Below are 60,948 nucleotides of genomic sequence, written 5' to 3'. Positions count from 1 at the left end.
TTGTTAATTAATGGAGTAGGGTAAACTGAAAAGACAAATTCTCATTGAGGCCTAACAGTACTACAAGTACCAGTCGCAAGTCGCGTAACGGCGGACAGATTCCTGACGCCTTTTTTTCACTTGATGGCCACAGGCGTCTCCATTAAAGCAATATTTGTTTACATTTCATTGAGGGCATACTTTAAATATATTTGTAGAAAATCATGAGAAATAAAGTTGTATTTGGTAAAGTAAAACTCATTTTAAGATTAATAAAAATACCAGGTCATACCAGTGTGATTGTGATGTGATTTTGCTGTAAGCAAATGTGAAAGGATAACTCTCTTACGAGGTAAATGACCGCTATTTTTCCTTGATTTTATGTCAGTTTAAGGATAATTTTCTGAAAAATCGGCCTGAAAATGAGAAAGTTAGCATTTAAATATTTGATAAAAATTGTGGCCATTTTGTTTCCATGTCAACAAAAAAAATGGCGAATAATATTCAGTTTCTAGATACATATTTGAATTGTATTTGCTTACTTCTGTAGAATAATTTCTCTACTTTTTCCAGCTATAACGAAAGAACTTACCATGTTTTACATCTTGCACTCAAGAAACATATGAAATTAATCTATTTAAAAGGTTATGTGCTAAATAAAGAAAAATAAAGAACTCAGGACTGTGCGAATGACGTCATTTAAACACTAAAATGGCTGCCTCCATTATCTGCCATTTGCTTAAATTTCAAACTGCCTTATCTTTTTCGATACTGATCCGACTTTGAGAATTCTTTCAGCGTTATGAAAGGCTTGAGGATGACTTTCATATAAAATTCACTTACTATCAGGCTTTCCTTGCCGGCAGTATGCTCCACTGACCTACTGTTGTAGGGATATCAGTTAATCTACGATGCATACATTTTTTCATAAAGGGTTTGTTATCATGTTGACTTATATTCTACAATTCCATTGCAATCGTGTAAAAATGAAATAGCTGTTTCAAACATTTAAATCCGGATACCGGATATCAGATTTTATAGCTGTAAAATGGCTGCTGTCGTCGTTGCGGAAACTTTGGCAGATTTTTTGTGTGTAAGAAGTTATCTGTTAAGCTATTCCATTTTCAATAAAAGAGCTACAAATTGAATATATCATTGCATCTGACTAATTCAGTACAAATAGACATTGAGCTGCCAATTACAGTGTAATCGATGTAGATACAGTGACACTAAATTCATACAAGTGTCAGTTCGGATACAGTTGAATATGTGCAGAAATAAAGGCTTCATTTACAATATATGGTTTATTTTGATAAAGCTAACTTTTAAATATGTCAAATTATTTTCACATAATATTGTCTCAATGTAATTAAATGGAGTTTTTTACCAGGAAATATTGAAAAATATTGGACAATATGGTGGGACTTGGGAGTCACCCGCAGACCATTGGCAGTAGTTTGTGTGGAAAAGTTTATGTTTGCTAATGTTGTTTGGTATTCATATATATGAGAAAAGTCATAGATAGTTTAGAAGACTCCAGAAAAGAGCTACCAGATTAGTGCCTTGTGTTAAAAATCTTACATATGAAAATTGAATTTAATGCACGGAGGGGCACCTGGGGTCTTCTTCCACCATCAAAGCTGGAAAGTGGACATATGACCTATTATTGTGTCTGTGCGACGTTAAACCCAACAGAATGAATAAATAAAACAATCTAAACATCAGATTATTTTGACTATACCAAATCCCAGACATAGCAGAGTTCTACTCATCCCTTCCTACAATCCAATTCAAACAGAAACCATACATGCCAAGTTCCCTGGACAATTTTCCAGGAGATTTCAGTTGAAAATCCAGGAGGTTTTATCAACCAGCATTCTTTAGGAAATTTTTGGTCGAATATATAATTGTAAAACAGATTAGACATACATGCCATAATTTTTCAGGACCTTTCCGGGATTCTGCGTTAAAATTTCCTGGATTTTTACCCTTTGTCCGGGACATACACCGTGACATTAGTATTTGTCTGTTTCATGCATAAATATCATAAAATTACATGCAGTTTCCGGAGATAAACAATCATAGTTCCCTCGCTTAGGAATAATTTGCTGCAAATGTCGTCTAGCTTTCTAAGGGAGGTAAATAGGGTAATTCACGTCTATAGTTCGGCACGTGAATTGGTTAACTGAATTAGGAGACTTGCTACATACAAAGAATTAACCTGGTCATCGTGATTTAGAATCCAGCTTATTTGGTATCATTTTTATGCTTAAACGTTTATCTAACCATTAATAAAATGGAATCCTCAAAGGAATAAAATAAATCTTGTAGATAAAATCGATATAAAATATTTCGGGTTGGGTCAATTTTCATGGATCGGTCGGCAAAGGCATTCAATAGTCAAAAGTTTAATTTAGAATATGTGTGACAATCGATCTACATTTTGAAAGATTACAACCTTTTAAAATAATTATCGTTTAATTTACCCTTTATCAGCCATTTTCACCAATCAAGGCTACATGTAGCTTCACGGCCTACGTGCTAAAACAACGAGATTTTCGGCTATTGTTCCTAATATTAAATGATCATAAAACTGTTATTGATTGCATAATTTTGTCAATTCATAATCAGGGTCATCAAAATAGCTGACTGTAAATTAATCTTGGTCAACAAAAGATCGCAGGGCGCATTCAATATGAGTGTTGATCGGAGCTGGCTTATTCAACATGTGTCCCGCTCGAGGGCATGAAACTGATTATCGGATAATTAGGAATAAACAATGTGACACCGGGGACTGTTTATTGGTTTTATTAATGTAAAACTCAACAATTTATAGACCAGAAAAACTAGTTTTTTTTGGGGAGTTATTTTTGTTTTCTGTATTTTTAATTTTCCGGGACATTTCAACACTGTCCGGGACACCGGGACGAGTATGTGATTTCCGGGACAATCCCGGACAATCTGGGACGTATGACATGTATGAATTAGATCTAAATCATTTTCCTTTCTGACTTAATTTGATCAACTGATTTGGGCAATGGTTTGAAGGGTTGTAACTTGCATTTTAAAACATTTTTTTTTAAAGTATTGATTCAGATTTATTTAATTATTATCATTTAATGAGCAGAGGAATTGATGAAATATATTTATTTAGCACATCTCTTTTTTTTTAATATACAGTACCCAGTGAATAACCTGCAGGTCTTTTCGACATTCCTAGAATTTTAGTACATCAGCAGTAGCTAAAATAGACTGGCAAAAAATCTATTTCACCATTATAAAGTTACATAGTATTAAAAAATGTGTTTTACTGAATAAAAATAAACAGAAAATACAAAATCATGTAGCTGTTAAAAATTTTTTCAAGTTGTATCAGTGGTAATGATTGCCATCACTCCAGTAAAGGTCAGTTCTTTTATCTATACAAATGTATCCCTAAATATCCTTTCCCACCTAAGGTAAATCATCCATAAACAAGCTCCTGTCTTTATCATATTAATGTAAACATCATCACTCGCCAATTAACACAGTCTAAAAATAGCCCATACACACACCTGTTTGCAGCATGTCATCAGAGGGTGACCTTGTTAAAATTTTATGGATACTAAGAGAGTGATAAATTACGTCAGCCACAGTGTATAATGATTCATAAAAGCATAAGCTTGGAAATTTTGGATTTAAAATGTAGAGCTGGCCTACTAAAGGTATATGCTTTTATGGAAAACTGATTTTCCGGGAGATATTTAAGTTTTCCTTACACCCGGGAAAGTGGGTCTGAATCCAGGAAACTCCCGGACAGTCCGGGAAACTTGACATGTATGAGAAACTGACGCTCATAAATTTTCATACTATCTCAGGTTTGTTTTCTTCTTCCAATACTGTACATGGCCCACTCTTTACAAGGTGGATGTGAGACTCAAAGAAGTGCAGGTTAAAATGGTAAAATCGCTGGTGTATTTACATTGGATCTCAGACAATGCCTGCCATGAAAGCCTCTATGATAGTGGCTCTTGTCAGGTGAGCTTGCAGAGTGTTCCATAACCGTATACTGGATGGAAAGAAGGAGTGCCGGTATGAATCTGTTCTGCAAAAGGGGGCCATGAATCTTGTAGTGGTAGCCCTATTGATGGCAGCTGAGGTGTGGTAGTGGGAGGCGGGGTCTATGTCCACAAGGCCATACACAATACGGTATACCATGATGGCCTTTGCATACCATCTACGCTGCATCAAAGTCTGCCAACCTAGTTGGTGATCATGTTGCTGGTGCTGCTGGTTGTGTGTTAATCCCCAGTTACAAAGCTGGCAGCTCATCACTGCACAGCTTCAAGTGGCTGAATACACGTCTGAGTGTGGGGATCCCAGGCTTGGGCAGCATATTCCTGTATGGGCCGGACCAGCAACGAATAACATCTATCCTTAATGTTACTTGGGCAGCTTTATAGGTTGCGTTATAGGAAAGCTAGGCTGTTGTTTGCTTTCTTGACCACTGTCTCAACATGTAGTTTCCAGGAAAGGTCCTGAGACAGGGTTACCCCCAAGTACCTTCCAGTCTTTGCAACCGCTAATGTGTGACCATGGATCATGTAGGATGTGCACAATGGGTTTCTCTTGTGGGCGAACCTGGTGACTTCAGATTGGCTGGAGTTGAAAGACATCTGCCAGTCCTCTTTCCCATTACTGGAGTCGTTCAAGTTCCTTCTGTAAGGTCAAGGAATCCTGCGAAGACCTAATCTTCATGTACAGTAGGCTGTCATCAGCAAAGAGTCTAGTAATGGAGGAGACTGTTGCTGGCTTGTCGTTAATGTACAGGAGAAACAGGAGAGGACCAATCACGGACCCCTGAGGGACACCAGCTGTAACAGGTGCAGGTGCGGATGACTGGTTCTCAATGACCACTTGTTGGCTCCTGTCTGACAGAAAACTTTGTATCCACTGGAGTACATTACCCTGGATGCCATAGTGATGCAGCTTGTACAATAACCGCTTATAGGGTTCTTTGTCAAACGCCTTGCTAAAATCAAGCAAGATGGCGTCTATCTGCTCCCAGTCATCTAGGCTACAGCTAGGTCCTGAATGGTGAGGATAAGTTGGCTCTCACAGTAGTAAGTTGTATTTTTCTAGGTATTCCATGATTTGAGAATGTAATATGTGCTCCAGTTTACTACAAACTGATGTTAGTGAGATGGGACGGTAGTTTGAGGGACTACTTCTATCTCCATTCTTGAAGAGGGGTGTGACATTGGCGGCCTTCCAATCTGAGGGGACGCAACCCTGCTGTAGTGATGCCTGAAAGATCAATGTCAGCGCAGGGGCAAGTTCATCTGCATATTCCTGCAAGAACCTTGTTGGAACTGCATCTGGTCCCGGGGCCTTATGTGAATTTAGGTCCTTCAGCTTTAGACTGACATCAAAGTGGTGCATTGATGGGCTAGGATTACTCTCCATCTTTTAAAGTGGAATGCTCAACTGCTGGACATAGTGATTCTAGATCTTCTATGGTTTCACTCCGCATTCAGTCCAGTTGAAAATACTTTATTTAAAAGCCTACACATGTAGTTTTCTTAAACCTGTATTTAAGAAGAAAATGTCTAGTCTAGCTTGCATTCTAGCCATCCAGTAACGCAACACCTAGCCTGTCCTATTGTGGTTTTATAGCCGTCCAGTTCTTTATTTATGATTTATATGAATAGTATAATAAATTAATTTAACTTATCATACGATGTAACTAGAGCTTAATTAAGCTAATGTATCACTTTATGATATTAATCTTTTTTTTCAGAATGGAGATCAGAAATCTAAGCTGTTACTTGGATACCAGACTGAAACAGAAATTATTTTATTGGCTTATGCTGAGTTACCATCAGCAACAGATTTGGAGGAGAAAAGGCAAAAGTTGAATTTTCTTTTGCCAGGAGGTTTGTATTAAAATGAACTAAATATTAAGCAAATATGACATAATTCCTTCAACTGAAATTCAGGGTTTGATTTAATGTCTAGCATAAAATTTGAATTTATTAGAACATAACCAAGTACATCTTGAGTACACCCATCAACATCTTGTGTAAAGATAAAGACAATATATCCATGCTTTGCATAATAAGTGTCCAGAGTCTTGATACTGGTTCAGCCATTACCTTACCAACTCTACCAACTCTAAAACTAAGCATAAACTCTATTCTTTGTTGTTGAAGTGAATTATAGATTGTATACAGTTTGGTAATATTTGTTTTTTATTGCTATATTCACTTTTTAGACACTCCATGCAATAGAAATGAGATAAAAAATGAAAGAAACAAATTGCCCACCTACCAGTCCTATTTTTTTGGTCAAGTAACCCAGAACACAAGGCTGGCGTGTTTATGGCTTTATGATTCCATTTGTTTATTTCATTGCCTTAAAACTTACACTGCTAAATTTCTATAATGAACTTGTCCATCTTTCAACTTTGACAGTACCATTAACTGTTAAAAGGGGTGCTTACCTAAAAGATACTGACTGAATAGCTAACAGTGCAGACCATGATCAGACTGCACAGATGTGCAGGCTGATCTTTGTCTGCACTGGTCGCAAAGGCAGAATCACTTGCCACCAGCAGGCTAAGGGTTAAGTAATAAAACAAAGATTCTTTACAATTTTAGTTTCAGTCACAACTTCTGAAGAAAACTTTTAATTGAAAATCGCTTTAGGATAAAAACGGGTTTTGGACTTTGTGTTATTATATTTTCTGATTCTTTGTGAGCATTGAGTCCATTCATTTTTACTATCATATTTTAGAATTCCACTTCGACAGTCTAAGCCAGAGCTAGGGGATATGGGGGATGTTGTACATTTCACCACCTCTTAGGAGCATACCTGGGGTCTTCTTCCACTATCAAAGCTTGAAAGTTGGCATATGACCTATACTTGTATCGGTGCGATGTTAAACAAAAAAAAAAACAAAAACAAAAAAACTTCTGAACACACTCAGTCAAACTGAGTCTGCAATTATTTTGCATGGTTGTGTTCTTTGGTTCATAATTATTATTTTAGAAGACTTTACAATCAATCTAACCATATTTGTTTCACAGCTGGTCCAATTTTCATGTCGGTGTGCTAACATTGTCTTTAAATTATGATATTTGTCTGTTTTCAGGAGTTTCAGTAGTTGGCATAGCACTTCTTGCATCTGAAGAAAATGTGGATTATTCAAAATATGGGAAATATTTTGTATGTATTTCAATTTCTACCCACATTCTTTGAAGTTAACCTTTAGGCTGCTGAATTTCTAAAATGGGCTGGTCCATCATTCAATTTGGGCAACACAATTTATTATTCGAAGGGGTGTTTAATGAAAATTCATGGACTGAATAGCGGACAATGCAGAACATGATCAGCCTGCGTGGAAGTTCAAGCTGATTTTTGTCTGCACTTGTCACAAAGAAGAATCACTTGCCGCCAGCAGGCTAAAGGTAAAATTCATCCTCTCTCATTGATAGTCTGTTTATTTGTTACATGTGCTTTAATAACTATCATATTTGTACTTTGCATCTATTTTAATTAAGTTTTATACAATACAATATAAGTATCACTGTCTTAAATGTTTTTTCAGAGTAAAACTTGGGAAAGTCTTTTAGTAGTGTTGTGGTTCAGTCAAAATTCCCATGTCGGTGAATCTGCACTAAAACAGCACGATTGTCGTAAAATTATGATTATCATCAGATATATTTTGCATGACAGTAGATCTATTGTTTTCTCAGCACCAGACATTTTTGTACAAGGAACTCTGAAGAATGACTATTTCATTGATAAATGTAACAAATTTCACAACATTTGGATCAGTTTCGGATATTGCTACTTCAGTATGAAACTTTTTGTTGACAATTACCTCATTGGCCATTTGTTCTTCATGACTTGTCAACACTGTGATTAACTAGCACATCTCCTTGTTTAGATCCTTCTTATGATCAAAGTGTAAGTATTTAGATAATTCTCTTGGTAAATATTTTGTAAGTAAAATGTTGCCCTGTAATCTGTAGGACTGCAGTATGGAAGACAAACAGTAAATTTTCAGTTTTACCAAAAATTGTGTTTTTTATACAACTATATGAGCCGTGCCATGAGAAAACCAACATAGTGGCTTTGCGACCAGCATGGATCCAGACCAGCCTGCGCATCCACGCAGTCTGGTCAGGATCCATGCTGTTCGCTTTCAAAGCCTATTGGAATTAGAGAAACTGTTAGCGAACAGCATGGATCCTGACCAGACTGCGCGGATGCGCAGGCTGGTCTGGATCCATGCTGGTCGCAAAGCCACTATGTTGGTTTTCTCATGGCATGGCTCATATACATTCGGTAACTTGAATTCCAAGGCATCAAGCATTTTACTTCTAGATAACCGAAATTCGACTTCAAATGATATTTTGTGCACATGCTTCAGGGACGGGACTTGAAAATGTCTTCTGATAGCTGGAATTTTGAGATAACTGTATGTATAAAAACACAATATATTTTCAGAATAACCTGGACAGGCAAAAAGTTTTTATTTACCTGGAAAAAGGAGCTAGCAAATCAATAAAAGCAGCTGAGCTGGTATCACAAGACAATACGGCGACTACTGTTGACTTTGACATAGTGTCTGTTGATTTACTGTCAAGATTTGTGATAGGTTGTTGTAAATGTGACATACCAGTTTCATTCACTGTTGATGGAAAAGGTAAAGGTAACTCATAGAAACTTTGTAATGATCAGTCCATTGTATTACATTTGTATTGTAACATCTTGGCACTAGGAACTCTAGGGTGCTAGAAAGACTGTATACTATAGGCAATTAGTCTAATTTTACACAACTTGGGTAGTTTGATTCCAATAGCAGTGGCAGCTGAGAGAGAACTACATGTATTCTACAGTGCAACCTCTCTAGAACGAACACCTTCCTCCACTGTCAAAAGCTGGATTTGCCATATTTCCTATAATTGTGTGGGCACTACATAAAACTGTACTAAAAGCGGAAAATAAAAAGATTGAATTCTGTCAAAAGAACTGAAATTTGTATGTTGTATAGAGGCTGCAACTCTGCAGAAATTAATTTGTTAAGAATTTTGTCTAGTGGGAAAGAAAATAATTGTCTTTGTAATGTGGTAGCTACTCCTTTGAATCTAGTTTTAAGAGGCTATGCCATTTGTGCAATGCATTTTTACAGAGAAACTCTAAAATCTGTTTGTATTAACTTTTTAGTAAACAGAGATTAATAAAGACAATTTCATTATTTTAAGGTTATTTGGCTTTTACATGAATTAGAGAGTTTTAAAATAATACTTAGCAAATGAAGTTATATTACTATCATAACATGTTCTGTTATTATATGCATGGGTTGTATAGTATCACAAAATGCAAACTTCCTTGCCTTTTACTTAATTTAGCCCACCCGATTAGCTCAATAGAGAGAGTACAGATCTATGGATTGCAGGGTTCTGAGTTCAATCCCTGGGCAAGGTGTATGTTCTCTGTGATGATTTGGTAAAAGACACTATGACTGAAATCATTTGTCCTCTACTCCTTATTCATGAGGGGAAGTTGGCAGTTACTTGCAGAGAACAGGTTTGTACTGGTACAGAATCCAGGAACACTGGTTAGGTTAACTGCTAGTTATTGCATAAATGAATTACTGTTGAAAAATGGCACTAAACCCAAAACAAACCAACAAACAAAATTACTTATTAATTTGTTGTTACATATTCTATTATTAGGTGCTTGGAAAGATAGCCTTACAGCAGAAATAGAGAAACTTGCTGACAGTATTTTATCAAATCGTACAGTATTTCACCTTCAGTCATCACAAAAATTGTTGAGTGTCTCCGGTTGCAAGGGTTTACCTGATGATGCTACATATGCAGACCTTGCTTCTTGCATTGAGGAAGAAGAGGAAGAGGGAATAAACACAAGGAGTAAAATGAAACAAAAGGTAGCAAAATTAAAGGTAAATTTCAAGACAGAACACTAGTTTAAATGTAGTCATATTGTTTATGATATATTCATGCTATTAAGTTGAGTATTGATCAGAAACCTGTTGTGGCAGCCTCTGTGGCCGAGTTGTTAAAGGTTGCTGACTTTGAATCGCTTGCCCCTCACCCATATGTGTTTGTAGCCTCGGTTGGGGTGTAGAATAGAATTCTCCATGTGAGGAAGCCATCCTGGCTAAACGAAGGTTGGTGATTCCACCCAGGTTTCTGTCAGAGGGCAACAATTAACTGGATTATGGAAGGTTACTGGTAGTAGTTCTACCAGGGTGTCTGCCTGTACCTGAACAGACACCTTAAAACCACTCAGTTTGCTTGTTGAACATTGGTGTCTTAACTCTTACCCTGCTTAATTTCTACAATGGACTTGTCCATCTTTCAGTTTGGACAGTACCATTAACTGTTAAAAGGGGTGCTTACTACTAACCAAAAAGATACTGACTGAATGGCGAACAGTGCAGACCATGATCAGACTGCACGGATGTGCAGGCTGATCTTGGTCTGCACTGGTCACAAACTTTAAGGCAGAATCACTTGCCGCCAGCAGGCTAAGAGTTAAGTAGGGAAAGCGGGAAAGTCACCAAGTAATGCAAACTATTTCAGTTTGATTATTGCAGAAGACCAACTCTTGTGGATTTTGTGGTTGCTATAATTCACAAAATTAGATTTTAAGAAAAATCAAAGTTTATTTTATTTTCAGTTTTTGAAATCCATGATTCCATGTCCATACAAATATAGATGTTTTTGTCAAAACTATAAAATGATATTACAGTTAATCAGAGGTTTATATGTTGGTCTTGTTTTACAATATTCATTTGCTATTTGTTGCAGGAAGTGTTGCAGTTTGATGTATATACAGACTTGAACATCGCGGGTTATAATGATACACTACCAACATGTTCTCCTGTCATAAGCTATAATACAGGTAGGTTGCAATAGATTAAAAGTGCCTGTTTGGCTGAACGGTTATGGTAGCAGGCTTCAAATCACCTCTGTGGTCCCGAGCCCTGCTCAGATCATGACTTAATGAAGCCTTACAACTGGTTTGTGTGAGCAAGCCCTCTTAGTGATTTTTGAGTAGTAGTTGTTCTATCCAGGTTTCTGCTGATGCCAGTAATAATATCTAGAAGGGTACCTGGGGGTCTTCCTCTACATTTAAAGCTTGAAAGTTGTTTGGTGTGAAATAAAACTGGACAATGGTACATAAAAATTACTGTACTGGTACTGATGATAAACCCGGACAGATGATAAAGTCGACCACCTTGGAAATATTCGATTGCAATCGGTTATTTATAAAATTGAACACACCATCTAATAGTTTCCACTTCCAACACCAACTGGTGTAAACAAAAACAAAGTTGGTAAATATTCTGTATAAATAAATGACTTACATAAATTTGTATAAAAAATATTTATCCAAAATTACTGGGGAAGAGGGTGTTTTTTTGCGCATGCTCACTGTCGAAACATGAAGGCCTGATATTTGTTACCTTTTCATTACTTGATCAGGAATGACTGTTGCAGCTTTTTCGGGGAAAGTTTCAATATAATAATACCAAGAAAATTTTGTAAATGACAAAGTGTTCGTATTTATCATCAGTCAACGTTCATACAGTCCCCTTTTTACATACCCCTTTCAGGCCCTCACTTCGTGTGAGTTTGCTTCCTAAATATAAATTTGAATTATGTAAAGTTTTCAGCAAAAGTTAAGCTTTATTTTGATACTGACCATTGATTCCAATTTGCAGAAATAAAAAAGTTACAGGTAAAAAATCTCATTTTCTGTTCGGGTTTATCATCAGTACCAGTATGTATTTTAAAAATGTTTTGATGAAACATTTAAATATCTTCATGTACACAGTGTTCCTTATAAAATGTCTTTACATTTAAAGAACATTGACGCTTTGTTATTAATAAAGCATCTTTGTGAACATTGCATTTCACAACATGTACCCATACCATTGTTTGATCAGACTTTATCACATACTTTCTACCATGAAAATGTTATTATTCATAGGTTAATTCTCATGGATTTTCTTGACAGTGTCGGCATGCAAACTTAAATCTCAACAAAACTGATTATATTTTAATCTATTTTATCTTCAAATTTATAAATCTGCAAATTCATGTTCCTCGGAAATAGCCGTTTTGGCTAAAACCATAACAGTTTATGCCGACTAAATCTGACAGTAAGACTGTTTTCATATACATGTTACTGCAGGTCTGTTGTTGCTTCATTTCAGTACAGAATATCTGATGCTTAGATAAAACTAAATGAATATTTACATATTTTCAGTGTTGCATATTCTCAGTGGATATCACCTTCTTACCACATTTGTGTCCCTTTGTTTCAGAGCCTGTTAAAACAGTAAAGTTAGTGTTACATGTACATGCTGTCTCATTATTTCAAAATAAAACATTGGTATCAGAGCTGGTAGTAACAATGAGTGAAGCCATCAAAAACCAACTTTTGGCGATGAAACAATGCATCTGTGATTACAGCAAGGTCAGTATGTATTGAATTACTCTGAATGGCTGTATACAGTTTTTGGGGCTGTTCCAAAACTTATTGGGAATATTATAAATAAAATGTTTGATGTCAAGATAGTTTTAGACCCATTACTACTAGTTCTGATGTTTTATTTAGAAATCATTCTTGTGTGAAAATAAATTGGATTATTTTGCGAGAAAATCATAATTTTCAATAGATGATGATTTTTTTGCAATACTTGAAATAAAAATGAGCCGTGCCATGGGAAAACCAACGAAGTGGCTTTGCGACCAGCATGGATCCAGACCAGCCTGCGCATTTGCGCAGTCTGGTCAGGATCCATGCTGTTCGCTAACGGTTTCTCTAATTGCAATAGGCTTTGAAAGCGAACAGCATGGATCCTGACCAGACTGCGCGGATGCGCAGGCTGGTCTGGATCCATGCTGGTCGCAAAGCCACTATGTTGGTTTTCCCATGGCGCGGCTCAAATGATGAAATTCACTTCTATTCTCTTACAACTGCTAGACCGAAACAATTTTTATTTCACTAATACAGATTTTTTAAATGGCAGCATTTTTCAAATTCAAGGCACACAAGTGGTTATTTTACAAATACAATAAGAAATATTAAAGACCTCTATTCAAAGGGGTTGAATGAGCTACATCAATATTAAAGCTGTTTCCTAGGCAACAAAAATTATAAGAGAAGTTATTTTACATTGAGATTTTGCTGATATGTTCTGCATATCGCGTCAAAGCAAGTATCCTAACAAATTTTGTGTAATTTTATGACTCAGTTTCACAGTGGGTGTATTCTAAGGTATACACACACATGATTATGCGTTTCATCTTTATGAACTTTTACACAATTAGGAGTAAAGAAACTGGGTCATGTGGGATCAAGTACTAGGTCAACCACTCAAATCAAAGCAATGCTTGTTAACATTCTAGAGGCCACAATTTATGACCCTATCTTCATAAAAGTTGATCAGAATGTTTATCTTGATGATCCCTATGTCAAATTCGAATCTGGTTCATGTGGGGTCAAAAATTAGGTGACATGCTTAAATCACATGAAAAGCTTGTTAACATTGTTAACATTTATGATCCTATCTTCATCCAATTTTGGACATAACTTTTTCATCTCTTTATGAATATCTTCCATATTCACACATACCATTCAATGTCACATGTCTTAAAGATTTCAGTACTTATCTTGAATAGTCTTAATCATGACTTACTGACCTACTTTCTTGCTTTTGAAGGTTAGCATAGAAATTTGGACCACATTTATAACTTTTGTTACAGATTTCAATACTCATCTTTAATATTCTTAACCCTGACCTACTGACCTACAGAAATTTGGACCACTTGTATACTTTTTGATACAGATCTGAATACTCATTTTGAATTGTCTTAATCTTGACCTACTGACCTACTTCCTTGTTTTTGAAGGTACAGCATAGAAATTTGGACCACATGTATAACTTTTGATACAGATTTCAATACTCATCTTTAGTATTCTTAAACCAGACTTACTGACCATAATGCTTGTTCTTGAAGCTACAGCAAAGAAATTTGGACCACCTGTATAATTTTTGAACAGATTTCAGTAATTATCTTGAATAATGTTTACCATGACCTACTCATCTAGTTTTTTGTTAGCTCGACTACTCTACTCACCCTGGCGTCGGCGTCACACCTTGGTTAAAGTTTTGCATGCAAGTACATATGGCTATCAATTAAAGGCATATACAAATACCTTTGAAACTTATTTTTTCCCATCATCATTCACATCATATGACAAAAGGGACATAGCTCCTGTGCCAATATTGTATGAATTATGCCCCCTTTTTAATTAGAATTTCAGTTTAATTTTGATGCTTTTTCATGATATCTGTGTTGTTACTGAATGGATTTGATTCAAACTTAAATTGGTTGTTCCACATCATCATTTACACCATATGACACAAGGTCGATAATGCTGGCACCAATGTTATATGAATTATGCCCTATTTTTAGCTCACCTGAGCAATGCTCAGGTGAGTTTTTGTGATCACTCGATGTCTGGCGTCTGTCTGTTGTCAGTCATCTGTCAACATTTAGCTAGTGTATGCGATATAGGCTGTATTTTTCAACTGATCTTCATGAAATTTTGTCAGAATGATTACCTTGATGAAATCTAGGCCAATTTCGAAAATGGGTCATCTGGGGTCAAAAACTAGGTCACTAGGTCAAATCAAAGAAAAACCTTGTTTATGCGATAGAGGCTTTATTTTTCAATTGATCTTCATGAATTTTGGTCAGAATGATTACCTTGATGAAGTCTAGGCCAAGTTTGAAAAGGGGTCATCTGAGGTCAAAAACTAGGTCACTAGATCAAATCAAAGAAAAACCTTGTGTATGCGATAGATGCTGTATTTTTCAACTGATCTTCATGAAATTTTGTCAGAATGATTATCTTGATGAAATCTAGGCCATGTTCGAAAACGGGTCATCTATGGTCAAAAACTAGGTCAGTAGGTCAAATCAAAGAAAAACCTTGTGTATGCGATAGAGGCTGTATTTTCAATTGATTTTCATGAATGTTTGTCAAGATGATTACCTTGATGAAATCTAGGCCAAGTTCGAAAATGGGTCATCTGGGATCAAAAACTAGGTCACTAGGTCAAATCAAAGAAAAACCTTGTGTATGTGATAGATGCTGTATTTTTTTGACAACTGATCTCCATGAAATTTTGTCAGAATGATTACCTTGATGAAATCTAGGCAAAGTTTGAAAATAGGTCATCTGTGGTCAAAAACTAGGTCACTAGGTCAAATTAAAGAAAAACCTTGTGTATGTGATAGAGGCTGTATTTTTCAATTGATCTTCATGAATTTTGGTCAGAATGATTACCTTGATGAAATTTAGGTCAAGTTCGAATGTGGGTCGTCTTGGGTCAAAACCTAGGTCACTAGGTCATATCAAAGAAAAACCTTGTGTATGCAATAGGGACCGCATTTTACACCGAATCTTCATGAATTTGATCAGAATGTTTGTCTGGATGAAATCTGGGTAAAGTTTGAATATGGGTCATCTGGGATCAAGAACTAGGTCACCAGGTCAAATTAAAGAAAAACCTTGTGTAGGCAATAGGGGCTGCATATTACACTGGATATTTATAAAATCAATATGGGTCATCTGGGATCAAAAGCTAGGTCACTAGGTTAAATCAAAGAAAAACTTTGTTTATGCCATAGAGGCTGTATTTTTCAATTGATCTTCATGAATTTTGGTCAGAATGATTTCCTTGATGAAATCTAGGTCATGTTCGAATGTGGGTCATCTTGGGTCAAAAACTAGGTTACTAGGTCAAATCAAAGAAAAACCTTGTGTATGCAGTAGTGGCTGCATTTTACACCCAATGTTCATGACATTTGATCAGAGAATTTGTTTGGATGAAATCAAGGTTGAGTTTGAATATGGGTCATCTAGGGTCAAAACTAGGTCACCCGGTCAAATTAAAGAAAAACCTTGTGTATGCCATAGGGGCTGCATTTTACACTGGATATTCATAAAATTTAGTCAGAATGATTGCCTTGATGAAATCTAGGCCAAGTTCAAATATGGGTCATCTGGAAAACATGTTTACACTGTTATGATGTGTTTCTCAGGTGAGCGACCTAGGGCCATCTTGGCCCTTTTGTTTATTTAGAATTTCATGTTCAAGTTGTGATGCACTTTTGCACTATCTCACTTATTACTAAATAGATTTTATTCAAACTTAAAATAGTTAATTATTAGACATAATGCATTGCTCTTGCAGAAACTTTCCATAAATTATATCCCTTTTATTCTTATTTAATGTTTTGATACACTTTATCTCAATCTCTGTTATTACTTAATACATTTGACACAGACATAAGTTATAGTCCATTATTTTCATCCACATTTTGGTCATTGAACACTTAGTGAAAGCTCCAGCTTCCTCAAATGTGCCATATTTCACTAACAAGCTCCGAAATAGCCGAGCATGCTATCTACTGTGACAGCTCTTGTTTAAATTTAGGAGCAGGAAGAGAAAACACAAAACAATGTTTTAATTATTATATGTTTACAGCTGTAATGTATGTACAGATGTACGGTTGCTAAAGTTAAATATAATATTGAACAAAACTAAGCTTTCATGGCTAATTTGAGTAGATGTTTTATTACAAATTAAATTTAAAGATTTATTCTAGATCATAAATGCTAACTGTATTGTCATGCCCAGTAACAGCAAGCTTGTTTTGTTGTGGGTAAAAGGAGATTGAGAAAATGTTTGTCATATTTATGTTTAGTACTCCCAACTTTTTCTTGGATTCCTCACTTATCTGGACAATTTTTGAGGAACGTAATGAACCGACAAATATGTTTCCTTTTCTGTCGGTACATACTCCCCAAGGTATAACTAAATCAGGATCTATAAATGTTGATTCATAACTTCCCTGTGTGTCTAGTGTGATCATACCTTTTACAGTGTCAGTTATATACACTTTGTCCTTTTTTGTGCCTAGACTGATATGTATGCTGGAACTAAAAATTTCATTGCCCAGTCTGTCTGTTGTAATTTTGCACAGCATAGTACCAGTCATATCATGAATATAGACTGTATTCCCAGCATCAGATATGTAAAGTTTCCCTTCCTTATGTGCCAGACCATAGCAGTGATGATCCAGCTTCAGTTGCCTTGTGGTAGCCATCTTGTGGCCAAGAGACACAAACTGGATGATACAGTTACTAAGGCTGACTGCAGCTTCATCATCACTAGTCTGACAGACAGCATATGGTCCAGCACAAAGATCTAGATGATTCTTAAATGTAGCTGTGGAAATATCTACATGTTTCAGTTTTCTGTTATGGAAGTCTGTCAGCAGGAGGCTACCATCTGAAATAAAACAGGAACCAAATATACAGCAGTCATTTCTGTCTTCTGTCAGTTTCACGCTGATCCTTTTCCGTGTTCTCACTGTGTAGGCTGTTGTCTTTGGTTTGTATTTTGTTCTCATACTTGAGAGCTGACCAAGTGTCTTTAGATGTTCTAGAAATGTTTTGATGTTTACATTAGGTTTAAATTCTAATTCTGCATCTTGTTCTTGTCTCAGATGTTTTTCAGCTTCTTTGGTTTTATCAATAGTTTTCACAGCCTGGTTTACACAGACAAACTCCTGTGCTTTATTACCAGCAGACTTCTCCAGTTTGGTGGTGAACAGTGTAAGGTCATCACTGAATTTATTTGCTTCCTTGATCTGCTTGAGTAACATTGTTTCAATTCTTTCAAACTGTGCTTCAACCACTTTAATGGACTCTGTTTCAAGTTTCTCAAGCATAGCTTCCATTTCCTTCCTGAACATTCTTATACAATCAGTTGTTTCATCCTTGCTTTTCTTTAGCTCTCTTACTAGTTGTTCTCGTGTCTTCTTTATATCTTCAGTGGTTTTCTTCATGGCTTTCAGCTTCATTTTAGTTTCCTCGAAAGTAGATTGTTTGTATAGATTGTCAACATCCTCTGGGACTGACCTTATGTCTTTGCATGCCCTAAAAAAGTTTGTTAGCAAAACCATGAAAATTATGCAGACACACCTCAAATTTAGAAGGAATCATTCTACCTTTTTACCTGTTTATATGACAATAATGTGTGAGGAAAGTAGTTACTATAATAATAAGTAGAAGGATTTTAATTTTTTGTCCACTAATTTGCCAGCAATACCTCTAAGTTAGGCTCTAAACGCATATATTTCCAGATATTCCTTATATTGTTCTAAAGTCTGATTCGATTTTTTTTCTATTTTACTTGTATTTTATAAGTACGGTTAAGCATTGTCCTATCTTTATATCTTTGATATACATTTTGTTTTGTAATATGTTTTTGTATCAAAATTAAATACAGAGAAGATAGAGTTTCTTTTCATAGTGAATTTATTTCAACGAGTTTGATAAATTCAATGTGGAAAGACACAAATTTTACATGTAAGCTTTTCCTGCTGAAACATCAAAATTTCGTCTTTTTATACTTATTATAAACCAAGTCAGTTTGACCAACGTTTCCTATACTTAAAACGACATCAATGTCTAAGCTATATTATCCCTTTCCGAAGGTGGAGGGATATAGTTTTGGCGTCATCTGTCCATGCGTCCGTCCGGAGCCATGTTTAGGAAGTGGTATGAAATATTTAAATAAAACTTCATAATATTATACATGTTCACCACTAGGGAAATGCAGCCTGTCAGGTTTCAGTCAGATTGCCCGAGTAACACCAGAAATAAGGCCCTTAGTAGTAATGTTAACTTTATAGGGTACTATAAATATGGCAATTTCTGCTTCATAACTTGTGACATATTTGATTTAGAACTATGAAACTTTTAGATCACCATAATGTGGTAGCGCACACTCAGTTTCGTCAGGATCTCTTTAGTAACTTTAGAGTTATTGCCCTTTAATTGTTTAAAAATCCACATATTTGTGCATAACAAACTAACCAGTTGGTAGAATTTCATTAAACTTCTTTCATTTTTTTTTCCATGAACATTTATTATCAACAAGATAAAAAAATTCATTGACGTCACTGATAAACTGATTGAAAAATTGATGTCAAAAAACTTATTATTAAATGTGTGAGCCTACAATACATCAGTTCAGAGGCATATATTTCTTTGTCATTTTAATTTTTTATGAAATATATGACAATGCCTTAAGAAATGACAATTTGAAATTCATGTAAATCTATTGGAAATTTAAAATTGTTTTTGGAAGTTTTATTTGACAGTTGCTATATATGTAGAGAAAAACACTGATCACTCGAGGTCGTTAGGGGAAGAGCATTATGTTGTAGTTAAATCTATGGTTCCGAGTGATCGAAAATGAAAATTATATAAAAAATGATGATCAAAAATGAAAATAATATGGAAAATGGCCAGGGACCACATGAGCATGGGTGCTGGATCAGTCAATGCTCATATAAATATAATGAATAATCAGTGATACCTGTGATTGAGAGCTACACAGCTGGCACATACAACTTCATTGTGGTTGATGCAAAACATGTCTAGTATCTTTGCTTTATGCGTAGAACATCTCTCAGTAGGAAAACTCGGCAGGTCGGTTGGGTGTAGACCATGCGAGCTGAAATCATCTTTATCCAGGATCTGGTGACCACTCAGAGTGGGAAACATTTTGTGCGAGTCTGTACATGGTATACAGTAATAATCCTGACATTCTACACAATATTTTTCAGCTTCTCTTGTTATGTTTTTCTTTGTACATACACAGCACTTGACTGTTATTATTTCATCTGATGCAACTATGATTTCTTTGGACGCCATATTTTTACATTGATGTTAAAGTTTACTTCCTTCTACATTCAGTGCAGTTTAAACAGTTAAACAAGGACAGAAAAATCAATATATGTAATTTAAAACTGCTTATTCCCATACCTGCATTATTTTATATTTGTAAACCTAGGCAGACTTGATATTGATCGTAAACTTAAACTTCATGGTATCTTTAATGATAGCCTATTTAAGTATAATGTGTGCATGTATTATGAGCTGATATTTATTTTACGATAAATTTCAATTTCATGAGTTCAGTCAAAATGTTATGATAAATTATATTATAGAAAATTTGGCCTCTGTGGCTGAGTGACTCGGACTTCAAACCACTTGCCCCTCACAAATGTGGGTTCAAGCCTAGCTAGGGCATTGAATTCTTCATGTGAGGAACCCATCCAGCTGGCATAAGTCTGCAGTTCTACTCAGGTGCTGGCTTGTAATTGTTACGTTTCAAGTTTATTCAAAAGTCAAGGCCCTTAAGGGCATCTGACATAAACATTACAAACAATGTAACAAACAACATTGCATATGAAACAAGATGTCATTATTGTGAACTGTGTACAAGGAGGATGAGAAATTATATTAAGGTAGTGGACCCGGAATCACAATTGGTAAACTATAAACCCTCTAAATAATGAAATAATGCAAACGGGGGCATCTAGGATCCTTATTAAATCGTGAAAAGTCACCATATGACCCATAATTGTGTTGTTGTGATGTTAAACCCAACAAACAACAACAACAAATATGAAATTCAGCATAGAAAGACTTTGACACTCACTACTAATTGAAATACTGTTAAAAAGAAGTGTAGACCCAATCACCATGTATAATGTTTTCCTATAGAAAGCCGTGAACTCAAAACAAGACTGAAATTTTAACTTTAATAAAACATAAAAAAATCAACCCAAAAAAACTTAAAATGTTAGCTCATCACAACATTGTGTCTTCCCATTTACAATAATTTGATATTTAACTGTTAACCGAGGTGCTTATCCAACCAATCAACCAACCATAATCCTAAAACTAGAATCAGGAGCTGAAGCTGAGTTGTTTCAATAAAGACTTATCTCTGGCTAATAAATCATTAGTATTTCTTTCCAGGAGTTTGAAGAGATAACATATACAACTGCTTTATACTCTAACCACTTACGGTTGCATGATCGTAAGAGGCGACTAATAGGGTCTTAACACTTGGTTTTGCAGTCAAACTCTGTGATTCCAGCAGGTATGCAAATTTTGATTCCATACCTCATGTTTTTATTTCGATGTAAATGAGATGTGGAACCAGAATTTGTAGTCCTGTTTGGCGCCATATAACCTATACTGTGTTGGTGCGCCGTAAAACCCAAATAAATAAATAAATAAATTACATTGAAATAAATATTTTAGGTACTAAAAACGAAACAAAGGTACAAAATATTTTGAAAATAAACTTATATTGTATTGAACCAACATTCACACAATTGAATGTATGTGTAATCCCCAAATGCCTAACACTATATCTTTTAAATTAGCATTGTATAATGTTTGATCAGTTATTTAAATTTTGAGAGAAGAGCTATTGTTGTCATCCTTTTGTGGGCGTCGGCATCCGCATTACAGAAGTTTTGCATGTAAGCAAATTTCTGAGAAACTTCTATACCTTAAGGTAACTTGACATGGACAACCAAGATGGCGTCACAAAATTGAGGTTGGTCACATTATTTACTTCTATAGATGATATGCTGCTACAGAGGTCTAAAGATGCATTTTAATCATTTAATACACACATATACCATTGTAAAAATGCATTTAATTTATAAAATTATAAAATCAAAAGTTCTGAAACTCACCATGAAAACTAAGCAATTTTTGTGCACATTTTGCAGAAAAGTTAGGTATACAAACTGAAAATAATTGATATCCTCATATCTTTGAATATGTCCTTCAGGTGCTCCACCTATGAAGAAAAGAACTTATCCACTGAGTTTTATGCTATTTGCTCTGTAATTTGGTCAGTAAATTATAAATTTCAATATTTTGTTGCAAATAAATTCAGTAACAAGAGGCTATGCAATTCCAAAAATATGTTTATCGTAAAACTCTCCCAGTCCTATGAATGGAAAGTGAACCCAAACATAGCTGATTTCGGGTCTTTTACATTATGTTTTATGACCCTTGCATGTTCAAATGCAGAAATCCTCATCTAAACTGGCTCTATATGTTTTGGGGGCAACAGAAATTCAAGAAAATGTACTTTATCAATTACATTAAACATCCATTAATTTAGTATGGCCTATGATCCACACTTTCCATGAGATTTCCATGCAAGTCAGAGAAGATTTGACATTGAGGGTTATTCAAACAGTAGCAAACATATTTGAACTAGGACACAGATTGAAAAGATTGTAAGCATTATATAAAATTGAAATACAAACAATGCAAAATTACTAAGAAATGAACACATCACTCAAAACTCTTAATATGTGAGGATGTTAAGTCTCAGAAATACGGACAAAGTAAACTTACATGTACTATTTTTTTAACGACCCTCATACTGCAGGCAGGTTTCAACTTTTTAGGGTGAAAATATAGAAATTTATAATTTACTAATGAAATTACCGAGCAAATAGCATAAAACTCAGTTGATAAGTTCTTTTGTTTATAGGTGGAGCACCTAAAGGACATATTCAAAGATATGAGGATATAATTTTTTTTCAGTTTGGATACATAACTTTTCCGCAAAATGTGCACAAAAATTGACTAGTTTTCATGGTGAGTTCCAGAACATTTGATTTTATAATTTTATAAATTAAATGTATTTTGTCAATTGTATATGTATGTATTAAATGATTTAAATGCAATTTTAGACCTTTGTAGCAGTATATCGTCTATACGAGTAAATAATGTGACCAACCCCAATTTCGTGACGCCATCTTGGTTGTTCATGTCAAGTTACCTTAATACATGTATTTATGCCTCCTGGCATTTAGTAATTGAACTGTCTGTCTGGTTATCCGTACGAACCACATTTTACCCTTTCATCTTCAGCTAACATGAATGACCCGATTTAGTTTATACTTACACTCAGCAATCCTTGTGGCAAAACTAAACCATATACATGTATAAGTGGATTGTGGCAAAACTAACCCATATACATGTATAAGTGACTGGACCCTGCATATGACTTTGGCTTCAAACTTTTAAACCTTAATTAACAACAATTTTGGTCCTACAGCCCTCATAAATGACCTAATTTATTTCATACTCACACTCAACAAACCTTGTGGCGAGACCTACAAAATGACCATTATAATGTATATGACCTTGACCTCCATATGGCATTCACCTTTACACTTAAAACCTCAAACAACAAAATCTTTGGTCATACATCTGGGGCCATGATATGGCATTTTTATGCCCCCCAACTTTGGGGGGAGGGGGCATATAGATTTGCCTTTGTCCGTCCGTCCTTCCTTCCGAGAATGTTGTGTCGCGCCTAGCTCCAAAAGTATTTGACGTAGAGTCACAAAACTTTACAGGAATGTTGGTCAGCATGTGTAGTTGTGCACCTGGGGTTTCGCGTCTGGATTTATTCAGTCTTGTAGAAGTTATGGCCCCTGACTTTGCAAAAATTGGTCATTTTAGTGTTGTGTCACGCCTAGCTCCAAAAGTATTTGACGTAGAGTCACAAAACTTTACAGGAAAGTTGGTCAGCATGTGGATTTGTGCACCTAGGGTTTCGCATCCGGATTATGACCCCTGACTTAGTAAAAAATTGGTCATTTTAATGTTGTGTTGCGCGTAGCTTCAAAAGTATTTGACCTAGAGTCACCAAAGTTGACAGGAATGTTGGTCAGCATGTACAGTTGTGCACCTGGGGTTTCGCGTCCGATTCATTTAGTCGTGTAGGAGTTATGGCCCCTGACTTAGTTAAAAATTGGAAATTTATTGTTCTGTCGGGCGTAGCTCCAAAAGTATTTGACCTAAAGTCACCATAGTTTACAGGAATGTTGATCAGCATGTGCAGTTGTGCACCTGGGGTTTCGCGTCCGGATTCATTCAGTATTGTAGGAGTTGTGGCCCCTGACCTAGGAAAGAATTTGTGTCCTTTGTCATGTAGTGGGGGCATCTGTGTCCCATGGACACATTTCTAGTTGAAAATGCGGCTCCTTGTTTGCATCATGAGATGACATCACATGACCAGTTACAAAAGTCTTATCATGTTTTGGTCAACATTATTGTAAAGTCATTTAAGTTTGTGGGCATAAAATTTCGTGGTTTGGGCTTAAATGTGAGGAACTGAAGTCAGGGTTTCAACTTTAATTTGAGGAAAGAAAGAATTTGAATTTTATATTTTCATTTAGATTTAATTTTAGATCAAGGCAGCCGAAAATCTACAAAAGTTAGTCCCCCACAAATATTAATGATTTCACAGTTTGACAAAATTTTTGTGAAAGCAGTTATTTCAGAAAGTATTACACCAAATGTGTTCAAACTTCAGACACATAACTGACAATATTTGAGTGCAGGTTTCATAATTCTTTTACATTTTTAGCTCACCAGAGCACAAAGTTTCTTCATACATTGTTGTCATTATGAGATGACCACTCTGTTCTAAGGTTCTATAACTCAGGTGTACAGATTACAAAATTATGCACCTTTTCAACTTACAAAATTGTTTGTTTTTGTATGTAAACTAGCACATCTGTTATGTAGAAAGGTTTCAAATAGTGGAGCACATTCGACAGCTGTTGTTTACATCAATATCGTAGAAATGGTGATTCAGTAGGAAACAACTATACTCCACAGTCTTTTTCATGTTTTGAAAATAAAAATTATCTGATCTAAAAATGTAGGCCAGTCCCTTTAGGAGTCATAAAGAATTTAATGATTTCTGTTTTGTTTTGCAGGGAGACAAATTTATATTGCCAGAGGTTTACCATTTCCAGCCAATGGAACTTTCAACTCTGTTTAATGTGATATTCCCATGGAATGTCCGAGATGACCAATTAGGTATAGTATCATAACATCTAGTTGAAATAGTTGTATTAAATTTGAGTTATTAAGTAGATTTAATGGTAAATGGCTTTGATGTAAAAAATAAAATACCATAGAAAATACATGATAGTAATCTTTCAAAATTTGTCTGTAGTTTATCTGTGCCATGTCATTTGACTGTTCAGTGATGGACTATCTGTGGATTTGTTATCATATCTCATTCTTTTTTTTGTTGGGGTTTAACATCACACCGACACAATTATAGGTAATATGGTGACTTTCCACCTTTGATTGTGGAGGAAGACCCCAGGTGCCCCTTTGTGCATTATTTCATCATGAGCGGGCACCTGGGAAGAACCACCGACCTTCCGCAAGCCAGCTGGATGGCTTCCTAACATGAAGAATTCAATGCCCCAAGTGAGGCTTGAACCCGCATCGGTGAGGGGCAAGTGATTGGAAGTCAGCGACCTTATATCTCATTCTTAAGCCTATGGATATTTCCTAATTAAATGTGTATATTTTTCAGAAAAGGAACGTAGGTTACTACACCAGTGTCTATGTTTGCCTGCAGACAGACCATTATTTAGGAGAGCAAACAAATACAGGTTTCCTGTTGAAGGACAAGATGGCAGTTATTTGAGAAATGTTCATTTAAATTGTCCAAAGTCTAAAGGTAAGAAATTATTGTGTAGTAGAGCACAAAAATTTGAAAAATTATCTATATTTAACTTTTTATGCCCCCCCCCCCTCCCCCCCCTTCAAAGAAGGAGGGTATATTGTTTTGCAGATGTCGGTCGGTCAGTTTGTCAGTCAGTCCATACCAATTGGTTTCTGGATGATTACTCAAGAATGATTGGGCCTAGGATCATTAAAGTTGATAGGGAGGTTGGTCATTACTAGCAGATGACCCCTATTGATTTTGAAGTCGGTAGGTCACAATGGGCCAGAACAGTTAAACGGTTTCTGGATGGTAACTAAAAAACGCTTGGGCCTAGGATCATGAAAATTGATAGGTAGGTTGGTCATGACCAGCAGATGACTGCTATTGCTTTTGAAATCAGTAGATCAAAGGTCAAGATCACAGTGACCCAGAACCGTTAAATCCTCTCCAGACGATAACTTAAGAGCCCTTGAGTCTAGGATCACGAAATCTGATAGGGAGGTTGATCATGACCAGTAGATGACCCTAGTTAATTTGAGGTCAGTAGGTCAAAGGTCAAGGTCACAGTGACCCAGAACAGTTCAACCATTTCCAAATGATAACTTGAGAACGCTTGGGCCTAGGATCACGAAACTTAATAGGAAGGTTGGTCATGGCCAGCAGATGACCCCTATTGATTTTGAGGTCAGTAGGTTAAAGGTCAAGTTCACATTGACCCAGAACAGTAGGACCTTTTCTGCCAAATAACTAGAGAATTCTTTGGTCTAAGATCACATTTGATGCGGAAGTCACTAATGACTGGTAAATGACCCATAATATTATTATTATTGATTGAGGTCAGTACATCAAATGTCCAGTGCACAAATAATTTCTGTTCCTTGTGCAGTTACTGAATGCGTCAAGGGGAGCATTTCATGTTCTACAAGCTTTTGTTACTGTGTATGATGCTAATTCATATAATAATGACACATTAGATAAAGATTCAAACATATATACATTTATCTTACCTCCTTTGTGTTTGTGGCGGGGCCTCCGTGGCCGAGTGGTTAGAGTCGTTGACTTCAAACCATTTGCCCCTCATCGATGTGGGTTCGAAACCTCATTTGGGGTGTAGAATTCTTCACGTGAGGAAGCCATCCAGCTGGCTTACGGAAGGTCGGTGGTTCTACCCAGGTGCCCGCTCGTGATGAAATTATGCACGGAGGGGCACCTGGGGTCTTCCTCCACCATTAAAGCTGGAAAGTCGCCATATGACCCAAAATTGTGTCGGTGCGACGTTAAAACCAACAAAATAAATAAATTGTGTTTGTGGCATTTCTGTTGGTCAAGAGTTGTCTCACCTGTCTCAAATTATTTCTCAAGAAGATTGGTGATTCTTTGCAGGGACCTGTTTTCATCAGATATAAAGCACAGATGTACACTAGGTCTTCATACACTAGTAAGAAGCTTGAATGTTGCAATATGACCAACATTGGGTTGGTGTGACTCAGAATTACCATTAACTAAATTTGTAATTTATTGTTTCAGTGAGTGGTGGAAAACAGTATACAGTGAGGGGTAACTATACCTACCACCATTATATGCAAGACAGGTTTGATGACAATAAATGGGGATGTGCATATAGGTCTCTACAGACACTTGTGTCCTGGTTTAAACTTCAAGGTTACACAGAAAGAGACATTCCAACACATAGGGAGATACAACAAGTATGATCATGTATATTGAAAAAAATGAATCAAATGAAGCTTATCAAGAAAAATACATCCATGATGTATATGTACATTTTTTGTGAGTTTAAATAAAATATAATTTCATCAAATAATAATAATCTCTAAATTATAAGATTGAGAAAAAGATGTGGCAAATGGTCTTAAAATCTGTCTTTCAGAGTCTATTTTACTTAGTAATAGGTAATCATGAGGAAAAAATTTTAAAAAGTAGTATATTCAATTTATAGAATTTTAGAGAAAGCATAGGATCAGAGATTTTGAGGGTACACAATTATTTAGGATTTGAACTTATCCAAAGTAAGTGACCATATACCCTAAGTTGCAGGAGGAATCAATCTGCTTTCGAATTTGAAAACCCCACTAAAGCTGTAGATTACCTCTATGAGGGAACTATACAGCTGACTTGCTGGGTGCCTAACTGTGCTGCTGAGGACTTTATGATTGGCATTTTTGTTTATCGTTCAAACTTCACATCTAATTGTTTGTCATTATTTTATTCTTTTAGACAGTCAATTTCTTTTTTATATTAACATTAAATGGACAATATATTAATTTTTTGTGTGATTTATTGTATATTGTATAACGTGATTAGAGTGATGAAATAATTTACAGACATTGGTTGACATTGGTGACAAAGAGCCGAGTTTTGTTGGTTCAAGGAAATGGATTGGATCAATGGAAGTCAGTTTCGTCCTGGACACACTGTTGGAGGTAAGTATATATATAAAAATCTGGGACACATCATTTAGCAGTAATAGATACTAGCAAATGTACAATCCACCTGTCGGACTGACTTGTTAGAAGGGTCAATACATTACAAATCATATGCACAAATAGCTCAAGGCTTGAATTCAGGAGTTGCAGGTTTGATAAGGAATGTTGTAGTGTTCTTGTGGAGATTTGGGAGCAAACAGTATGTCTGAATCAGTCATCCCCTACCTTTGATTGATTTAGTTTTGAGCATTGTACTATCATTAAATTTTGTACTTCATGAAATTTTCGTGCATAACAGCTTATTTCTAATGGAGTCAGTTATGAAATAGGAATGCATGTTTCTGTGTTAAAGAGAAATCATAATAGTTTTTTTTTCCTTTCATAGATTTTTTTTAAATTCACATATATGATAGGAAAATTTGTGCTGAAAACAATGATCAAATAAAAACAATAGGTCACCAGGCTTGTTTTTGTGAAAAATTGTTTTGAACACACCCACTGTTGCTGAAACTGCCAGCGATTTTTCAACATTTTCATAATTTTCTGCTTTTTTAGCTCACCTGTCACAAAGTGACAAGGTGAGCTTTTGTGATCGCGCGGTGTCCGTCGTCCGTCGTCCGTCCGTCCGTCCGTCCGTAAACTTTTGCTTGTGACCACTCTAGAGGTCACATTTTTCATGGGATCTTTATGAAAGTTGGTCAGAATGTTCATCTTGATGATATCTAGGTCAAGTTCGATACTGGGTCACGTGCGGTCAAAAACTAGGTCAGTAGGTCTAAAAATAGAAAAACCTTGTGACCTCTCTAGAGGCCATATATTTCACAAGATCTTCATGAAAATTGGTCAGAATGTTCACCTTGATGATATCTAGGTCAAGTTCGAAACTGGGTCACGTGCCGTCAAAAACTAGGTCAGTAGGTTTAAAAATAGAAAAACCTTGTGACCTCTCTAGAGGCCATATATTTCACAAGATCTTCATGAAAATTGGTCAGAATGTTCACCTTGATGATATCTAGGTCAAGTTCGAAACTGGGTCACGTGCCCTCAAAAACTATGTCAGTAGGTCTAAAAATAGAAAAACCTTGTGACCTCTCTAGAGGCCATATATTTCACAAGATCTTCATGAAAATTGGTCAGAATGTTCACCTTGATGATATCTAGGTCAAGTTCGAAACTGGGTCACGTGTTGTCAAAAACTAGGTCAGTAGGTCAAATAATAGAAAAACCTTGTGACCTCTCTAAAGGCCATATTTTTCATGGGATCTGTATGAAGGTTGGTCTGAATGTTTATCTTGATGATATCTAGGTCAAGTTCGAAACTGGGTCACGTGCAGTCAAAAACTAGGTCAGTAGGTCTAAAAATAGAAAAACCCTGTGACATCACTAGAGGCCATATATTTCATGAGATCTTCATGAAAATTGGTCAGAATGTCCATCTTGATGATATCTAGGTCAAGTTCGAAAGTGGGTCACGTGCCTACAAAAACTAGGTCAGTAGGTCAAATAATAGAAAAATCTTGTGACCTCTCTAGAGGCCATATTTTTCATGGGATCTGTATAAAAGTTGGTCGAAATGTTCATCTTGATGATATCTAGGTCAAGTTCAAAAGTGGCTCACGTGCCTTCAAAAACTAGGTCAATAGGTCAAATAATAGAAAAACCTTGTGACCTCTCTAAAGACCATATTTTTCATGGGATCTGTATGAAAATTGGTCTGAATGTTCATCTTGATGATATCTAGGTCAAGTTCGAAACAGGGTCATGTGCGGTCAAAAACTAGGTCAGTAGGTCTAAAAATAGAAAAACCTTGTGACCTCTCTAGAGGCCATATATTTCACAAGATCTTCATGAAAATTGGTCAGAATGTTCACCTTGATGATATCAAGGTCAGGTTCGAAACTGGGTCACGTGTTGTCAAAAACTAGGTCAGTAGGTCAAATAATAGAAAAACCTTGTGACCTCTCTAAAGGCCATATTTTTCATGGGATCTGTATGAAGGTTGGTCTGAATGTTTATCTTGATGATATCTAGGTCAAGTTCGAAACTGGGTCACGTGCAGTCAAAAACTAGTCAGTAGGTCTAAAAATAGAAAAACCCTGTGACATCACTAGAGGCCATATATTTCATGAGATCTTCATGAAAATTGGTCAGAATGTCCATCTGATGATATCTAGGTCAAGTTCGAAAGTGGGTCACGTGCCTACAAAACTAGGTCAGTAGGTCAAATAATAGAAAAATCTTGTGACCTCTCTAGAGGCCATATTTTTCATGGGATCTGTATAAAAGTTGGTCGAAATGTTCATCTTGATGATATCTAGGTCAAGTTCAAAAAGTGGCTCACGTGCCTTCAAAAACTAGTCAATAGGTCAAATAATAGAAAAACCTTGTGACCTCTCTAAAGACCATATTTTTCATGGGATCTGTATGAAAATTGGTCTGAATGTTCATCTTGATGATATCTAGGTCAAGTTCGAAACAGGGTCATGTGCGGTCAAAAACTAGGTCAGTAGGTCTAAAAATAGAAAAACCTTGTGACCTCTCTAGAGGCCATATATTTCACAAGATCTCATGAAAATTGGTCAGAATGTTCACCTTGATGATATCTAGTCAAGTTCGAAACTGGGTCACGTGCCCTCAAAAACTATGTCATAGGTCTAAAAATAGAAAAACATTGTGACCTCTCTAGAGGCCATATATTTCACAAGATCTTCATGAAAATTGGTCAGAATGTTCACCTTGATGATATCTAGGTCAAGTTCGAAACTGGTCACGTGTTGTCAAAAACTAGGTCCAGTAGTCAAATAATAGAAAAACCTTGTGACCTCTCTAAAGGCCATATTTTTCATGGGATCTGTATGAAGGTTGGTCTGAATGTTTATCTTGATGATATCTAGGTCAAGTTCGAAACTGGGTCACGTGCAGTCAAAAACTAGGTCAGTAGGTCTAAAAATAGAAAAACCCTGTGACATCACTAGAGGCCATATATTTCATGAGATCTTCATGAAAATTGGTCAGAATGTCCATCTTGATGATATCTAGGTCAAGTTCGAAAGTGGGTCACGTGCCTACAAAAACTAGGTCAGTAGGTCAAATAATAGAAAAATCTTGTGACCTCTCTAGAGGCCATATTTTTCATGGGATCTGTATAAAAGTTGGTCGGAATGTTCATCTTGATGATATCTAGGTCAAGTTCAAAAGTGGCTCACGTGCCTTCAAAAACTAGTCAATAGGTCAAATAATAGAAAAACCTTGTGACCCTTCTAAAGACCATATTTTTCATGGGATCTGTAGAAAATTGGTCTGAATGTTCATCTTGATGATATCTAGGTCAAGTTCGAACAGGGTCATGTGCGGTCAAAAACTAGGTCAGTAAGTCTAAAATAGAAAAACCTTGTGACCTCTCTAGAGCCATACTTTTGAATGGATCTCCATAAAAATTGGTCAGAATGTTCACCTGGTGATATCTAGGTCAAGTTCGAAACTGGGTCATGTGCCTTTAAAAACTAGGTCAGTAGGTCAAATAATAAAAAAACCTTGTGACCTCTCTAGAGGCCATACTTTTCATGGGATCTGTATGAAAGTTGGTCTGAATGTTCATCTTGATGATATCTAGGTTAAATTTGAAACTTGGTCAACTGCGGTCAAAAACTAGGTCAGTAGGTCTAAAATTATTAAAATCTTTTGACCTCTCTAGAGGCCATATTTTTCAATGGCTCTTCATGAAAATTGATCTGAATGTTCACCTTGATGATATCTAGGTCAGTTTCGAAACTGGGTCACGTGCGGTCAAAACTAGGCCAGTAGTATAAAAATAGAAAAACCTTGTACCTCTCTAGAGCCATATTTTTCATGAGATCTTCATGAAAATTAGTGAGAATGTTCACCTGATGATATCTAGGTAAAGTTTAAAAGAGGTCACGTACCTTCGAAAATTTGGTCAATAGGTCAAATAATAGAAAAACCTTGTGACCTCTCTAGAGACCATATTTTTTCAATGGATCTTCATGAAAATTGGTCAGAATTTTTATCTTGATAATATCTAGGTCAAGTTTAAAACTGGGTCACATGAGCTCAAAAACTAGGTCACTATGTCAAATAATAGAAAAAACGACGTCATACTCAAAACTGGGTCATGTGGGAAGAGGTGAGCGATTCAGGACCATCATGGTCCTCTTGTTTATAAATACCAACCAAAATATACATCCAGGCAGCACAATACGGTTTTTTCTTTTTACAGATTTTATTATATACTTATTTGATATCATAGTCATATTTGTAATACTCTATCCTTACAATAATTGGTACAAATGAAAAAAAAATATTGTTTCATATTTACTTTTGTGAACTTTTTTCAATGAAAATACCCATAGTGAAGAATATTCTTTTAAATTTTGAAAAAACTCTTTCATAGAATTTTTTCTTTTTCTTCTTGTGTATAGATAATTGTATTGTGAGCATAAAATGGCTAAAAATGTATGGGTCACCAGGCTAAATTTTATGTTAAGACGCTAGAATACAACACCTGTTCGGACGGAAATGGCGCGAATCTGGCCAAATTGATTACATTGTATGTCTGCTAAAAGTTAAAAAAAGTTTTAAAAATTCTTAATTCTTCTATAATTGAAACTAAATAATCTGAAGGTGATATTGTCTTATCAGTACTAAGTCAATTATCTACATTATATGAACAACACTGTCTTTGTACCAAAATGCGATGTGAAAACACAACCACAAAAATAGCAAGATACCTGTCAGGCATGATACTTGTCAATACAACATAAACCAGTATCAACATTTGATTATTGATTTAATCTATCAAAAATGTTATTTCATTCAAAATTCCTCATATTTAAGATTGTCTGTAACATGTTGCAACGAATGTTGACTTCAGTTCAGTTTTTCATAGAAAGTGTCGGCTGCGCAGAAAGATGCGCATAAAAAACTATAGGAATTCCCGTTAAGACAAAAAATATTTAAAAAGGGTTTTGTTTATTTAACATTTCAGGTACAATCAAAGATATTGAATGTAAGTTCAGGTGGAGATCTGGCAAGTAAAGGGAGAGAACTAGCACAGCATTTCACAACACAGGGCACTCCAATTATGATAGGTACCAGAGTATTTTACCTGTTGCTTGTATAGTTCAGTTCAGATGTGGGATAGATTATGGAGCAAGGCAAAAATAACAATGTTACATAAATTTAAGGACATAAACCAGTTTTTGTTACATGTAAATGTCTTGCTTGCAGAAACTTTATGGATTTCCTGAAATATCAAGTTTCTCTGTATATAACAGTCTTTGCCATACTTTGTTGTTTGTTTGTTTGTTTGTAGGGTTTACAGTAGCACAAATTTTTCAGGTTATAGGCAACTTTTCGGTCATAATGGTAGGATAAGACTCAAATAACTGTTATTTTTGGTCCTGTCCATGTTATACCAGTGCAATAGAAAAGTAAGCTATCTATGTAACCTGCAATACATGATAACACAGTCATGCATCTAACAGTCCTGAAATTGATTTCTTTGATTTTCTCATATTTCTAGATATTTTTCCCATACTTTGACACATATATATGGGTAGCAGAGATCATTCTCTTTCCAGCAATAGCTTTCTCAACAAATTTTACCATGTGAAATTCCATGTGTTTCAACATTTGAAGAAAAAATTGTCTGTCTGTTGACAGATTTCACCACAAAAATGTCACACTTTCCCCCAGGGCAGTAAACGGTTTGATCTTTACATATTTTTCTTTTCAAAGTGCTGATCTTTACAGTAATTGCTACTTATTATGCATGATTTTTTTGTGCCTAGAGGTAAAAAGTGCATGCTTTGCATGAGATACTATGTACATAGCCACCTAAGCCTACAATAAAGTTTTAGCGGAGTTGTCTCCATTTTGTCCAGATATTTTACTCAGGATCATTTTTTTCAGCTCAAATAACTCTTTTTTTAGAAAACGATATCTAAAATATTTTTTTCAGACTGCGCACTTTGATGCAGTTACAACAGGACAATGTTTAGAAGGGTCTCATACTCATTATTGTTAGTGGCTTGTAAATTAAATTAAAAATCGGAGACCTTTACCTCTCAGCTTCAGAGGTCTTTGCATTCTTGTTAACATTCATGTGTTTTTTTTCCCTCTGATCTTTATCTATTATATGCAACCAGTCTTGGCAAAAAATCATTAAAGTAACAAAATTTGGTTGGAGAACTTAGTATGGAACTTTTGACCCCAGATTTTGTGGCCGGCTAATAATCTTACAGCCTGATGATTGATCTACTTCTATGTTAAGTATGAATGCTGAAAGATTTTAGGATGAAAAAAAGTTTTAACTAATTACTTGATTCTGTTTACAGGAGGTGGAGTACTTGCACACACAATACTAGGTGTAGATTACAATGAAGTGACTGGTGATATCAACTTCCTAATCCTTGATCCACATTATACCGGGGCAGAGGATTTAAAAACTATTATTGACAAGGTAAGGTAAACACTAGATGTAGACACAGGAGAGAGGGGACTGTCTCCCTCTGTTTTAAGATCACCTGTTCCAATTATGTCTTTAATTACATTATTGTGGACAAACTCCACCTGTACATTTCTCTTGAAAAACATCTCTTGTCTTAAATTCCAATATTTGTACATGCTTCCCTCTAATGTTCCTTGGGGCTTCCATGGCCGAGTGGTTAAGGTCACTGACTTCAAATCACTTGCCCCTCACCGATGTGGTTTCGAGCCTCACTCGGGATGGGGGGGAGGGGTTCAATTCTTCATGTGGGGAAGCCATCCACCTGGCTTGCAGAAGGTCGGTGGTTCTACCCAGGTGGTGCCCGCCTGTGATGTAATAATGCACGGAGGGGCACCTTGGGGCTTTCTCCACAATCAAAGCTGGAATGTCGCCATATGACCGGAATTGTGTCGGTGCGACGGTAAACCTAACAAAAAAAACCCCAAAAACCTTTTAATGTTCCTTTTATGTCTGCCAATTTGAATAATTTCATCAGAAGTAAATTTTAAACCTGAAAACCTTTCTATGTTTTGACACCATTACATTGTGAATGTTTTGTCCATTTGAATAGGGTTGGTGCGGATGGAAAGATGCAAATTTCTGGGAGAAGAATGCACACTACAACTTATGTATGCCGCAGCGACCAAAGGTTTTATGAAGGATGAAATGTTGTTATTTTAATCGACAGTTTTACCAGAAGTGTCTGCAATAAATGGTGCATGGAGGACAAACTATGTGAAGTCAAATGATAATTTTTATGACAAAAGATATTAAGACAAACAAATGATTTTAAGAACTTATAGTATCTGTAATTTGTCCAATTTGGTATCAACTGGAAGGACATATAACTTCAAATAAATAGTAAAAAATTATATTAAAAACAAGCATATAACACTTAATCTGTCATCAAAGATGTGTTGGAAATAAATACTATAATGTTATAAAACAATGTCTAGTCAAGTTTGAAAGTGATGAAATCTTTCTGTTTGATCCACCTATTCTGTAATAGTTGTTTCATGGATTTTCCCAATCAAGCAAGAGCATGATGTTCACAGGCCTTCTGGCGTTCCTACTTTTCCTACTTTTTCCTACTTTTTTAAATGCCTCCTACTTTTTCCTACTTTTTGATGAAAACCTCCTACTTCTACTTTTATGCTTAACATAAAAAGGAAAAAAACAACAACAGCCTTTTCGGTAGTTATATTTGCAGATGATGGCCTTTTGATGTGTTGCTGGCAGTTTCTGGAGTCATTTGGTGCCTCCTGCAATACATTGCCTTATATCAAAGTACCTATAATCCTACCAAACCATATGGGCAATCTGATTCAAGCACAGAAACTGGGGTCAACATTCGTTTGTGAGTGTACAGGGCCGGGCCGAGGGGGCTCTAGCTCCCCTCCTCCCCCCACTCCCCCACTCCCCAGTTGGCTGAGAAGTGACCTATACTCATCAAAGATGCACCCTACTATTTTTGCAAAGGAATAATTTTTTCTCAAAATTTAGACCCAGAAACACACAAGAAGCCACGATTTCATACCTGTATTTCAAAATTGTCAAGGGGGAGAACCCCCTTACCCCCCTAAAATGAGAGTACAGCCACCAGTAAATGCACCAGAAGCCACCATTTCATACATGTATTTAAAAAAAATCCAAGGGGAGACCCCCATGACCCCCCTAACATGGGCAAAGGCATCCCTCAAATACCTACCTGCTCTTAGCACTAGTATGCACCTTGCAGTGATGTCTTTGTTCTAGACTGGTGCCCACCACCTCCCCACCACCCCCAGTCAAAAAATTGTGGGGCTGGGCCTGGTGTAAATGTATTAACAGCTATTAAGGTTAGCATTGCAAATTCTATGTTATATTAACCTCCTACTTTTCCTACTTTTTTGTCTGCAAACCTCCTGTTTTTCCTACTTTTTTGCGTAGGGACCTCCTACTTTTTTGCAAAGCCATGCTGGAAGGCCTGTGTTCAATATATATCATATCATAGGAACCTTAACCCTTACCCTACTAAATTTCTATAATCAACTTGTCCATTTTTCAGTGCGGACAGTATAATTAACGGTTAAAAGGGGGACTTCCCAAAAAGATACCGACTGAATGGCGAACCGTGCAGTCTGATCATAATCTGCACTGGTATCAAAGAAAGAATCGGTCATGTCTGGCATGGTAAGGGTTAAAAGAAAGGTAATTTTTTATTTTTGAAGGTGTCTGCAGTCGCTTAAATATTAAGGGTGAACATATAATTTTCAATGGGAAATTCTGTTTATGTTTTCTGCATATTAATATTTTGGGGGAAAAAAACAACAAAATTGTATTTTAAGTTTAATGAAGTATGTTGCCTTTGACAGTTAAATTTTTTATATCCAAAAATGAATGAAATTTGCAATAATAGAAAAATCATTTTGACGATAAAGTCAGTTGTACAAGATAAAATTTGAAACTTTTTAAACAGTTCTAATTACCACCCTTGAAGTTTGTTGAAATGACATATAATACAAGTGCTATGGAAGAAAGCAACAAAAAATCCTTATTACAGAATGGGTGATTCAAAAGTAACTGTTAATAATTGATTACAGTAAGAAATACAAGCTGGTGTTGGAGAAGATAATAAATATATGTTTAATATTAACTATATGACAGTGTTTCTTTTGTTTTACACTAAAGGAACCGATATTATTAGCCCACCATCATCAGATTGTGGGCTATTCAAATCACTCTGCGTCCGTCGTCCGTCCATCCGTTAACAATTTCTCGATATCACAGCTCCTTAGAAACTACTTGGGAGATTTTGACCAAACTTTGTCAGAATGATGTATTTGTACCCTAGTTGTGTCCCCCTGAAAATCAGACTGGTTCAACAATTATTGAGTGAGTTATGGCCCTTTGTTTATTTTTATAATTTACACAGATTTATATAGGGAAAAAGTTTGAAAATCTTCTTGTCTAAAACCACAGAGCCTAGGGCTTTGATATTTAATATGTAGCATCATCTAGTGGTCCTCTACCAAGCTGATTCAAACTATTACCCTGGGGTCAAATATGGCCCCGCCCCGGGGGTCACATGGTTTATATAGACTTATATAGGGAAAAACATTGAAAAACCTCTTGTCCAAAACCACAGGGCCTAGGGCTTTGATATTTTGTATGTGACATCATCTAGTGGTCTTCTACTAAGATTGTTCAAATTATACCCCTAGGGTCAAATATGGCCCCGCCCTGGGGGTCACATGGTTTACATAGACTTGTATAGGGAAAAACTTTGAAAATCTTCGTGTCCAAACAACAAAGCCTAGGGCTTTGATATTTGTAATGTAGCATCATCTAGTAGTTCTCTACCAAGTTTGTTCAAATTATCCCCCTAGGGCCAAATATGGCCCCGCCCTTGGGGTCACGTGGTTCATACAGACTTATATAGGAAAAAGCTTTTAAAATCTTCTTGTCAACATTCAAATTTGGACCACATGTATAGTTTTGAGTGGCAAGATGAACCTTGACATGAGTTAACCTCGATTTTGACCTAGTGACCTACTTTCACATTTCTGTAGCTACAGCCTTCAAATTTGGACCACATGCATAGTTTTGTGCACTGAAAAAAACTTTGACCTTGACATTGACCTAGTGCCCTACTTTCACGTTTTTGAAGGTACAGGCTGCAAATTTGGACCACATGCATAGTTTTGTGTTCAGAAATGAAATTTGACCTAGTGACCTACTTTCACATTTCTCTAGCTACAGCCTTCAAATTCGGACCACATGCATAGTTTTGTGCACCGAAAAAAAATTTAACCTTGACATTGACCTAATGACCTACTTTTACATTTTCGAAGGTACAGGCTTCAAATTTGGACCACATGCATAGTTTTGTGTTCCGAAATGAAATTTGACCTTAATTTTGACCTAGTGACCTACTTTCACATTTCTCAAGCTACAGCCTTTAAATTTGGACCACATGCATAGTTTTGTGTACCGAAATGAACTTTGATCTTGAGATTGACCTAGTGACCTTCTTTCACATTTATGAAGCTACAGGCTTCAAATTTGAACCACGTGCATATTTTTGTGTTCTGAATTGAAATTTGACTTTGAGTTTTACCTAGTAACTACTTTCACATTTCTCAAGCTACAGCCTTCAAATTTGAAGTGCATGCATAGTTTTGTGTACCAAAATGAACTTTGACCTTGATATTGATCTAGTGACCTACTTTCACATTTCTCAAGCTACAGCTTTCAAATTTGGACCACATGCACAGTGTTGTGTACCAAAATGAAATTTAACCTTGATTTTGACCTTGAGCTAGTCTTGAAATTTGGAACATTCAAAAATGGCTCAATGGTGGGCGCCAAGATCACTCTGTGATCTCTTGTACGTATATTCCTATACTGTATCGACAAAATAAAAAAATTGTGTAACTGCCTGTTATCCTCCAACAAACTAATATTATATTTTATCTACACACATCATGTTCGAACATTATAAACTTTGTTCAGGGTGAGCTATTTGTTTAGGGGGATGGTCCGGCGTCGGTTGTCCTGTGGCCTGCATCAACATTTTTACTTAAACATCTCCTTTGAAACTATTTGTCAGTGGCATCCTGGCTTTATTTTTATCTTGTTTGTTCAAATGGTTCCCTTGGCCCCTTTTAGCCAGGGTTAAAAATAGAAAAACATTTAAAGGACTTTTTCACATGAACAACTTGATGGATCTTCACCAAACTTGGTCTGTAGCATCATTATAAGATCCTCTCCCAAATTTGTTAAAATATGGGCACTTGGTGCCTGTTAAAGGCCGCTAGAGCTAAACAGAAATACCTTTAAACAACTTCTTCTCTGGGTGTGTATGCTATGCTGTACTCTGCGCTTCCGTAAAATCTACCTTTACCCTTCAATCTTTTTTCAGTCTGTCTTTCTCTGCATTCGTACATGAACATACAAAGATACTGTTCTCCTACAACCTACGCATCGTTCATGAACTGCAAATGTTGTAATAATAATACCAGGATTTAAGACGTTTCGTGTGAGAACTCGGTGCTTCCTGGCCCTTCATACCATAAAGGTCAACATGTTGCAAATCAGTTATGCAAACATGATGAATAGTCAACAAAACTTATAGTGTTTGTAAGGGATTTTTCCTGACGGAGAGTAATTTTATTTTCACTGTCTTCTAATATAGAAACGTGGTAGGTTTAGTGTGAGTAAACTAGTTCAAACTCTGCAGTGGTGGTTTTACCACTGACCGTTCAAATTTTAAGGCGGTGCCCTGCAGTGTTCCTTCTTGGTTTGTTTTTGTACTGCATTCCACTTGCACAGTCGGTGTTCATGGGTATAAATTTACACGTATTCCTACCACAATGTGGAGTGCCGTATGGGCGGATGCCTTCTTTGAAATGTGTTGTTTTGTGTGTTTAGCTCACCTGTCACGTAGTGACGGGGTGAGCTTTTGTGATCGCCCTTCGTCCATCGTCCTTTCACAATTTCTTGTCTACACGATAGTGGTTTCATTTATGATTGTATTTTAATCAAACTTGCACACAACTTGTAACACCATAAGATCTTGGTTCCTTTCTTGAACTGGCCAGATCCCATTATACACGGCTGCTAAACGCTAGCGCCACCACCAAATTGTGGTGATAAGGAAAAGAGCTATTAACTTTTCCGTGGTGCAGCTATCGCCCGTTTCTACTTGTAAACACGTGAGTAAAGTTTATATTTTATCTTATATTTTCATTGATAGAACTTTTTTCGAAAATCGGAGAATGTAGTTCCGTGTAACAACACTTTTACTACAAGTTGGCTGTAATTTTATTAATATATTATGTAAATTGTGGTGCCAGGAGCTTTTCTCCCGAATTTGACAGTGGCATATTTTCATATCTGCCAGTATTCGAACACCATTCCGATTAATAGACACACTGTAAGAACACACCTGCGCATGCAAATGGTGTAGAAATGAATTACACGTATTCCTATACACCGAACAATTACGAAAAACACAGTAAAAAAGTTAAAACGACTATTTTTGAAAATGGTGGTGCTATCACTCAAGTGGTGGCGCTATACAGTAGTGGTGGCGCTGTTGTATATGATTAATGGCTGATATATTCAATTTTAATATATGAAAATGTCTGTCTGCAAGCCACGGAATTTCTACAAAAATCGATGTTATCAACCTATCGCCACACTACACCCATATTACGTTACTCAACAAAATACATGTAGTAACCTCTACATGATCGTAAAATAATCTACTATGGATTCAGATTGTACATCTAAGCTCTATTGATTAATCGTATTTAATCGATTGGAACTGGAAATGTACTGTACTCACTTTTCAGAAAGAATTGTTAAAGTAAGGTCTTTTGTTTACAATGCCATGCAAACGACGTATAAAAACAAAGGGAAGTAACTTTCAGAATCTAAACATATCAAATAAACTCTGCACTATCTTCGAATTATTTCCTGACACAAATCATTGTTTGAAATAAAAGTATTGCTACTATTTTTCTTGACCTGAATTTAAAGTACACTTACGTTTGTATTGAAGTAGAATATTTAAAAGTTAGAAATAATTCTACATTAACATTAATTCTAACACGATCCGCAGCAGTTGCTATATAAACATATAGCGAAATCGCCTATACATGAATCTACGATAAAATATAGCTCTTCCATTCCGCCCTACGATTGTAACACGACTGCGATTCTACTCTGCTTCCGTTATATACCGACTAAATACTCGACTTTTTCAGTGTTATGTAGTAGTAATAAAAAGTACATCAAATTTTCTGAAACAAACAGTATCTAACTGATGAATTTATTTGTTTATATTTTACCGTAAGAATCTGTTTCAGCCCGGTAAGTTTCAACTTCAACACCAGTGCATCTATGTCTGGTCGTGTGTGTAGTTTACAATTTCTGCGTTGTAGGCACCACAAATGTCAACTAGATTCTACTTTGACAGTAAATAAATGATAATTAATTTTCCAATCTTCCAGACTCAAGTTTTTACGTGTTTATATGCCGCCGCAATGTTCTGGCGTGTATGTTTCAGTGCCATCATGTAGGTGACGTGTACTATTTTTAGAAACTGCATATATAAACCTTGAATTAAGTATTTACCTCTCATTTCTATATCCGACCTTTGATGTTATTGAAAATAACATTTTCACGGCAATAACTACTTAATACTTTAATTAAAATTTACTGAATATCGGAAAATTCCGTTTGATGCAACGCTTTCCATTCGTGGGGAGGTTTTTATAAAATTTTTAGTCTCAATGTTACAATGTTGCATAATTTTATTAATGAATTAAATGCAGTGAACTACATTTTTGCTATCAAAAATGTGTGTTGCATCTCAACTATGTTCACAATGTAAAAGCAAATGCATTTATTTGTGTTTATAATTAATGAAAATCACATGGCTCTTTTTCAACAAGTTCAGTGTCTGATTTCCTGAATTCTTCCTTTGAATTTACATGTTTGTGGAAGTAAATATCATTTACTACACTTAGCTGACAGTTATTCTTTGCACTGAAAGCAGTTTGCACTGTCTTCTCATCTTTAGACTGACAACTGCTACACACTTTGTCATTGTATGGTCGACAGACTTTTATTTACCAAACTTCACATAAGAGTTATTCTTTGCACTGAAAATTAGACTCATTTTTATCAGTCATCCATGAAAGTCATTCTGAGTTAAGGTAGGTTTTTCTACAAAACTGTCATAGTCATTCTGAATTAATTCTGAATTAATGTCACTATCATTGTAGTTACTTGATTTAAAGTCATTCTGAATAAAGGTCACAGTTATTCTGACTTGTGATCGCAGTCATTTTGACTTAAGGGAATAGGCATTCTGAACTTGATTCAAAGACATTCTAAATAAAGGTCACAGTTATTCTGACTTGTGATCGCAGTCATTTTGACTTAAGGGCATAGGCATTCTGAACTTGATTCAAAGACATTCTGAATAAAGGTCACAGTTATTCTGACTTGTGATCACAGTCATTTTGACTTAAAGACATAGGCATTCTGAACTTGATTCAAAGACATTCTGAATAAAGGTCAGAGTTATTCTGACTTGTGATTGCAGTCATTTTGACTTAAGGGCATCGCAGTCATTTTGACTTAAGGGCATAGGCATTCTGAACTTGATTCAAAGACATTCTGAAAAAGGTCACGGTTATTCTGACTTGTGATCGCAGTCATTTTGACTTAAGGGCATAGGCATTCTGAACTTGATTCAAAGACATTATCAATAAAGGTCACAGTTAATCTCACTTGTGATCGCAGTCATTTTGACTTAAGGGCATAGGCATTCTGAACTTGATTCAAAGCCATTCTAAATAAAGGTCACAGTTATTCTGACCTGTTAAGGGCATAGGCATTCTGAACTTGATTCAAAGACATTCTGAATAAAGGTCACAGTTATTCTCACATGTGATCGCAGTCATTTTGACTTAAGGGAATAGGCATTCTGAACTTGATTCAAAGACATTCTGAATAAAGGTCTCAATTATTCTCACTTGTGATCGCAGTCATTTTTACTTAAGGGCATAGGCATTCTGAACTTGATTCAAAGATATTCTGAATAAAGGTCACAGTTATTCTGACTTGTGATCGCAGTCATTTTGATTTAAGGGCACAGGCATTCTGAAATTATTAGTCCCAGTTATTCTGAATAAAGGTCAGACAATCTGACGGAAGGTCTCTCATGCATTTTGACTTAAGATCGTAATCATTGACTTAAGAGCATAGGTATTATGAATTATTGTCAGGTAGAATCAACAAAAAGTAAAATTCTCTAAGTAAATTCTAAATATTTACTAATTGTACATAATGTTAAAATATAAATTGAATATGAATTTCGCTAAAACGCATCATGTTTTATCTAGAATGTATTTTTTTCTGGGGAGACATCCCCCTATCACCCTTAGAACAGTGACTTCTACTTTCATTACAGTTCAGCTACGCCTTAAACACCGGTGTACATTCTAAATTGTACAATAGCCATCACGGGTCTACACTTCATTTTGACGAATAAAAAACATAAAAAGTCCAGATAAAAACCAATTTGCATCTATAATGTGAACATTTTCTGTGGAAGCATGCCATACACTCCTTGGACAGTGGCCTACAATTCCATTTTAGCCTAACTAAACCCTTGAATTATAAATTTCAAGCCCTAGGTCTTGTGATTCAAAGTTGCATTTGTATTGTAGTATAATAAAACATTGCCAATTACAATGTAAATTATATTTTATCACACGTTACAATATAAAATGCTTACACTGTTTATTCTTAACTTCATTTTGTAAAACAGTTTTAATAAAGATTTTTAATAAAACACATCTCAAAATAAAACAACTATTGAGTTATCACATTCATTCTTGTTGTGAGACACAAAATTTAACATTGACTAAAAATTTACAATCATTAAACATGTTCAAAAATTCTCAAACCACCATTAGAACAGATTCCAAGTCTATCAAATTGGTCAGTGCCATTTATTCACATTTTCTAATTCTTAATGGGACATCATGCTGACAAGACAATAAGCCTGAAAGTTCCAAATCAAAATTGATTCTCCAGCTACCCCTTGTCCTAAAACTGCACTGTTAAAAATGACAAATGTATGGAAGCCAAAAACTAATGACAACATAGTCATTCCTTAATTCAGAGTAACTCACAAAAAGACCAACCTTTCACAATATTCAACGTTATATAATTTATAAATAATTTATAATGACTTAAGTCATTTCTTACATATCTTAAGTTTAAGCTGTTTTATGAATAGGACTTAAGTTTTTTACTTAGACTTAAGCTGAAATCACCACAAACTTAAGTAAAATCTTCAACTTAAATCAAAACTTATACTTAAGATGCTTTATGATTACGGCCCCAGCTGTCATTCTGCTATCACATATCCTATCATAATAAAATTTGGCAGATATAAAGTGTAACTTTATTCAAGAAACTGTTTCAAGTTCACAGACCGAAGAAGATTTTTACCGTAAGAGGCATTATCTCATTTATCCATCATCTGCTTAAGATTCCATATAGAACATATTTAATAAATAAAACACATTGATTCATTTTATTGAAAATATTCAATATAGATTTATATAGGTTTTAAAAGCAATATATATATAATACACAATTAGAATATAAAACCAAAATCTCTAAATAAAGTTATATATCATAACAAAAAGAAACATATTGATGCTTTTGCCACCGTTTAAAATGTTAATTCCTTTTCGTTAAAAATGTATTTCATTTTTGTCTGGAAAGCAGTTTCACCACATTTCGTATCTTGTAAACAGTAGATTCGGTGTTAGCTAGTCACTTGAAATATTGAAAAGCAATAAGGAATGTCGTTCAGTTTCGCAATTAAACATTACAAAAGGTAAAATGAGCCGCGCCATGAGAAAATCAACATAGTGGCTTTGCGCCCAGCATGGATCCGCGTAGTCTGGTCAGGATCCATGCTGTTCGCATACAGCCTCTCTAATTGCAATAGGCTTTGAAAGCGAACAGCATAGATCCTGACCAGACTGCGCGGATGCGCAGGCTGGTCTAGATCCATGCTGGTCGCAAAGCCACTATGTTGGTTTTCACATGGCATGGCTCAAATGTAAATTTGCAAGTCACTCCTTTTATTCTATTTTATTGTCGGTGAATAATTAAAGAAACCTATCTTTGAAAATGAAGAATTTTGACTGCTCCGTTTTATTCATAGCGGCTAAACTGATAAGATTTTTTCTTCCCCCCACCACCACTTAACTAACCCTTAAATACGGAGCCAGATACGCGAGTTATGCAAGTTATGTTACTATAACATTTTCATAAAAAATTCAACCACTTATACCATATTCAGTAGTTATAGTGTAGGGATAACGCATGTTTTTTCGTGTTATAACGTCTGCAGAATCCCGAGGGATTCTGCAGATGTTATAACACGAAATGAACATGCGCTAACGCTATTCTAGCATAAAACGCGGAAAAAATACTAATAAATGAATACATCCTACCTCAACGTCATTACATTTTCATGAAATGCGCGGGAATGGCTGAGCTGTTTTTTACGTTGACGTATAACAGCACGTGAGCGCGAGAATCTCTCTGTTAACACACGTTTTCTCTCCTGTTAAAACACCCCCGAAATGTGACAATAACAGCAGTTTTATGCTAGAATACATGTTTTAGCGGGACATATTCACATTTTGTGCCAAACTTGGTGAACATAAACGTGTTGAAAAATTTCACCCAAACTGTGGGCAAGTAGCTTTAACTGACTCTGATATATATTACTAGATAATATACTTTGACTGTAAAATACGCAACAATGTACATCATGTGAATATATTCAAATAAAAACGATTCTAAAGATTTTTTTGTGAACTCTGAAGGTCCTGTTTATATCAATGAAAGACATAATGAAGTTAGCGTTTGCGCGACGTTAACGCCGTCATTGGTGTATCAACGTCACAATATTTAGATTACCAAAACAAATAAAAAGTAAATTTACAAAAAATCTGCCGTGAAGACCCCCTATTTTTATTTTATTTTCTTGTTCACAAATGATTAAAAAAGAATATATTTGAAAATCAAGAACTTTGACCGTTCCGTTTTATTTTATTTCGGCTAAACGGCCACGAAATACATTGAATATTTTCGCTATTTTTCCCCACCCCTACTACGGATATCTCTTTTTTTAAGCATTTTCCAAATGAAATAATTTACAAAATGCAACATGTAAACAATAACATTGAATTTAGCTATATTCCTGAGTTTGAAAAAATGTAATAACATTAATGTTAATGCGATTATTACAGAAAAATGGCGATTTCCCTTGAAAGATATATGTGCCGCCAGGTGGCGCTCTTCAAAGGAAATTTGGACTCGGAACGATTTTCTTTTTACTCCAAATGAAAGACAGGATATGTTAGTACATACAGACCAAATATCAGTCTTGTATCTCATACTTCGAAATTTTCGTAGGAAACCCGCGAACCACCTTAAGTGTATACGGTGTCCAACTTGTCAGTGTTACTGTACCTAACATTACTTGAATGCAAATATTTTTTATGCCCCCGAAGGTGGGCATATTAAAATCGCACTGTGCGTCCGTGCACCCCATTAATTCTTGTCCGGGCTGTAACTCTTCCATTCATAAAGGGATTTTGAAATAACTTGGCATAAATATTCACCATAAGGAGACGACATGTCAAGCGCAAGACCCAGACCCCTAACTCCAAGGTCAAGGTCACACTTAGAGGTCAAAGGTGAACAGGGTATGTTTTGTGCCCAGTCCATTCATGAAGGGATTTTGAACTTAATTGGCTTAAATGATCCTCATAATGAGATGACATGTTATGAGCAAGACCCAGACCCTTAGCTCCAAGGTCAAGGTCACACTTACAGGTCAAAGGTTAACACGGTCTGTTTCTTGTCCTGTCCGTAACTCTGCTATTGATGAAGGGATTTGAAATTACTTGGCATAAATGTTCCCTATAATGAGATGAGTTGTCATTTACAAGACCCAGACCCCTAGCTCCAAGGTCAAGGTCACACTTAGAAGTCAAAGGTGTTTCTTGTCTGGTCCATAACTCTGCCATTTATCAAGGGATTTGAAAATAATTTGACACAAATGTTAACCATATTGAGATGTGTCATGCTTATTACCATAGCCTCTTAGGTCAAGGTCACAAAATGATACGTAATTTTTTTGCACGTACAACTGTGGCATTCTTGGGCCTACTTCGGGGACATTTGTCACCAATTGTGCCAGCTCTTGTTTTTAGCCTATATCACCCAAGGCCAAAATTAAATATATGTTTGTTTGCTGTCTCCCTACCTACCCCAAAAGTTTTTATTGGACAATGCTGGTCAATTTTCTTTTAAGTTGCAATATGACAAGTGCCGCAATTATATTTCAAGTGAGCAAAATAGTAAGTAAGAAAGTTTAAATTGTATTAATTAATTTCATCCTTTTATACAACACATATACAGATTTGTCTTATTTTTACAGAAGAAATATTCTGTAAGAAACAATCATATATCTACTGGTAAAAGTATAATAATCCTCCCATCTAATCCCCCCACCAAAAAAAATGGAATTGCCTACCTACCTACCCAACTTGAAAAAGTGGGGTTGGGTGACAGCAAACAAAGACTTTCTCCAACACCTGTCACTAAAATATAATCTATCATGATTTATAGTGTTATGTACCTGATGTAATTGTTATACTGTATTCTTCAATGTTGTTGGACAGGTATGGACGTATTATAGTATTCCCCCGGTGTCCGTCTGTCTGTTAGCAATTTCGTGTCCGTTCTTTAACTCTTGAAACCCTTGAAGGATTTTGAAGAAACTTGACACAAATGTTCACCACATAGAGACAAGGTGCAGAGCGCATGTTCTGGATGGCTCACTTCAAGGTCAAGGTCACACTTAGGGGTCAAAGGTCATATGACTTTGTTTCGTGTCCGATCTGTAACTCTTGAACAGCTTGAAAGATTTCAAAGAAACTTGGCACAAATGTTCAACACATCAAGACGACGTGCAGAGCGCATGTTTTGGGTAGCTTGCTTCAGCTCAAGGTTACACTTAGGGGTCAAAGGTCATATGAATTTATATCTTGTGTATATTACAATTGTTCTGCATTGCGGTGCTCTTGTTTTTATTTGGCAGACCCTTTTTGTTCACATACAATAATTTTTTTTTGAATTACTTCCCTTTTATGTTACTATAAATAGCTTGTTTTGTAACTTTTTTATTATTGGCCTTAGGGAAAAACTGAGACCACTTTTCTGTGGTACAACATGGATGGTACCTCCAATTTTTAGGTGTATTTTGACATATCTGTCCCTGGGAAGGAATTTTTTTGTAGACTTAGAATTGTTTGTTTCTGTGGACTTAGCATTTTCTTCCTTTTGTAGTTCCATTCCTTTGGGCTTCAACAGTCAAGTTCTTTTAATTTTTCTCCCATCCTCTGATATAACCCTTTGGTCACACTTAGGGGTCAAAGGTCATACCTTCTAGTGTATATATTGCTCTGAATTGCGGTGCTCTTGTCTAATATCTTTTTTACCTAAGCTATACCACCCAAAGGAATTTTTCACATTTTCACACAAAATCCACTTTCTCCAAGAGCTGTCACTCAACAATCATATGTTCTGTCATGATGAAATTTTGCAGATATCAAGTGTAACTTGTACTGGACTTTATACTTTATTCAACATTATTGCTAGGAGAAGAAATATTTTTTTCCTCTGTTCACCTGTTCACACTTGCAGATTTTATGTTGTGACAAAATATCAAAGTCTAAGGGAATATAATTATCTACAGAAATTAATATTGAAACTTCCATTCTGCTGAATTTACACAAACATGTTGCAAATGAACAGCATGCAAACTGCCGAAAAACTGTGATATCTGAACTCAAGATAATAGCAGGGTTAAATAAGACAAAATATGGATACACATATACCAGTTAAGGTATTGGACCCATGATAGAGTACCTCCTTTTTGAAGAGTATTCAATTCCTACAATAAACCTACTTTGACTGCATTTTTCAGTTGGGGGGTGGGAGGGGGGGAAAGGGTGTAGGTTCAAGCCCCACTGGGACCAAATTTTTTTTCTTCAATATTTTCCTTTTTTCTAGTAAGTTTTTACTTCTTTCAAGGCTATGGATGTATTGTACAAAAGTGGAAAAAAAAGTCATTTTATAAGCGATTTCTTGCTGTTCAAAGTGAATTTACCTCTGAATCAGGAGGGGTAGAGTTAGACATCTTCAAAAATATATACTGAGTTACGTGCGGTAAAAGTTCTCTATTTTGCCTTCGTTCTTTAGATTACATATTGTGGAAGAAATGCAGGTAGGTTTTACTTATGCCCCAAGGTTATTTTTGATATAGTGAGCAAAATTCAAAACAGACCCACAGGATTCGGCCTTAATTTTTCAATGTTGGAGTTAGAATTCTGTCTCATTAAATCAGTTTACTTGAGGCACCCTAGAAAAAATGATATTTACAGTTTTATAATTGTTTAACAATAGTTTGATGTTTCTTTTATCAAAATTAATGGTGTAATGACTTCTCTGCATACGTTTTAGATAGTGGCCACCACATTGAAATTTGTCTCTACTTGAGCTTGAGGAAATACCATAAATTATACAAAATTTACAAAAAACGGCACGGTAAAAGTTGTTTAAAATTTGCAACACAGTGCCAAACATGGTGGACTTTAAGAATATACCAAGCAAATGCCATTTTTTAAACATAACTATTTGGGGTCCAATACCTTAAGTTGTATCAAGTTAGGCTTATTCGTACACAAAAATCATTTACTCAAACATAATTATTATGTATCAAGACTATTTCATGTTTGATCACCAAATAATTTTATATATCCTACTTGTGCATGTATGGTATATAACTTTACTTGAATACAAATATATTTTATCCTGTTTTACCTGTTCCCAACGACTAAATGAAAACATCAGTATAGTGAAAACTGACTGAATTATTTACCAAACCTTGCAGTTAAGACTATGCATGGCATTTTCCACAGAAAAGACCCCTGGACAAACTGCTTATAGATCCCGCTCTGAGAGACGCACGGACATGACAGATTACGGAAGGCATTTTTGCCTGAAAAGACACCTTAGCTTGTGCAAACTGCTTATCAACACCCTTAGAAGACCCCCTCCCAGACACAATTATATAGAAGGCATTTTTGCACAAAAGACCCCCTTGGACAAATGGCTTAACAGTCTTAAACATGACCCACCCTCTGATTGACTCCACCCCCTGCCCAGGCAAGATGTTTTTGGCATTTTTTGCTGAAAAGGACCCCTCTGAGAAGCTGAAGATTACAGAAGGCATTTGACCTGAAAAGACCACCTTGGACAATCTGTTTCCAGACCCCCTTGGACAAACCACTAAGGCAAGGCTACAGAAGGCATTTCTGCTTGAAAAGACCCCCTTGGACAAGCTGTTTCCAGATGCCCCACCCCTGGACAAGGAATTAGAAGGCATTTTTGCCCGAAAAGACCTCCATGCTCCAGCTTCTTGAGAACCATCCTAGACAAGACTATGCAAGGCATTTTTGCCCATAAATAAAGATCCCCAGACAAGCAGGTTTCAGACCCACCCAGTCTCGAGCAGACCCCACTGGACAAGATTATGACCCCAAAAGATCCTCTTAGATAAACAGTTTCCAGACACTCCCCCCTCTGATCAAGTCTAGTGATGGCATTTTTGCGTGAAAAACCTCCTTTGACAAGCCGTTTCCAGAACTTCACTGGACAAGACTTTGGAAGGCATCAAGACTATGGCAGGCATTTTTGCCCGAAGACACCCTTGGCCCATCGTTTATATGACTGAAAAAAGAAAGATGTAAAACCCGAACACACAGACCCCCTTGGACAAACCGTTTCCAGAACCTTCCTCGGACAGACCCCCCTGGACAAGAATATGGAAGGCATTTATGCCACAAAATTAAATACCCTCTTAGACAAACCATTTCCAGAACCCCTGGACAAGGACTGTATATATGGAAGCATTTTTGCCCAAAGGACCCCTTTGGACAAACCGTTTCCAGAACCCCAATGGAAGGCATTTTGTCCAAAAAAAGACCCCCTTGGACAAACCGTTTCGGGACCCCCTTGGTCAGACCCCCCTGGACAAGACAATGAAAGGCATTTTTGCCCCAAAAAACCATCTAAATTGGACAAACTCTTTAGAGAAACCCCTGGACAAGACAATGGAAGGCTTTTTTGCCTGAAAAGACCCCCTCTGACAAACCGTTTCCAGAACCCCCCTTGGACAGATCCCCCCCCCCCCCTTCCGCCCCGGACAAGCCTACGGAAGCCATTTTTGCCCAAAAAGACCCCATTGAACAAACTCTTTCGAGAATCCCCCTTGGACAGACCCCGCTGGACAAGCCTATGGAAGGCATTTTTGCCCAAAAAGACCCCCTTGGACAAACTCTTTCGAGAACCCCCTTGGACAGACCCTCCTGGACAAGCCTATGGAAGTTATTTTTGCCCGAAAAGACCCCCTTGGACAAACCGTTTCCAGAACCCCCCTTGGACAGACCCCCCTGGACAAGCCTATGGAAGGCATTTTTGCCCAAAAAGACCCCCTTGGACAAACTCTTTCGAGAACCCCCTTGGACAGACCCCCCTGGAAAGGACTGTGGAAGGCATTTTTGCCCGAAAAGACCCCCTTGGACAAATTCTTTCCAGAACCCCCCTTGGACAAGACTATGGAAGGCACTTTTGCCCGACAAACCGTTTCCAGAACTCCCTTGGACAACCCCCTCCCCCTGCCCGAAAAGACCCCCTTGGACAAACCGTTTCCAGAACCCTCCTTGGACAGACCCCCCTGGACAAGCCTATGGAAGGCATTTTTGCCCAAAAAGACCCCCTTGGACAAACTCTTTCGAGAACCCCCCTTGGACAGACCCCCCCTGGACAAGCCTATGGAAGGCATTTTTGCCCGAAAAGACCCCCTTGGACAAACTCGTTCCAGAACCCCCCTTGGACAAGACTATGGAAGGCATTTTTGCCCGACAAACCGTTTCCAGAACCCGCTTGGACAACCTTCCCCCCCCCCCCCCCTGCCCGAAAAGACCCCCTTGGACAAACCGTTTCCAGAACCCCCCTTGGACAGACCCCCCTGGACAAGCCTATGGAAGGCATTTTTGCCCAAAAAGACCCCCTTGGACAAACTCTTTCGAGAACCCCCCTTGGACAGACCCCCCCTGGACAAGCCTATGGAAGGCATTTTTGCCCAAAAAGACCCCCTTGGACAAACTTTTTCGAGGACCCCCTTGGACAGACCCCACTGGACAAGCCTATGGAAGGCATTTTTGCCCAAAAAGACCCCCTTGGACAAACTCTTTCGAGAACCCCCCTTGGACAGACCCCCTTGGACAGGACTATGGGAGGCATTTTTGCCCAAAAAGACCCCCTTGGACAAACCGTTTCCAGAACACCCCCCTGGACAGACCCCCCCCCCCTGGACAACTGCCAGGAAATACCCCCCTTGGACAAAAAAAAGTGCCTTCCATAGGGGGGGTTCAGATATTATCTGGAATAGCCCAATAGCATATGGCCAGCCGAATGACAATCGCGCTAAAATGTAGTGCTGTAAAATGCGAAGAATTTACGTGGTTAGAATCGAAATAATAAATATGTTCCAATAGTTTTATCAGTTAATAAAATATGGGCAGGAGTTCGGATGCGAATATTAAATCACGAGTGCTACGCACTCGTGATTTAATTATTACGCATCCGAACTCCTGTCCATATTTTATTAACTGATAAAATATAGGCACATATTTATTATTTCTTAAATAAAGGAAAATATTTACTTTGACTACAAGAGTCCCAAGGGTTTGTGAGTATTTTGTTCTTTTTTTTTTTTAGATAGAGAATGTTTCATAAAAGTAAGTATTAACTATGATCGTGTTTTCTTTTTTTAATAACATAATTCCTAATAAATGCAGGAAAATTATCAATTGGAGAATGTTGGTGTTTGTTTTGTTCCGGATGCTTAAGCAGTTCGTATTATTGAATGCCATAACAGCGCCACCACTACTGTATAGCGCCATCACTAGAGTTATAGCGCCACCACTTTTAAAAATTCTGGTATATTTCTTCTAACCCGAGATTCTATAATTCATGGTGTGTGAGTATACAATTATTTATCATTTCTACACCATTTGTATGCGCAGGTATGTTCTTACAGTGTGTCTATTCATCGGAATGGTGTTCGAATACTGGCCGATATGAAAATGTGCCACTGTCAGATTCGGGAGAAATGCTCCTGACACCACAATTTGCATATTACTTTAATGAAATCACAGCCAACCTGTAGTAAAAGTGTTGTTACACGGAACTACATTCTCCGATTTTCGAAAAAAGTTCTATCAATGAAAATATAAGAAAAACTATAAACTTTACTCACGTGTTTACAAGTAGAAACGGGCGATAGCTGCACCACGGAAATGTCGATAGCTCTTTTCCTTATCACCACAATTTGGTGGTGGCGCTAGCGTTTAGTAGCCGTGTTATAGGTTCCAGAGCTATGGCCCCTGAAAGGGCCAAAATTAGCTATTTTGAACTTGTCTGCACAATAGCAGCTTTATTTATGATTTGATTTTAACCAAACTTGCACACAACTTGTATCACCATTAGATCTTGGTTTCTTTCTTGAACTGGCCAGATCCCATAATGGGTTTCAGAGTTATGGCCTCTGAAATGGCCAAAATTAGCTATTTTGACCTTGTCTGCGCAATAGCAGCTTCATTTATGATTTGATTTTAATCAAAATTGCACAGAAACTTGTGTCACCAAAAGATCTTTTTTCCTTTTTTTGAACTGGCCAGATCCCCTTATGGGTCCCAGAGTTATGGCCCCTGAAAGGGCCAAAATTAGCTATTTTGACTTTGTCTGCACAATAGCAGCTTCATTTATGATTTGATTTTAACCAAACTTGCACACAACTTGTATCACCATAAGATCTCGATTCCTTTTTATACGCCCTAAGAGACGTATTATGTTATCGCCTCAGTGTCCGTCTGTCTGTCTGTCTGTTGGTTAGCAATTTCCCTTCCGCTCTGTAACTCTTGAACCCCTTGAAGGATTTCAAAGAAACCGGACACAAATGTGCACCTCATCGAAACGATGTGCAGAGCGCATGTTTCGGATGGCTCACTTCAAGGTCAATGTCATACTTAGGGGTCAAAGCTCATATGACTTTGTTTTGTGTGTATATTGCTCTGCATTTGCGTTGCATTGCAGTGCTCTTGTTTTTATTTGGCAGATCCTTCATTTATTCACTTACAATAATTTTTTCTTTAATTACTTCCCTTTTATGTTACTATAAATAGCTTATTTAGTAACTTTTTTTATTATTGGCCGTAGGGAAAAACCGAGACCACTTTCCTGTGGTACAACATGGATGGTACCTCCAATTTATAGGTGTATTTTGACATATCTGTATCTTTAAGAAAATTTCCACTATATTTTCTCATAATTCTTTTGATTGATCTTGATTATGAATTTTTGACCTTTTTGTCCTTAAGTGCAATGATGAAAGGTGATCGATATTGGGCCATTATGACTCTCTTGTAGACTTTTGTTTCTAATTTTTTCATTCATACGCGTCTGTAAAGTCATTCAGAATTTCGACAAGTTATCCTTTAATCTGAAGGAGTTATTTCAAACGTTTGCTAATTTGAAATATTAAAATAAACTGCACTGAGGGACTTTCGCAGTTTATTATTTCATCCAAATAATGAAAGCCTAAATTGTCTGAAGTGCAGTCATGCCATTTTTTTACGTTATCAGTCTAAATTTGAAACATTTTGAAATGCGGAAGGATAGTACTTATTCGTGGAATTAAACAGGTCAGTTCTGACGGGCAGTATTCCAAAATAATATAATTTGAAACTGGAAACATTTCTGATTGGCTGTAGAACTGTCCAATGAAAACATTGCAAAAGACTTCAATAATGACGCCTGATATTGTTAAGTAATAAAACATACTTTGAAAATAAGATTTCAAAGTTCCTGTTTCTTTATACGCACAAGCAGGTCATTAATGTAATAAATCGTTTCCACTAAAACCGGTTTAATGCACTGAAACTATTGACGGTAGAATAGTCTGAAATTTCAAATATTTTAATTTATTTTTATTATAAAGTAATTGTAAAACCCACTATATTTGAATAATTTATCGATAAATTTCAGTACGCAACTTAAGGAGTAACAGCTGTAACTGATTCGTTTACGTTTCCCCTAGCCAGAGAAAATACATTAAAGTTTTTATCTTTGCCAAAATATTATTCAATAAGCGCATATTATTCAATAATTGTATAAAAACATTTAAGAATGACTTAGATCAGCTGTCACAAAACGGAATAAATAGCTTTCTACATGTATTTAAAATATATTTACAATGGTCTCACAAACCAAACTACTGTTACCAGAAATTTATGCAACAACTAAACTTAATACGTTGCATTTTAAAAAGTTCAACCTTCCTTCCAATAATCGGCATTTAAGAAATAAAATAAGAATGCATTAAAACATTGTTAAAGGACATTATTTATTGCTTGTTACTAATTTTGAAAGATCAGTATAGGGTCTAGGTCATATATTAAAATGTAAAGCGCCTCTGAAAGTGTTTATCATGGAAATGGCGCTATATAAATATCTTGTAATGATATTGAAATCATTACTAATATCAATATGTGAACAAAAACCAACTTATAAGTATCAAATGAATGAATCAAGTAGATTAATAGAAGAAGCGTAATAATTTCACCAGGCAGCAGCCCGAGTGAAATTATTTCGTACGAAGTATAACCGCCGTAGTATATAAATAGTATTCTAGCATAAAACTGCTGTTCTTGTCACTTTTCGGGGGTGTTTTAACAGGAGAGAAAACGTGTGTTAACAGAGAGATTCCCGCGCTCGCGTGCTGTTATAACACCTTTTGATATATGCGCGTTCCGTGGCAGAGCGTAAACGTTTTATGGCCCCAAAACGGATAATTCAAATGGAAATGACGTCAGCGTGATAAAACAACTCAGATGTTCCCGCGCATTTCACGGAAATCTAATGACGTTGAGGGAGAATGTATTCATTTATTATTTTTTTTCCGCGTTTTATGCTAGAATAGCGTTAGCGCATGTTCATTTCGTGTTTTAACATCTTCAGAATCCCTCGGGATACGTTTGTACCCTCGCCCTACGGGCTCGGGCACTAACCAATCCCTCGGGATTCTGCAGACGTTATAACACGAAAAAACATGCGTTATCCCTACATTCTAACACGGTTTTGCTAAAAAAATATTTGATTCTAACATGTCTTTTATTGTAAAATTTAGATCAGATATGATATTCTAGCATAAAACTGCTGTTCTTTTCACTTTTTGGGGGTGTTTTAACAGGAGAGAAAACGTGTGTTAACAGAGAGATTCTCGCGCTCACGTGCTATTATAACACCTTTTTATATATGAAGGATATATGAAGTCGGCGACCGTAACCACTCGGCTACGGAGGCCCCAACCTTAAATCAGTGAATAACTGTTTGAGGAGCGCACTCAAATGCTTCCAGCATGCATACATAATGCAAAAACGTTAAACAGTCCTTACAATACATTTCATTGTTAAAGAACTTAGCTTGATGACTTTGGAGATACATGCATATTTAGAATAAAATTAGGGAAATGTCTAAGGCGGAAGGTGATGGTATCAATTCGAGGCTTTCACAGTATCAAACCTATTAACATCTTTAAAATTAACAGTTTTCTTCGTCAATATTCATTTAAGTTTATTTAAACTAATCACTAAAAAAGCCGGGAGGTCACCATATCACCTAAACTGTGCAGGTGTGACTTGAAAACTCAACACAACAATAACAAGAAATATCATTAAAAATGATGGTCGGCGGATTGTAATAACCTAAAGGAAAGAAGTTTATGAATTGTTCATCTAACATTCATCTTTCATCTAACATTTTTCAAATTGCAAAACTAAACACCGCACTTTAACAATTTAAATGGTTCTCTTTTAATTTTTCGCAAAGGTTTCGTAGGGTTGCAATTTTGTTTCGTTTATCCTTAGACGAATAGTTACAGCAGTAGTTTGATGAAGATTCATGAAGCGGTTCATGAGAAGAGGTCATTAAACGTGTCTATATTTTTAGCTAAATTAGTCCCTATCCCCATTTGTAACAAAATAGCAGGAGACTTTACGATATTGTTACACATCGAGTTTGATAAAAATCCATTACATTTTAGTGGTTAATGCAAAGAAAGCCATATCTACTTTTAGCTATAGTGGTCCCTAAAAGGGCCCAAGTCCCTATATAAATAAATTTGGAAGAGGACCTTATAATGATGCTCCAGACCAAGTATGACAAAGATCCACCAAGCTGTTCATGAGACGCTGTATAAAGGCATTTCTAGAGCTAAAACAAATTTGTCCCAGCTGAACAAAGTTGGCTGCGGGCCTAATAAAGATGCTACAAATCAAGTTTGATTAGAATACATGAGAAGAAATCAATTAAAGGATTTTTTTATTTATTATTTTTACTTATTTCTAAAACAGGCCAACTGATCCCGCTTTAACAAATGCATATTCGCTATTCATGAATCTTTGGACAATGACGTCACACCTATAAAGTAGTGAAGGTCAAGCAAAACATACAATTGTAATTATTTCAATATTTCTGTTTCATAAGAAAAGTTTGACCGTAATCATATCACATAGATAAACTGTATGCAGCGTACCTTTATTTCAGTCTAATGAGATTCAGTCGTTATATAGCATATATATAATGAAACAGATTTCAACTGAGTTCAATATTTGCATACCATACTAAAGAAAAATATTCATATATAATAAATCAGTTAAATAATTTATAACAAATATATCAAAGCAAACAAGTACTCATTTTAATATGCAATCTGAATAAGTCACAAAAGCAAGAAACCTTTTCATATACAGACAACAATTGTAACAAGGAAAATCTTTTAAAAAGCACTTCTCTACATAAAAGACTCTTATCACACCCTTATTCATGTGATACGCAGACCGTATTCAGCTCTTTCTTTAATTTGATATATGTTGGTATTTGAACAGGTTTTTAACATATTTATTAAACTTACTTATCATTTTGAGATATATCAATATTCTTGCTAAATATACCGAGCCAAAGTTAGCTTTAAAACTGTGAACAGCGTCGTTTAGGATAAACGCTTTGTCTACATTTCACTCAGAGTAGCACAATCAACAGAGTGAAAGAAATTGACACTCTCGTCCAATCAGGCAGAGTGTTGCATAAATCTTCCATTTTGATAAATTATCTATAATGCGTTATCAAGTAGTTTGATTTGCAAACTGAAGTCACGTGGCATAGGTAACGAAAACGAATTTAGACGGCGTCGCCGAAAAAAAAAATAGCCCTAATACGTAGTAATAAAAGTAAGGCAACAGCGTAAATCAGATTGACATCGTAGATGTTTTATATCGGCTCTCAAGTTCACATTCACATAAGTTCTTTTAGTGAAAATATAAGAACCAGATTGTCATTACTGTATATTAAACAAGCAAGGTTAAGCCACATGTGTATTGCAGTTAATATTTTGTTCACACTAGCGACAATTTTTCAAAAGACTGACTTTCATGAAATTTTATTTTTTTTTCAGTTAGTTTAAAGAAACAAATGCAATTAACCGGCTTCTAATTTTACTAATTGATAATCGGACGTTCGAACGGTTAACCGATTAACCGTTGGCATTCCCACTTAAAATGCGAGCATTAGCCGACTTCAGTCAAAGAATTTTAAGCCACGCTACTAGTATACTGTGTTAAATATTTTTATATATTGTGATAGCTTTCGACAAGGTAACTGCGTAGTAATTTTGTATTCATTTCACTATGGAAGAAATGGTCCAATCAACAAACAGTTTCTGTTTTCTACATCTTTTCTGTTTTGCTCGGTTTAGACGTTCCTTTGATGGTTGTACGGTGTAGCACCCGGAGTCCAACCTCTGACCTCGGTCTCTGCGAGTCTGCGCTGGCAAAGTGAACTACAGCCAAGTTATCTGTGATAATGAACTCGCCCTCTTCCCACTGTCAAATACAAGTAATAAAAATAATAATAATAATTATTATTGAATGAACTATAAATAAAAGAATTCGGATAGCTCAAACTATCACTTGTTGCACAACAGATATATATGTGTCTGGAACAGATATATATATGTGAAATTGTGACGTTTTGGGGAGGGCTGTCGCTAATGTTGTTAAAACTTGTAGCCCGACCCATTTGCACTATATATATATATGTATACATATGTATTGTTTTTATTCATGTCTGTAATAGTTGCAATAAAATATTATTAAACTGTTGTACAACTATCGCACGACCATTAATACTTTTTACTTTCGCAATTAATAAAGTCCATAAAATTATAATAGCAAGCCAAGTTACTAAAATAGCTATTAAGAGTAACCAACAATCAATGTTAAACTCTTTTGAAAAATGTTGGTTACAGCTTATATCTAATAATTGCAGGAAATGGGCAGGGATTTTGGAACAGCTTACTCCTTTGAAAAATTAGGCAGCATAGCTAAATTTGTATATCATAAAGAAATACAGTAGGAAAATATTTTTTCTTTCAAAGATTTAAATGTCCTACTTAAACACATTTACAATCTTTAAGTATTGCATTCAACGCCAAAAATTATTTATGGCAATGGGGTTAAGGAAGTGTGTTAACCGTTACGGGTGATTGTTATAAATGAAAAAAAGTTGATTTCACGCTAATTGAAACTAAATGGTTTCAAAGTGGATCTCATAATTACTAAATCGATTATGTACATGGCATACTTTTTATGATATTAAAAGTAGGACAGACAAAATTAACAAAATAGTATAATAATGCGTAATGTGTTTATTTGTGGAATATATTATGTTACTAAAAAGAAGGCATTTGCACAACAGAAGACAAGAGACGAAAGTAACTACTTTATTTATTCAACCCTCTCCTCCATCCCCTTTTCGCCCCAACAACCCGCAGTGCCATTTCAGCAAGTTGCAATTATTATTAAAATTTTGTTGTTAATCAGATGGCGTTTAATTTAGTTAATACTTCATGTGGTTACATGTTGGCCCCTTTTACTACTTTCTGAAAATCGTCGGTAGACTTTCATGTCTCGTTATGTTAAAGATAGGTGTGCGATAAAGCAAATCCATTTTTGGGTTTGTTAATGACCAACCACGAAAATATAAGGGAAACAAATATATATTTGTGGGAGGATGAGGAACAAACCCAATAGTAACAATATTCATATCATACCTCAAATGTGTATACTAATTCCTTCCCGTTTTTCTCGATCTCATTTGTGATTTCTTCAATTATCTCCTTAGTTTCTTCTTCATCCGTTCTTCTCTCATTCGGAGTACCTTTGTCCTAGATAAAAGCTTCCGTCATTCCAAGATGGATACACATTACCTTAAAGTTAAGGAAATAGACAATATCTGAACTATGCTAGGTATAAAAATCAATCAAAAAGATATTTCACAGTCATGCCGCTGATGATGCTGTTTCTAAAATTAAATATTTTCTTGATTTTTCAGTTTTTAGGTTTTTCTGAAAATATTTGACTTTCATTTTCAAGACTTTTTGCTTTTGTGACCTCCTTGTACATTGTATTTCAAACGATGACAAGAATTCGAAAAAAAAAAAAAAACAACAGGAAGTTAAATCAATGATATGTGTTGAGTTGCTTGATAAATTTTTGTGTTTTATCTTATTTTTTTTTTCTTACGATTCGGTTTATGATTGTAAAAACGTATTAATCTGTGTGTTTTTTTTAAAAAGCCATGACTTTGCAAGAGACATCAGCTTAAAATGCTTAAATTACTATTAAATTACCTTATTTTCTTCCGTTATAATAAAGACATTGTCTTATTGAAATGTCCAATTTACTGTATAT

At 36.0% G+C, this 60,948-nt stretch overlaps 2 protein-coding genes across 4 annotated transcripts; one reads left to right on the top strand and one right to left on the bottom strand.

Annotated features, from left to right (window-relative positions):
• The first annotated feature begins 1,016 nt into the window (after positions 1 to 1,016).
• Positions 1,017 to 37,054, top strand: LOC123557072 (ufm1-specific protease 2-like). Of its 3 annotated transcripts, none has more exons than XM_053543395.1 (14): positions 1,017 to 1,072; positions 5,759 to 5,894; positions 7,112 to 7,185; positions 8,473 to 8,671; positions 9,705 to 9,934; positions 10,806 to 10,899; positions 12,329 to 12,480; positions 24,714 to 24,816; positions 25,328 to 25,474; positions 26,990 to 27,168; positions 27,805 to 27,903; positions 32,912 to 33,014; positions 34,263 to 34,387; positions 34,986 to 37,054. In XM_053543395.1, exons 1-14 carry the CDS (start codon positions 1,028 to 1,030, stop codon positions 35,070 to 35,072), a joined length of 1,773 nt encoding a protein of 590 aa, XP_053399370.1. In that variant the 5' UTR covers positions 1,017 to 1,027; the 3' UTR covers positions 35,073 to 37,054. The 3 variants fall into 3 exon arrangements, with proteins under 3 accessions (XP_053399370.1, XP_053399371.1, XP_053399369.1); XM_053543396.1 differs by having other exon boundaries at positions 8,473 to 8,677; positions 9,705 to 9,919; XM_053543394.1 differs by having other exon boundaries at positions 8,473 to 8,677.
• Positions 16,541 to 19,907, bottom strand: LOC123557073 (uncharacterized). Its single transcript, XM_045348286.2, has 2 exons — positions 19,472 to 19,907; positions 16,541 to 18,024 (listed from the first exon to the last, which is right to left on the bottom strand). Exons 1-2 carry the CDS (start codon positions 19,807 to 19,809, stop codon positions 16,680 to 16,682), a joined length of 1,683 nt encoding a protein of 560 aa, XP_045204221.2. The 5' UTR covers positions 19,810 to 19,907; the 3' UTR covers positions 16,541 to 16,679.
• Positions 37,055 to 60,948: the final 23,894 nt, after the last annotated feature.

This window comes from Mercenaria mercenaria, chromosome 5 (assembly GCF_021730395.1).
Source record: "Mercenaria mercenaria strain notata chromosome 5, MADL_Memer_1, whole genome shotgun sequence".
Lineage (NCBI taxonomy): Eukaryota > Metazoa > Mollusca > Bivalvia > Venerida > Veneridae > Mercenaria > Mercenaria mercenaria.
This window is presented reverse-complemented; position numbering and strand designations above follow the sequence as displayed.

Excerpts from the sequence above, each read along its gene's own strand:
- LOC123557072 (XM_053543394.1), top strand. The coding sequence starts at position 1,028 with ATGGCTGCTGTCGTCGTTGCGGAAACTTTGGCAGATTTTTTGTGT. Across the intron at positions 7,186-8,472 it reads CAAAATATGGGAAATATTTT|AATAACCTGGACAGGCAAAA; the intron begins GTATGTATTTCA and ends ATATATTTTCAG. Across the intron at positions 12,481-24,713 it reads GCATCTGTGATTACAGCAAG|GGAGACAAATTTATATTGCC; the intron begins GTCAGTATGTAT and ends TTTGTTTTGCAG.
- LOC123557073 (XM_045348286.2), bottom strand. The coding sequence starts at position 19,809 with ATGGCGTCCAAAGAAATCATAGTTGCATCAGATGAAATAATAACAGTC. Across the intron at positions 18,025-19,471 it reads TGTGTAGCTCTCAATCACAG|GGCATGCAAAGACATAAGGT; the intron begins GTATCACTGATT and ends AAACTTTTTTAG.